Here is a 72,089-nt window from a genome sequence, read left to right as displayed (position 1 = left end):
TTGGGCTTACCATAGCCATAAGCCCTCTTTCCTTTTTGCTAAACTTGCACAAATGAGGAGTTTCTGTGAAAAAGATTACCCAATAGGTAAGGGCTTGTTTAGCTAGTAGTTGTTTGTTTGCTACTAGTAGGCAACTTCTTCTTTATGAAGTTATTGTTCGCCTATTCATGCTGATTTGCTTTGGCTCCGCTAAGCAAATATTGTACATGTATCTAAAGGGTTCTTAAACTTTACTCATGCATACAGCATTAAACTGAATTTTCTGAAGATTCCAAGTTACGCATAGCAGCATTGAATAATTAGTTTGATCCGCTCTGAATATTGAGTAACAAGAACCTCTGCACTAAAACTGCTGAGATGTTGCGGCTAGCATGTTACGTACACGTTATGTAACGTGTTATGATATGTAGTATGCTATGCTCTACACGGTACTTTCTACTAGACGGCTACTAGTGAACTTAGCTTTGACTGTTAGTTAAGATATGCTAACGAATCAGTTCCCCTCTCCCCACCCCGCAATTATCTATAAATCTAGGGCCTTATCTACATACATCTATTAGCTTAACTAGATAAAGGTGTTTGAAAAGTTTACATAATGGCTTGGTTAGTGTGCAGAAAAGGAAAAGACTGCTTAACATGAGGTGGCAGCTTGATTGTTGGAGTCAGCTACTCTTTTTGGTGGTTTGCTGCACCTCCTAAATGCAGTTGGGCAAGCTAAGATGGTCAGCTTGATGTTTTGTTCTATGTAAGGGTCATGTGGTCTGTGGCGCTTGAAGCCTTACACACAATAATGTAGGTTGCTTTACAAATTATCGTTGTCCTTAGATGCCATGAAAAACTAACATACAAGAACTCACACTGTGAGTACGATTTGTACAAATTAGACACTAGCCAATTATTTATTGACATTAAATGACATGCCTTTGAAAAACTTCCAATTCATAATAACTAATCATTGTTTTGACAGAGTAGCGTGTTTAGTCGAATACGCTTACTGTCGCTGCCCGGTGGCTATCCTGAAAACTAAACTTCTACGTGTAGCCGCTGTTCATGAGTCAAACGCCTTAGATAATTAGGTCATGGCTGATTTGTTCTAACTCGTCTTAGGAATAGTAATTTCTGTTGAAACATGTAACTAGGTGCATTGTAGTTGAGAATGAAACCTCTACTTACATGCACTAAGCAAAATAAAACTTTAGCTTTTATTCATGGACTTCACAGTGGCTGTGGAGTCAGTGGCTTTTGTTCATTGACTCCAATCAACAACTCTACTCACTAAAATACGATATAAGTATATAAGTGAAGTTAGACAAATTCATATCACATCATAGTATATATAGTGTGATAAAAATCTAAAATTTAGACTGTAAACCACATAAGCGCATGTGTATTATTTTAGCTGTTATAGTTTCTTTTCAGTTTAATGTTTTGTTACAGACAAAAGGAAAAAAGCGACCAAAAACTGTTAACACTGATACAGCAACAGCAGGCTGTGATGACTCTAGAACAGTAAGTAGTAGAATCAGAAACCGCTGACACTCATGTTACAATTACAAAAATAGATGACTGGAGTTTTTTAAGTATAATATATTACCAAAAAATTGAAAGTAAGTAATATTTAATGTAAGACAAAAAGCTATTTACAGGCATTTTCTGTAATACAATGGTTATTAAACATCAGTATGAAGCCTGTTTACTTCAGATAAACTTATCAAACCAGCAGTGAGCCTCATGTAAAATAAACTGCCAGTGTCCTTTACTAGCAAGGAATGGCCTACTGTATAGGTAGGGCCAGAAGTGTTTCAATGCCTTTACCACGACAAGCAGCTCTATCCTGGTCAGTAGTTCCTCTCGGCAGGTGCCAGAGTCTTGTTGAAGAACTTGATTACCCTTCTGGTTCTCCCTGGCACCTAGGAATGTACCGCACCTGCTCCGCACCCGCTCGCACTTGTTAACATCTGTATCCAGGATGTGTGGCCAACCCGGATCCAAATAGCCCAGCATCAGAGCCAAAAATAGGCATTCTTTCAGCTCATTAAAAGCTGTCTGCTGCTCCTTATCCCACATCCACCCTTCACCTTTGCCCGTCAGCTGATGCAGAGGCTGCATTGTTACGGCCAATTTGAGTTTGTTGACCGATAGTACTTTCCTATAACCAAAAAGCCCTGCAGTTTTCAGAGCCCTTTAGTGGCTGGCTACTCGCGGACTGCTCAAGTCATTTCTGGGTCAGTGGAGACGTTTTCCATGCTGACCATATGGCCCAAATATCGAACCTGCGATTAAGATATCTCGCATTTGGAGGGTTTCAGTTTCAGTTCGGCGCCATTCATATGCTGGAACACTTCATCCAGTCGTTGCAGGTGTGTGTTGAGAAGGAATGCTTTTCTTCTCAAGCTACTCGGTTGAGTGCTCATCGATCGTTAGGGGCATCATTTCTTAGGCAACACGGCCTGCCAGAATTAGGGATAGCCTTCGCCTCTCGGTGTCCTCTGTTTCATTTGGAGTCAGGATCCCCGATCGCACATCTGCCACCAGTGTGTAGAAAACTGCTGATTCTCTTTCCTAGTGTGTGTGTGTGTGCGTGCGTGCGTGCGCGTGTGTGTATGTATGTGTGTATGCATGTGTGCGTGTGTATGTTCGTGCATGAGTGAGTGTGTGCACAAATGCAAATTCATGAGTGAGTGTGCATAGGTGTGTGCATATATGCATGCATGAGTGAGTGTGTGGGTATGCAAGAGTATGCAAGGGTATGCAAGGGTTTGCGTGAGTATGCCTGGATGTGTGTGTGCATGCGTATGTGCGTGTGTGTGCCTGGGTGCATTAAATACAAACCCACATAGAACTGTTCAAAGTTGTGTGTCATTTTAAATGCACCGGCAAATGTGTAACTTGAAAGCATTATAAGAATGTTGAAAAATACGCTCCATTCTAATTAGAGTTAAATAGAATAGGTCGTGAAAACACAGCACTTATAATCTAGCTGTTATGACCTAACTTTGTTTCCCTTTTGCAAAAACATCTGCGTCTGCAAAAAAATCAGCAATATCTCGGCGTGACCTTCTAAGAACAAATTTAATTTTTTAATCACAATGTTATGTCAAAGAACTTGGTTTTCAAAGTTGTGTACCATATGTTAGATTTAGTATATCACATTTTCAAAGCTACTAAACTCCGCATAATCTTGAATGGAAACTGCAAGGCAGTACTCAGTTTCATGGCAACTTTGGTAAAGTTGAAATATATCGACTCAATAGATTTAGCTTTGACTTAGCCGTTGACCAAAAATTTGGGATCTGAAGTTTTAATTTGTCAAGAACTTTGTTTGACTGTTACAAACACATATATCTGCTTGTTTCAATGTTTTTTTTTATTTCACAGGCAACAAGTCAACCAGCTGACATGTGCATGCGGGAAAAACTGCAAGAAGATGGGTCAAACGAAAAGTTTATTCTGCTCACAAAAATTTGTGCAGCCTCCGATGATAACAACACATCCACTAAGGCTTGGTCTAACGAAATGGTGAGCTTTAAGTTAAATTATCTTATCTTAACTCAAATTCTCTTGTTAATACTGAAGCATCTGCTTTAGTGTAATCAGATTGTTATTGCTTTTATTGTGATCAGTTCAGCCCATTGCTGACCTTGTCTTGTCTATCTGCTAAATCATTTCAGCAAACAGTGAAGTGAATTGCTTAGTTCACTACAAAAATTTTGCTGGCAGTAAAAGTATTGCATGATTAATTTCCATTCGGTACATTACATGTGTTAGTATATAGCTGACAATACTGAGATCTTTCAATATGGTGTACATGTTAGTATATATCATATAATACTGAAAGCTTCAATATAGTGTATATGTTAGTTTATATCATACAATACTGAGAGCTTTCAATATGGTGTGTATGTTCGTATATATCATACAACACTGAGAGCTTTCAATATGGTGTGTATGTTCGTATATATCATATAATACTGAGAGCTCTCAATATGGTGTATATGTTATTTTATAGCTTACAATACTGAGGTCTTTCAATTTAGTGTATATGTTAGTATATATCATACAATACTGAGAGCTCTCAATATGGTGTATATGCTAGTATATATCATACAATACTGAGAGCTATCGATATAGTCGCGCACAGAGCGACGCAAGGCTGAAGCCCTACCATGCTTGTCCAGAAAGGCTGGGACAAGCCCCGGCCACTCTAGAGCCAAGAAGGGGCCCCAACATGAAGGGAGCTTGACATAGCAGGCCAGAGAGAAAGCCGGAGGAAGTCAGGAACGACCCTTTACCAGTAATGCCGCCCCAGTTGAGAAAAACTAATGATGGAGGCCACAAAAAACCAAGGACAAGAGACAATTCCTGTAGGAACTCCAGCTGGTCCAGGTGGAGAGGATAATCAACAACCGAGCTCAGTAATATCTGAGCCAGTCACACCCGGAGAAGTTCCGGGAGAACCAGAATTATACCCAGAGAAAAACGAAATGCCTCCGACACCGGAGACCTCATCAGAACCTGTCTGATACAACCCTAGGCCGGTCCGGACTAGTAAAAGGCCAGACCGGTATGGGAACGGAGTGTGTTAGTCGATGGAGTCGCCAGCAAACAGTCCAGAGGCGGAAAAAGAAGATAGCCAAATGGCCTTCCCAGTCACTCCCAGGGCTTTCCTGTTGGAGCACTCGCTCACTCCGGACACCCTCAGTTTTCTGGAGAACCTGGATAACGCGTGTGATGCCTCTTTACCAGAACTATTGGCTTCGGTCACCAGGAACTTGAAAAAAGCTGAGGAAGCACTAGGTGCACTGAAACCAGTAGGCGTGCCAGCACCCAAGGGAGATCAGGAATGGGAGAAGGCGACGACCGTGGCCGGCACGATCTGCCCAGGAGCAGCTGCCTCAGACATGGATGCAGAAGACTTGGACAGAACCCGGACAGGAGAGGAGGAGGTCTGCCAGGTGGCTACCATAAGCTCTCTCCCAAGGCCTAGATTGGAGACCGTGGTCACCAATGGAGGGGAGAGTGTTGTGGAATGTGATCCACTGAGAGCTGAGCCTAGGACTGAGCTAAGCCGAGTCGGGCTGTGGTCAGTCAGGCAGAATAACAAGGTGAGAGTTAAGCCAGTCAGAGCCAAGCCAACTCGAGCTGAGTAGAGCCAAGCCAACCCGAGCTGAGTAGAGCCAACAAGCCAAGCCAAGTCAAAGCCGAACCGGGTCAAGCCCAGCCAAGTAGAACAAAAGGGGGGCCTACCCGCTATATAAGCCTGAACATTTGTGCTAAAGAGCAGAGCTGTTCTGGGCCTGTTCATTGCATGTGCTTGACTATTCTTGTACTCTTATGAACAAAGCAGAAATATATGTATAAACTCATGAACTGAGTCTTGTACTAGTGGAGGGAAGTAAGGGTGGCACAAAACCTTTACAATATGTTACTATATTCCATGCAATATTGAGAGCTTTCAAGTCAGTAGGTATGTGAAAGGCAAAACGTTTGAGACAGTTTGAGTCATAAGTTTAGCTGACACTGGCCAAAAAAATGCTGAACTTTAGTATTTGACTGGTATCCAAGTTTTAAGCATTTCAGGAAGTCTAGCTGCTAGTTCACGTGTATTTAAACTGCTGAATAATAAAGCAACAAGTAGGGCAAATTTCATCATAGAACTAAAGCACATGTGTTTGATTAAACCAAAAGTCGAGACATAGATCAGTTATCAGCAAGGTCATACAGCATCAGCTAATTATAGCCATTTCATATTTTAATAAAAGCCATTGCTAGCTTATTGTACCGGTGCCATCAGCTCCTATCTTTACACAGGAGCCCAACAGCTGATACGGTACAATTCACAATGTCTGAAGGATAAAACACTCAGCTTGCTAAAATTGTTTTGTTGGCTAGAAAACAAAATGCTTACATGCACACATCCGCTGTACTGAAAATGCCATCCTGTGGTAAATTATATGCAAATTTTCAGTCATGTGTGAGATGCATGTCAGCACTATGTACCCCTTTTTAACTATTCTCCTACTATTGATTAACAGATAGCAAAGTTGGTAAATTAACTGCCAGTTGGCAGCTTTTCACTTTTGACCAGGCTGTTGCAAAATTAACGTTAATCCATTATGAACTTACACAATTTTTTAGTAAATTTTATCGGAAAGTATCAGGATTTTTCTATCATTTTTTATTGTTGGTTTATTTTTAATGAGATCTGTTTGCCCGCATGTTTTAAGACTATAATCAACAAAACTTGACCACAATTAAAATGCTCAGAAGAAAAATACGTGTGAAATGATGTCTCTAGTTGTTATTGTTGCTATAGTTGATATTGGCTGTTGCGCTCAAGTTGCAGTGTTACACGCTTCTATTCTGTTGGTATCTTTGCAACTATAAATGTCATAATCACACCTTTGTTTGATGTGAGTGTTATAATTGTGATTAAGTTTTGACTATTTTAACCTTAAAACATCCTGGCCATCAGATTACCTCAAACATCAAATACAATTTCAGAAGATAAAAAAGTAGCAATACTTTCTAATAAAATTTACTAAAAGTTTTATGCAAAGTCATCTTTAAAATTATTTTCATAAACTTGCAAGTTTCCTGGTTGTAATATCAAAGCTTTGTAGCATTTAGGCATATAAGGGACGCTCTATTGACACAAAATCATAAAACAGAACACACCAACAAAAAAGACCTTTTACCGTTCTATGAAAGTTGCTAGCCGTGAACCAAACCTGCAAGTGAAACACTAGATCTTTACATTACACAAAAGATGGTGAAATGCAGATGGTTTCAGACTTGTTAAGTTGAAGTTTTTATTGAAGTTTTAAACATACATTTTACAATGAACTTAATGAAGTGCCAAAAAAAATTTGTCAAGATCGCATAAGTACCATTGAAGACATAAACTAGAGCCTAGTCGCTGAAACTTACATCATCATTCGCTTTCCCTGCTTGTAAGCTGCTAGTATGTTGTAGTGTTCAGATTTAGGCCTGATTAACAACTTTTTAATGTTTGAGAAAGGTTGTGCATATCTTTTGTGCAAACTCAAACATCTGGAATTTATCAAGTGTAACAGGAAGAAACCTATTAAAAAATTTTACTCATGATGTTGATGCAGTGTTAAACAAAGCTTTGTTTATCATGTGCTTCTTCATGAATCTATCACTGTTGCAGAATGACATGGTGAAGGGCCAAGAAATGATGAAACTTGTCAGTCAATTTCAATTTATGCAAGAGGCTGGCAACAACAGTGATTGGAAGATGCTAGCTAAGGTAAAGTTCTACATTTTGAATTGTGTACAATTAACTTGAAAGCTTTTCCAACTTGCACAGTGAAAGAAATTTGAAATGGTCTGTATTTAATTCTCCTAAATGTGCCTTACACAGCAGCATTGCTAGTTTGCAAGCAAAACAAAAAGATGCTTATATGTAACTATTTGCTTTTCCCAATTATGCAACAGTCACACAAAGGACGTATTGTTCTTAAGAAAGTACAAAAGCATTTTAGTGATGACACTGGTTGTAGCTTGAGAGTCAATAGTCCTGAGCACATTAAACCGCATAGCCCTTCAAATTCATATTCAATTTCTTAATTATGATGTTATGTCATAGAACTTTAGTTTCAATGTTTTGTACCACCTGTTAAATTTAGTATACCCTATTTTTATAGAGACTAAACTCAGCACTTTTTGCAATAAAAACTGCGAGGCAGTATTACATTTCATGGCAGCTATGGTGAAGGAAATGGTAAAGGAAAAATATACTGACTCAATATTTTCAGCTTTGGCTTAGGCACTAACCGAGATTTGGCGTCTGGTTTTAATTTGTCAAGAATTTTGTTTAGTTGTCACAAACACAATTATCTGCTTGTTTTAATGTTGTTCTTGTATTACACAGGCAACTGATCAACCAGCTGACAGTTTCATGCAGGAAGAACTGCAGAGAAATGCCGCAGATGAAGACGTTATTCCGCTCGCAAAAATTCTTGCAGCCTCTCATGATAACAACACATTCACTGAAGCTTGGTCTAACAGAATGGTGAGCTTTAAGTTAAATTATCACGAGTCACTCAAACTCTCTTGTTAATACTGGAGCATCTACTTTAGTGTAATCAGACTGTTATTGCTTTCATTGTGATCAGCTTGACCCATCGCTGACCTTGTCTTGTCTATCTGCTAAATCATTTGGGCAAACAGTGATCTGCTTAGTTCACTACAAAAGTGTCACTGGCTGTAAAAGTATTACGTGGTTGATTTCCATTCAGTACATTATATACGTTAGTATATAGCTTACAATACTGAAAGCTTTCAATTTAGTAGGTACATAAAAGCCAAAACGTGTGAGACACTCTGAGCCACAAATTTAGCTGACACTCGCCAAAAAATTGTTAAACTTTAATATTCAGCTGTCATACAAGTCTTAAGCATTCCAGTTAATCCAGCTGCTAGTTCAGGTGTATTTCAACTACTGAATAATAAAGCAACAAGTAGGGCAAATGTCATTATAGAACTAAAGCACACTGTTTGATTAAGCCAAGGGTCAATACTTAGGGCAGTTATCAGCAAGGTCATACAACATCAGCTAACTATAGCCAGTACATATTTTAACAAAAGACATTGCGATGTAAAAGACTCTGCCCAGTCTTTCACGGGACAATAGCTAATTCCCCTTTTTTAGGCTCAGAAATAATAACGCATGAGAGTAGAGTGCTTTAGGATATATTTGCATATAACAGGCACAGCCGCAGCCAAAGACTACTCTGCCATCTCAGAAAAGTGTTAGCCTTTTATGACAACAACAAGTGTTACATAACATAGCATAGTCAAACTGGTGATTGCAATTACATAAAATGTAGTAAAACACTGCAATACACAAGGAAAATGATATAATAACTGGCTAAATATAGATATACATACATGGCAGCTACTGCTGCCAAAGATCACTAAAATAAATTGTAAGTTTTAAAATGTAGCCAATAATGTATATGTGCTACTACCACCACACACTCCCCCCTCCCTCCTTGGAGGTACCGGGGAGCCTTCAATCATGGCTTGGTAAAGGCCGTGGTAATTTGGCTAGGCCTGTGTATTGTTCGATCTAACGGTTTAAGTAGTCTATTTCTTGAGTCAACAGTCGCTTATCGTCAAGGCTAAGTGTCCCGTCGTGATCTCCTATATCTCTCATTGCGTAACAGGTTTTTCTCCAATGGGTCGCATCTTCTAGCAACTGTCAGTAGCGTTGTCTGTGTCTTTCGCCCATAGTCTGTCTGGGCAATACTGTAGAATAGTAGTAAGTCTTCTGGGTAGCCGGAAAAGCTGTTCTCTTCCGTAGCCTAATATGACCCACTCAGGCCAGTTCTTCCGTCGTCAGTTTTAAAGCGGGCCTAAGAGCCGCCACTTTAAAGCAGGCTTTGCACCGCCTGCAGATACCGCCACTTTTAAGGCAGGCTCAGGGCTGGCAGTGTCAGGGTCTTCTGAAAGATTGGTGTCCTTGGCATGCGTGATGGTACGGTATACCCAGTCTCCACACCAATCTGGTTTTGGAGTGATCTGCGCCAGTCGAGGGTTATGTCATACCGACAGGGAACTTGGGTTAGGCTCGTCATCCCAGCAAAAAAATTGAGTTGAGCTCCTCTGCCTTTTCTTGCGTGTCGTTCTTCTCCTCAGTTTCTAAAGTTGTCTTTTTTCATGCAGAAGTGCTTGTTTTGTCAGGCAGAGTTGACATCATTAACGACCACTCCAGTGTAGGCAGAGGAGGCTCTCGGACTGGTCGGGATATCTGAGCTCCCTTCATATTTGATCCTCTCTCCAGCTCTACAGTGGCAGGTGCCTGTCCTAATCGCTCGGGGCAGGCAAGGTACAGCTTCGACCATGTTTTTTTGACAGAGGACTGTCGTTGTTCCTTTATAAGGTAGGTGTAGTTGGACCAGGCGGCTTTGACGAGGTAAAGGTCAACAAACTTGGTTTAAAGTTTGGGATTGGCTTCTCGCCTTCTTCACCAGTTTATCAATCACACCCAATCTCCCGTAGCATACAGGGGTAGTTCCTGTTGATCTGCTTGTCTCGTGGAAAGCTGCACTTCTAGGAGAACTTCATGCACTTTGTTTAACCTTCTCAGTTTCCCAGCACGTACTGAGATAAAGGTCTAAACTCAGTGAAGGAGTTGACAGCCTGGCTGATCTGGTAGTTGCAACTCTTTTCTCAGCGTCATCAAATTGGTGGTCTTTCCAGCCGTCAAGTGTGGGTTCTCATGGTGAGCCCTCATAAGCTGTGGCAGCATCTCGTCCTATTCTTCTCGGCCTCAGTTTAGCAACATGGTTCTCAGGGAGTTCCCTAATTCTCGATTGTTACGCTCCACCACCCTATCAGCCTCAGGGTGGTAAAAGGTTGTGTGTGCCTTGGCAAACCTCTATAACTAGCAGAGCTCATTTATCAACTGGCTCCCAAACTGAGCACCCTGGTTCGTGTGAATCTGCTTCGGTATGACAAAGTGGTAGAACATCCGCTCATTCAGAATACTTGCCACCACAGGAGCTGTGGCTTTCGGGATGGCTATGGTATCTTGCCAATGTGTAAAGTGGTCTGAAAGCACCAGAATCCATCAATTGCTCTTTGGGGTCATAGGAAAAAGTCCACCAAGTCCACAGCAGCCTGCTGCTAGAGATGTCTAGCATACAACCGTGGCCGGCTACCAGCAGACTTAAACCCTATGCGCTTGGCGGCCTAGCACACCTTGTAGCTCCTCACCAGCCATCTAACCATAGCTGTCAGTCCCGGCCAAGTGCCAGGTCAGCTAGAGGCGGCTCGTAGTCTTTCCCATGTCAAAGTGGGCCAAGGTGTAAGTCTGCCAGACCATTGTTTTTTTCAGGGCTAGTACACAGGCAGCACACCGCCTTGCATGGCCCTGGGAAGCCACCCTGGCTTCTAGCACACCATCCTGCCTGATTGTCAGGGACCCACGCATGGCATTGAGTATTCTGAGCTCCTGGCTGCCTAGCTTTAGCTACTCTGGGGACACTGGGATGTCATTCTGCATGACCCAGACTGGCTTTTTGTAGAGGTCTGAAAGCTTCCCCCAGGCGCTGAAGATGAGTTTCAAAGTTCGGAGAGATCCCGATAATTTTGTCCAGGTACAAGAGCAGAGTTTGCTATTGTAAGCCATGTAGCACTTGCTCCATTAGCCTCAGAAAAGTGACCGAAGTGGGGTTAGACCAATTAGAAGGACTTTCCACTTCCAGAGGCTTGATTGTGTGGTAAAAGCTGACATTTTCTGGGCATCCTCATCAAGAGGTACCTGCCAGTACCCACCGACCAAGTTCATGGTGCTAAAGAGCTTGCTGCCGGAGGGTGCGTTCAAGCTGTCACCGATCTGAAAGAGGGGGTACGCGTCCTGCTCAGTCACCGCGTTGAATCAGTGGTAATCGACGCAAAACCGCCACTTCCCATTTTTATTCTGAACCAGCACGATAGGGTAACTTCAGGCTCATTTGGCTGGCTCCATCAGTCTTCTGTTCAAAAGTTTTTTTACTTGCCGTTTTGCCTCTGCCTACTTCTCCGGGCCCAGATGATGGAGCAGTTGTTTAGGTCTAGGTCTAGGTAAAACTCGAGCCTTTAGACCCCGCTCGCGGGTAAAAGAAGGCCTTCAAAATGTCTGTCAAAAATTCGATAAAATTTCATGGCTTTCCTCGCAGGTTGCGGGAAGTCCTGGGCATAAAACTATATTGATAAAAACTCGAATTTGACTCAATGGCGGGGGGTTCCCCGTTAGTTGTTGACCTTGTATTATGATCATGAGTTGTATCTTGTAAATGCTTAAAACTATCAACAAAAGAACTGTGCTTGCTATCCGTTAAAATTTCCAGCATCAATGTCATGCGAGCACTCTTACGCCTTGCCTCCAACAGCTCTAGATCCAAAAACTGCCTTGCTTCCGTAACACTCTGTTTTCCCCTCAAATCTGAAATAAAACGCACAGCCCTTCGCTGCACATTCTCCAACGATGCTATCTGCCTAACTAAATGAGGGTCCCATACCTCACCTGCATATTCCATTATAGGTCTACACAAGGTGAGGTATGCAACCCTCTTCACCTTTCTGGGGGCCTTAAAAAGCACATGCCTCATCATACCCAACCTCCGAGAAGCCTTTGCCGTCACCGAATCAATCTGCAAGTCCCAACTAAAATCACTAGTAATTTCAACTCCAAGATATTTAAAAGCTGATACATTCTCTAACGCTATTCCTCCTAAAAAGTAATCCACAGAACTATCAAGACCGTTCGTACCAAACCTGACTATTTGACACTTATCAGTGTTAAACACCATACCCCAATGCTCAGCCCACCTTTCCAACAAAAACAAATCTTCCTGGAATTTCTGGGAACTATCTAAGCTGTTAACCGGGCAATAAAGAAGGGCATCGTCCGCAAAAAGTCTTATTGTCGATGTCTTTATAATGCTACAAATGTCATTAATGTAAACTAGAAAAAGAGAGGGCCCCAGCACGGAACCCTGAGGAACACCAGAAGTTACTGCAAGAGAACCAGACGTTGCTCCCTCCACAACCACTCTCTGCATTCGGTCTGCCAAAAAATGTGCTATCCATCTAACTACTGCTGAGTCAATACCAATAAATAACAGCTTTTCAATTAAGAGACCGTGAGGTACTCGATCGAAAGCTTTCGAAAAATCCAACACTGCAGCGTGTACCGAGTCATTTCCATCCACCATTTTCATAATGTCATCTACTGTTGTGACAAGTTGGGTAGTGCATGAGAGACCCTGTCTAAATCCATGTTGGTTTGGGTTGAGCGTTACATTAAGATGCTGATTAATATTGCTTAGTACTATATGTTCTAAAAGTTTGCATGCAATACATGTAAGTGAAACTGGTCTAAAATTACTGGGGCTGTCTCTCGAGCCTTTTTTAAAAATTGGTACTACGTTTGCCGCCTTCCAGATATCAGGCAGCTGGCCAGTATTAAGAGAATGTTGAAAGATAAGAGCTAAAATCTGACTAGTGACCACCACATCAAGACTGAGGTCCTCTTTCCTCAGCTGGTCAGGGCCTGGGGCCTTTCCGGTCTTCAGACCAATTAACAATTTCCTCACCCCCTCACTAGTAATTGTAATCGGACAGTTCCCTTCAGCCCAAAGCGGGTCTGAGTATGAACTGCTCCCAGAAAAAACACTCTGAAAATACTTGTTAAAAATCTCTGAAGTCTCAAAAGCTGATTTACCCTTAAAAATAACAGAGCCATGGCAGCTCTTCCCACTCTTCCTTCTATAAAATGAATAGAAAGGCTTGCTATCTCCCAAACTCAGTGGTTTGAATAATATTCTATCATAGTGGTCATATTCCATTTTCCTAAAGAGCTTTTTGTTTTGGCGCCTAGCCTGTTTGTACTGTTGTAGGTCTGTGTCCAGGCCACTTTTCTTGAATTTATCATACAATTTTCTTTGCGATCTTACACACTTCCTGGCAGAATCATTAAACCATACGGGCTCGTCTTTGTTTCTGATCTTTTTTGTGCATTTAGGTACATAGTTACTGACTGCTTCTTTCAAGTCCGTTTCAAAGATTTGCCATGTTGTGTTTATGTTTTCTTCATTTTGAATAGCGCTTGACACTTTAGAAAGTGTTTTCTCTAGAGCCAGAGTGATAGCTTCAAAATTTGCCTTAGCGTATATTTTAAAAGAATCATTATGCTTACTATTTGGCCTAAATTCCCTGATTTTTATATTTATGCCTACCATGTAATGGTCACTTAGTCCAGGATTGATCACATTCAAATCTGTAAAAAGGCTGTCATTATTAGTAAGGATTAGGTCGAGTGTATTGCCAAGTTGGTGTGTAGGCTCAGTCACGAGTTGGGTCAGGTGATGGGATAGCAGACTGCTCAAAAAAGATTTGTGAAGTGTTTTGTTGTGAGATCCAGAACGAACTTGACCTATAATCCAGTCTATGTCAGGCAAGTTAAAATCGCCTGAAACAAATATAGTAGATTTAGGAAATCTTGACACTACTTGTCCCAGTAGATCGTCAAGTGGATCAATTGTTTGTCTGATAAAAGATGGTGGGATGTAAAGGCACAAAATTATCAAATCTAGGCCACTATCAACGCATTCTATTTTTACACAAACCACTTCTATTGGAAAATATGTACCCTCTAAGTGGATCTGGTGGTGATTAATACATGGTGAAAGGGCAATCATAACTCCTCCGCCATGGCAATCTCGATCACATCTATAAATACACTTTTGCGATGAGCTCAAAATCATTTCATTATTGAAAGACGAATCAATATGTGTCTCTGTAATGCATAGTATATCATATTCCGATGCTAAAACTTCTATTTCATTCAGTTTACCCTTCACTGACCTTGCGTTTGCTAAAAGAAGGCTTATTGGTCTACTTTCACTATTTTTTTTTTGATTATTTTGTAACGATTTGTAGAATTTTCTGCTCTGATTTTCTTTAACGTCTGGTATAACTGAAAATCCTCCTCTCTTTCCTCTTTCGACATATCTAGCTTTGCAAAAATACCCCCCTTCTTAAAGCTGTTGATTCTTCTCACTATTTCCCATTTGTCTTCCTTAGACTCTGTGCATATTTTGATAGGTCTTGGTTTCTTATCTTTCAAGTCAGATTCTTCACTTATCCTACCTAACCTATACATGTTCTTCTTTTCAATTACTTTTGAGAGATGACATTCTGAAAAGAGCTTGTTTATTTCTTCAACAGTTTCCTGTTTGGTATTGAACTCTTGGAGTCCAAAAAGAATCAGGTTTTTGTCTCTAGCTTCTTTCTGTTCGTTTTCATTTTTCACAAGTGTTTGTTTTGCAGCACTAACAAGAACTTTTGTGTTCCTTTCGATATCTTGTACTGCTGCTGCATATGTTTTTTTTATAGCCTCAACTTGAGGTTCAAGACTACCAATAACCAAGGACTTGTCGTATGGGCCAGGTCAAGGCATGCACTGAGATGAAGTGGTCTGTGACCGTGTTCTGTCCTACATCCCCTTCGTCGGTGCTGAATACGGAGCTGTATTGTGTCAGCAGTCCTGCCTGCTTCCTCGTCTGTGTGGGGTTAATATGGTTTCCTAAAGCTGCTTGGTACAGCTCATGTATGTGTTTGGGCACTCCTGCTGCCATATCTACTCGAGTTGCTGGCACTGCAACTAGTTCTTTTCATCGGGTTGGCTAGATGTTTGTCAGAGGTTTCTCCACACAAGTGTAGAGATCCAAGACACATCCAGATTTCAGGGCCATTGTTTGAGTTGTAAAGTTCAGGCAGCAGACCAGAACCCGGCCATCCGGTCTGGACTGGTTGAGACTAATAGCCAATAAAGCCAGCCATCTAGTTGTCCTTCTATCAGTCCCATCAGGCAGAAGTTTCTAGTGATCAATCTGTAATAGATTGTGACCTTTGTTTGCGGGGGATCCTTGTGTCTCGGACCAGATAGACTTTGCTCTGCAGAATCTGGTCATTTCGATCAGTGCAGACCAAGGGTTGACCATTCACCTGGGTTATGGATTGCTGAAACTCTAAAGCACACTGTTGTGTCACTAGAAACGGCATGCCCAGAATGGCATCTTTGCTAATCTGGCTAACCACAAAGGTCTTGACCTTCTTGACATCTTGTAGGCTGATGTGTAGTTTGATCACCCTGTGGAAAAGGAGGCAGGTTTCGTCTGCCAACAGTTCATGACTATCACTGGCCTTCAGCCTTTCTCTCATGGTCCCTAGGAGTTTGACTAAAACCTGCTCACTGAGCAAATTTGTGGTGCAGCCAGTATCTATCAGTAGTTGGATGGCTCGACCTTTCAATTTGCCTGGCAAAAAAGTAGCTAGGAAAGTGCGGTCGGCGGGGAGATTGTCCATACTATGCCTCCAGCACCTGCCTCTTCTGGTGCCTGAGCTCGTCAATCTTGGAATCCGGCTTGCCTATGGTGTCAGGGCCTGCCACTTTTAAGGCAGGGCCATTGATGAAAATCACCGCTTTTAAGGCAGGCTCCTTTCTCAAGTCGGCCCGGGTTATTGTTTAGTTCTCTCTTTTCCTGGGTGATTTGCATACCGCAACTGGCTAAGTTTCTGAGTCTTTATCTTCTCCCTCAATGCTCAGCACTCGATAGGATTTTCTGAGTTCCAGTTCCTCGTCTGGCCTCTTGCCCAACCAAGCCGGGGCCTAATTTGGGGTAGTCTAACAGTCTTTCTGGGTCACCTTTTGCTGAGGAGGGGGTTTTCGGCTTTTTTCCAGCTAAGCCGAGCAGTACCTAAGGCCTTGGTGTAGTCAGTAGTAAGCTCTACTGCTGCAGCCTTTGGTCATTTCTCGGCATGGGTTTCTTAAAGCTGTGGCATTGCTTCCAAACATGCCCTTGTTCTCCACGCATTGAAAAAGAAGTCCATTCAGCCCTAAACTCTTTGATCTGTTCTGACAGCTCCTTTACAGCTAGCATCAGCTGTCCACGTTCTGAATTGTTTGGGGTCTTGACTGGCTTAGCCTCCACCACCTCTTCCTCTGGCTCCTGCAGCACTCAAAGTGGTCGTGCTGTAGGGATTCTGTGTGGCTTTATTAGCAAAAACTTTTTTCCGGCTCTTACTTCATTGACTGGTGTATGTGTCGGTATGGCCAGTAAATGTTGTTAGAGAGCTGTGCTGTTCAGGGAGTTTGTAAAGTGCTCCCAGATTTTTCCTAAATGGCTCCGGCAACTTTGAGTATGTGATGCGTACCAATCTTTCAATTTCTGTTGCATGCTCCTGCAACGAGGTTTGGCTAGCCTTCTCCAGGGTGCTGAGTTCAACCTGTGCTTGTCAAGCAGACTGTCCAAACTGGGCCCAGATGGCATCAACAATGCCCTCTACTCCTTGTAGTTGACCGCAACTCTTAGCTTCTTTCTTCAAGGTTTTACACAATTGTAAGAAAGTCCTAGCCTCTGTTCATTTGTCGGTCCATACCACTTTCTGAAATCTGAAAATAAAAAACTCTGGGTTTTCTGAACCAGAGTATTGGGGATCTCTGAACTGCAGTGCCAGCATCTGTGCTGCCGTCAACAACTTTTTCAGGGCGTCTGCTAGCTGATCTGTCTTTCGGTCAGCACTGTTTGCTTTGTAATTCATGTTGTTTCAAACTCTCAGAAACTCTTTTCTCTTTGACTAAACTGTTGCAAAGTTACTGTTTATTAAATATAAATTTTCACAACAGTTTTGTAAATTGTTTCAGAAAGCATTGGTATTTTTCTATCACTTTCATTTCATCATTCATTTTTTATGTAGTGGGTGATTTGACTGCCAGGATGTTTCAAATTTAAATTCGATAAAACTTAATCATGATTTAAACCCTTAAAAAGTTATGTGCAATATGATGTGACTAGTTCTTATCATTGCAATGGTGCATTTTTAAAATCAGTGTTATAAACTTAAAAACTACCTTGGGGTAGTATCACAATTTTCAAGTATTTATTCCAAAAAGGAAGCTCTATTGACATATTGTGCCATGAAGCGGAATGCAATGCGCCTCACCGTTCTATGAAAGTTGCTAACTGTAGTAGTGAATCATACCTGCAAGAAATATCATTAGATCTTTAAATTACACAAAAACTGGTGAAACGCAAACGGTTTCAGACTTTTAAATTTGAAGTTTTAAACATACCTGTTACAGTGAACTTCATGAAATGCAAAAAAAGAATTGCTAAGATCGCGTAAGTATTATTAAAGACATAAACTAGAGCCTAGTCACTGACACTCACGTCATCATTTGCTGCCTCTGCTTATAAGCTGCTAGTTTATTTTTATTTTTATCTTTAGGCCTGATTAACAACTTCTTAATGTTTGAGAAGGATTGTGCATACCTTTTGTGCAAACTCAAACATCTGGAATTTATCAAGTGTAGAGAAAGAAACCTATTAAAGATTTTTACTCATGATGTTGATGCAGTTTTAAACAAAGCTTTGGTTATTATGTGCTGGTTCATGTATGTTTTCACTGTTGCAGGATGATGGGGTGAAGGGCCAAGAAATGATGAAACTTGTCAGTCAATTTCAATTTATGCAAGAGGCTGGCAATGACAGAGATAGGAGAATATTAGTCAAGGTGAAGTTCTGCATTTTGAATTGTATATAATTAGCTTGAAAAATTTTCAAACTTGCCCAGTGAAAGAAATTCGAAATTGTCAGTATTTCATTGTCCTATATGCACCCTACACAGCAGTATTGATAGTTTGCAAACGTAGCAAACAAAAAGATGCTTACATGTAATTATTTGTTTTTATCAATCACACAACAGTCATACAAAGGACGTATTGTTTTTAAGAACGTACAAAAATCATTTTAGTGATGACAATGGTTGTAGGTTGAAAGTAAGCAACAATGGTTGTAGGTTGAGAGTCAGCAACAATGGTTGTAGGTTGAGAGTCAGCAACAATGGTTGTAGGTTGAGAGTCAGCAACAATGGTTGTATTTTGAGAGTCAACAGTCATGAGCACATTAAACTGACTGTGCAAACGAACTGATAGATTTATCTGTGAGATGAGAGTTGGCTATTTAGTGTGTTCAGAGAGTCACAGTAAATAGGCAACGCAGATTGATAGTTACAGATTGTGACCTTTATCTGCGTAGCTTTGTGTTTTAAGAGCAAAAAAGAACACTCGCTCAAGCATTCCTGCAATGTAGAAGGATGTACTTCCTAGAATGTACCTGTTATGTATAACAAAGCGATGCCGTTACTTGTCCTTTTAAAAAGCTGCAACAATGTTTTAAAAGTTGAGCAATAGTTCATAATATATGTCAGCATTAATTGTGGTTAACCGGAAGTACTTACATTAGTTACTAGTAAGTACTTACATTAGTTAACAGTAAGTTCAAACATTAGTTAACAGTAAGTACAAACATTAGTTACTAGTAAGTACTTACATTAGTTTACAGTAAGTACAAACATTAGTTAACAGTAAGTACATGCATTAGTTAATAGTAAGTACATATATTCGGAAGATATAAATACTCACATTAGTTAACTGTAAAGCATTGTTCAAACCAGCGATGGCTCTAGTGGTTTTACCAACCTTCTATCTTTTTGCATTATTTCTGCCTTTTGCAATTTAGTATTTGTATTTGAAAATCTCTTTATCTGTAATTAGTGCTACATACTATAAAATATATGTTACCTTTAATTCTCATCTTCTGTAGAAACTTGAGAGGCTCATTCAGTTTACAGCCACCAACACTGACAAGCTTCAGGAAAGTTATGGCAGCTCTTTGGATGAGTTAATAACGGTACAAACAACCCAAAAGTGTATTTTGCATATTACATGTAGATCAAACAATTATTTAAGATGGTAACATAAAACTTCCTCGGATATAACAGATATATAACAAGATAAAACCCATGTGTGAAGCAATTAGGGGTGAGGATAAAATTAATTCAACTATTGGTTAATGTTACTAGTAGCCTACTCAGAAGTGGTGGTGGAAATTTATTATAGTCAGCACAATTTAATCTAAAGCCATTTTCGAGGTATGGCAGTTTTTGTAGAGGTTTTTTGCTTACAGAGTGCCTGATACAAAGTCAGTAATCTTACGATGCCCCTTTCAAGGTATTATGAAATACAAACTATGTTATACTTTACGCGTTATGTTACGCTTTATGTGGTGTGCTGTGTTATGCGTTATGTTATGTGTTGAGATATTTTATGTGCAATAATACGGCTAAATTATGTGCTATGTTATGCATTATATTATGTGGTATGTTATGTGTTGTATTACAGGTTAAATTATGTGTCACGTAATGTGTTATGTTATGTGTATGTTATGCATTATGTTATGTGTTATAAAGCACAATACACTAAGCATAAATGCTATTTTTTCCTTTTGATACAAAATAAAAACTTACATTATTAAAAAATTTTATCTAGGCCTGATGGATTAAATTTCTAAGTTTTAGAATATAGTTGATCAAACCCATGATTTGAAAAGCGCTACCAGGTAACTGTTTGACACAGATGTCATAAAATAACTTAAACAGAAACATTTAGTTGTAACATTAGTTTATGTAGTAACATTAGAAAAGATAAGTTAAATGTTTGCTGCATGTCATGTTTATTAACAACTTTCATACAGTTGTTAATGCCTTTGGTGAAATGTGTTTGGGTCTAAGGGCTTATAATGGTTTCTTATAAGAGACCTAATTATAATAATAACTATATAATTCATCACAATTTAATCACTCCATACCTTTATAGTTTTTCATAAGGAGACAACTTCTAATGAGCATGAAGAATGTATAAAAGTGTGGCATGAGTATCAAAGTGCTATGATGTTTATGCTGTGTGCAAGTATAGGGATTTTTAAGCTCATAAAATATCTACCTAAAGTTTTAACAGCTCTGTGTGAAAATCTGAAATTATCCTAGTAAGACAGCAGCTTGCATTTCAGCCTATTCAGCAGTTGCAAAGCTTTTTTTAAAAGTGGCAAGGTTAGGCGAGTCTGCATAGCTAGTTGATAGGGGAATCAAAGCTTCCAAACTGTATATTTTCTTTCCTTGCACTAAGCCGATTTTTTTATCATTTTATAATTTCAGCATAAATAAAACTTAACTAACTACTGCTTTGCAATGTTAGACTTATTTTTACTAGTGTAACATTTTATCATTTTGCTAGCATTGGTAGCTGATGTTGTCCTGGTGATGAATAGATTTACAACCAAATACTCATGTTTAACTATATATTTATTTTCTCTCTATCCGTCTACCTATATATCTTCTGTCTATCTACCTACATGTACCTACCTATCTTGTCTACAGATATATATAACTAAGTTATATATACACGTACATAAATATATATTTATACATATACTTACGCATATACTTGCATACATACTTGCGTACATACATTCTTACCTACATACATACAAACATACTTACGTACATACCTATATACATACATACACGCGTACATACATATGTTCATACATACGTACATACATACATACATAGATAAATACATACATACGTACATACATACAAACATACATGCATACGTGCAAACATATGTATGTACATACATACATAAATACACACATACGTACATATGTCATGCATATGTGCACACATGCGTACATATGTGCATACATATGTACATACATACATAAGAAATATATGTTTAAAATACATTTACATGTATATAGGTATTTGTACATGTACATATACATGTACATATACATGTATATATGTATATATACATATAAATACACATAAAATATATATACATGTATCTAAATAATTATATATATGTTAATTTATAAATGTGAATAAGCACTCTTACCTTTAATATATATCATTGTTTTGTCATTAGTTCCAGATGATCATCGTTACTGTTTATACATGAAAACTGTGTGTTTTAGCAATTCAGCACACTGAATGCAGAGGAAAAGAAACTTGTAGCTCAACTTCTAATGCAAAAACAGAAAGAGCATTGCATTGATGCAATCATCGGGAGTCACGATCACATTGTTCCTTTCAACATAACTTTGCCAAAATTTGAAAAGGTATATGGCTTCACACACCTTTTTACATTGAACGGGTGTGCATAAAGCAATAGTTTATGCAAAGTTTGGTGTATTTAAAATTTGTATTTTTCAAAATGTGAATCATACATTCTATACATAATGTATTGTATATTTTAGACGCCAATATGTTTAGAAATAATCAAACAAGGGTAACCAACAGTTAATTATAGTCTGAGCTGAAGCTTATTCAGTAAATTCTTGCACTTTTACAGTCCATCAAAATCCTTACAACTTGATAGCAAGCATTGTTTGGGACCTTAGCCATCACAATGAAAGCGGACAACTCCCCACTGCAAATCTATGGTCAGCGTTTTTGTAACATACATTGAGTAAGCTTCTCATGCACACGCACCTCTTTCAAACTTCTACATTTAGCTTCCATCATTTGGAATTGGGAGCATGTTAAGTTACCACACGATAAGTGTTTCATTTGCTCATATTCGCATGATGCGGACTAACACGGTTGCTTAGTTACAAAAGATATAGATTTCTATGCCAGAGGTTATACCAGGGGCATTCAAGACTGCTGAAATTGAAATTGAAACGACTCAAATATAAAAAAATGTTTAAAATGAAATACTTTGCATGAAATTTTTTGCGCATTATTCGGAGAAGAGGTTTCCATCTTTTCCAAGCATGAAACATTTGGTAAAAATTTGCGATTAACAAAATTAGCTCAAGTTGTGGAAATTCGCTGTTTCCCGTTTGTGGATGGAGCAAATGTGCGTACTAACAACATTCCAAAAACATAGTGATAGACTCTTGACAGCTCTCCAGCTATGCCTAAGCTGATGAACAAGGGATCTTAGGGTGTAGAGAAAGACTGATCTCCTCGTTGAGCTACCACCAGCTCGATAGCCCGAAAGAAGACTGCTGTTCCAATTAACCAATACATTTTTCTGGTGCCAACAATAGTATCAGCCCTAAAAAAACTTATGATTCAACTTTGCTCAGTCTGCCATAAGAATGACTCAAAAATAAAGCACACCCTTTCTCTGGAATTAAATATTTTGTGTGAGACTACTTTCATGCCAGGCTCAACCCTTTCTGCTGTATATTACTGAAGATGGAAAAATTAAACTGTAAAGTTACAATTAATGCTTCCATCATTAATTTTAGGAAAAGCAGTATAAATTAGATAGTTTACTAAATGAGGGGAGAGCTACAACTGACACAGCCAATAAAGAGGAAAAAGGTGATCACCTAATGACTCATGAAGTCATACCAGCGACTCCATCTGAACCTCAACAGGTAGTCAAATATGCTTGTTATCAATTGCAAATGGGTTTCTAACTAGTTTACAGCCTTTAGATGTCAGATTATTGTATGATCAATGTATTTACATGTGCTGCCTTGAACATGTCTGATTAACATGTGTGACACGATATCTAGAGTATATCAAAAGAAATAAAGCATATGAACCTTTCTGCCTCCCAAACAAAAGCCCTGGTTTAACTACCACAATGCCCACACATGTACCTATCAAGTCAATCACAATAGGTCCACCTTGTTACTTCACTGTATTTAATAAAATTGTATACAGAAGTAGCCTAACTGGCTATTATACTTGGTCAGGTAGCTTCTTGTGTGTGTCCAAATTACGTAGAAACCATAATAGGTTTATGGCAATTACGGCAGCTATGGTTTGTCATAAACAATCAACACATTTCAGATTTAATTAGTTGACCACAGCATATCTGAGATCGCCTGAGTTTTTCACTTTGCAGTTTGACTTTTAACTTATGCTATCTAAGAGCTCTTTCAGAGAGTCTTTCAAACGTTTGCAATAGTAATTGCCTTCCGGTGCCTGAATCTCGTGTGAATGCAGTGAGTATCATTTTGTTGTACAATTATAGAAATTCACTTTGGTAGCTGTGTTTCCATCGTTCACCTTTAACTGGCAAAATAGGTTTCAGTGACTTGTAATTCTATAGCAGCTTAAAAATAATAGACTTCATCGTAATAACGTGTAGTGCTTCCTAGGTGTACACAAAGATACAGAAAGTTTCCTAGAAAACCTTCTGTATCTGTCGATCTGTTTTAATCTTTTAGCTTTTATTTGATTGTACTGTATTCCTTTATAAAATCCGCAAGACACAAATTACCATTAGTGTCTGAGGAGTGCTAAATATTTTAACATGTTTTTAGCATGAAACTCTAAGTTGTAGTTTTTATCAAATTTTACACTGCTCTTTTATTATCAATTTTATAGATCGGCTCAGGAAACTTCGAGTACTTTTATGGACAATGGGATACATTTCTGATGATATATATATATACATGTATATAAAAGAATAGCCATATTCATGTTGGTTTGCACCAGCTGTATTTCGCATGATCACAAGTCTTACAATGTTATTAAGCTCTTTCACAGGTTCTCTTAAACATTTACCCTTTTTAGATGTCATCATCACAAGTTCAAACAGCTTATGAAAGTGTCTCAGTAGCAGTGGTTTCATGCTACGCTTCACCACAAATGAACATGGTTAGCTGCACACAACTAAATCCAAATTTGCAGCCTTCTACAGATCAAATAGGTTTCAATTATTTGATTTTATGCCCCAAAATGTTGTTTGAACAAACCAAGATTTTTTTAAAGAATGTAATCACATTATTTTAGCACTTTTAAATGTGTTCACAGTTAAAAAATCAAACTGGTTGCTGTCTGTATGAATCGGATATGCTTATTAAACATACAAAAATTAAGAGTTAGCAAAATGTACCCTAGCTTTTTTGTACTTTTACACGCTGCTATGCATTCATTAATAAATATTAACTTCAATTCTGACATTATCTTAAAGGATGTGCTCTAGTACTAGTGTTTTAGCATTAGATCATGGATTAGCTATTCTCAGCAAATGAGGATATAAAAAAGATACAAAGCATGAGTAACCAACAGGTAATCACAATCTAAATATATATGCCATACATATACATATATTATACATATAAGTATATCCTCATATATACATATGTCTATATGTATATGTCTATATAAGCCTGAACATTTGTGCTAGAGAGCAGAGCTGTTCTGGGCCTGTTCATTGCATGTGCTTGACTATTCTTGTACAACTTATGAACTAAGCAGAAAATATATGTACAAACTCATGCACCGAGTCTTGTACTAGAGGAGGAAAGTGAAGGTCGCACAAAACCTTTACAATATGTATATATGCATATATACATATTTATATGAATATATATACATATGTATATAAATATATATATTTATATACATATATATATATATATATATATATATATAATTGTTTCCTCACCCCGGATACCCCGTATGGGTGGTAAATTCTGCTCTAACTCGGGTCTCCTATCAGAAACCTGGGAGTTTGAGCACTCGCCTCAAGATCTTAGCTGTTCCCAATAGCGCACTTTTCTGCAACTCACCTGAGTTGATTGTTGTTGGTATTTGGGCAAGCCACATTTTATGCGCCGGTTTTATTGCGCCCAGTGCCCCAATGACTACTGGGATTACAGTTGTTCTTACATTCCAGCATTTTTCAATTTCTTCTCCAAGAGGGAGATATTTCTCTACCTTTTCTTTTTCTTTGCTGGCTATATTGTAGTCATTGAGTACTGCTATATCTATTATAGTAGCCCTCTTGTTCTCCTTGTCTACCACCACTATATCTGGTTGGTTTGCTAGGACATGCTTGTCAGTTTGGATGTAGAAGTCCCAGAGGATCTTAGCGCGGTCATTTTCATTGACCTTACCAGGAGCTTCCCACCAGTGTTGTGGTTTATTAAGGCCATACTCATCACATATACTTCTATACACAATACCTGCGACATGATTATGCCGCTCAGTGTATGCGTTCCCTGCTAGCTGCCTGCATCCACTGATGATGTGTTGGATGGTCTCAGGTGCATCTTTGCACAGTCTGCATCTAGGATCGTCTCTAGTGTGATAGATTTTCGTTTGGAGTTGCCTTGTTGGGAGCACTTGCTCCTGGGCTGCCATGATTAGCGACTCTGTATTGGCCGTTAGGTTTCCTTTGTTCAGCCACATATATGTCTGGTGAAGATCGCCAACCTTAGATATTTGTTGGTGGTAAGCACCATGAAGAGGTTTCGTGTGCCAGTCAATTTCCTCATCATCAGGGCGTAGGTCCGTTGTAAGAGCAGCCGATTGAAATTCAGCTAGCAACTTATCTGAGATGGCCATGGAGGCTGCATATGCTTTGATGTTTTGCTCCTCCTCTTTCACTGTCTGCTGTACACTTTTGAGTCCCCTGCCGCCATCTTTCCTATCAAGATACAATCTAGTAGTATCAGATTTAGGGTGGAGTGCTCCATGCATGGTCAGCAGTTTAAGAGTTGCTATATCTGTTTCTTTGATGGCTTCCTCAGTCCACTTTATTATGCCTGCTGGATATATTATTACTGGCAGTGCGTAGGTATTTATTGCCATAATTTGGTTTTTGGCATTGAGCTGGCTCCGTAACACCTGCCGAAGGCGTTTCTTGTATTCGGTAATGGCTTTGTGACGTACCTCGGCTTCGTGGTTGATGTTGCTTTGCATAATCCCCAAGTACTTGTACCCTTCTTCTATATCTTTGATAGTACCATTTGGCATTCTTAGGCCATCTGTGAGCATATAATGGCCTTTCTTAAGAATTAGCCTTCCACATTTCTCAATACCGAAGGTCATTCCGATGTCCTTGCTGTATACCTGAGTGAGGTGTATTAGCGAATCAATGTCCCTTTCTTTGTTAGCGTACAGCTTGATGTCATCCATGTAGAAGAGGTGGTTTATCTTGGTGCTACTCTTAAACTGGTACCCATATTGAGTCTCCTCCAGCATATTGCTTAGAGGGTTTAGGCATATGCAGAAGAGCAGCGGTGATAAGGAGTCACCTTGATAGATGCCTCGCTTAATTTGTACACTCGCCAGCTTTTTGCCAGTAGCCTCCAGTTCCGTCTTCCATTTGGTCATTGACATTTTGATGAACGCCACAAGAGCAGGGTGAACATTGTACATACTGAGGCACTCAAGTATCCAACTATGGGGAATTGAGTCATAGGCCTTTTTGTAGTCAATCCAAGCCATGGCAAGATTGGTTTGCCTTCTCCTGCTGTCTTGACAGACCGTCCGATCCACCAGTAACTGATGTTTAGCTCCTCGGGTGTTGCGCCCAATTCTTTTCTGAGCACTGGTCATATAGTGACTCATGTGCTCTTCCAGTTTGTCTGCAACTATTCCCGAGAGCAGTTTCCAAGTGGTGGGCAAGCACATTATTGGTCGATAGTTTTTGGGAATCGGCCCCTGCTCTGGATCTTTTATCAGAAGTACAGTTCGTCCTTTGGTCAGCCATTCTGGATGGTCACCTTGTTCTATTAGGCATTCCATCTGCTTAGCCATTCTAGTGTGAAGTGATGTCAATTTCTTCAACCAGAAGGCTTGAATCATGTCATGGCCAGGTGCTGCCCAGTTCTTCATACGCTGCACTCTGCACTTGATGTCCTCTTTGCTGATGGTGAGTCCTTGCTGAGCCACAGTGTGTTGATGTTCTCTTTAAGCCTCTTCATCCAATTTGCAGTGGTGTTATGAGTAGTCTCTTTCTCCCAGATGTCCTTCCAGAACTTTGAAGTGCTAGATCGGGGAGGCTCAGACATTGGCCTCTGCAGTTCACCTTTGAACCTGAGAACTGCAGTTCACCTTATATATATATATATATATATATATATATATATATATATATATATATATATATATATATATATATATATATATATATATATATATATATATATGTTTATGGCATATAGCCTATATAATTGTGGCATATATATATATATTCATGGCATATATATTTTTATGATGTATATATACATATATATACTATAACTATATATATATACTTTAACTATGTACAACTGTATATTCTATATTTACTATAGCATGTATGTATAAATATATTGTGCATATATGTATACATGTATGTATAATACATCATCAACTGATCTAATGACAAACCGAATCCCTTTTGATGACTTTCAAGCATTAATTCAAACATTGGACACATAACATGTATACATATTTATATATACACGCAACTATATCCTAACAATTTATGAAATTATGTTATTCATGAGAACCCAAATGACAAAGGCAGCCTAGGAGTTTGTTATTTTATTGCAACTAACATATATAAAGATTTCACATGTATATGGTCACTGTGTAAATCTCATCAATGTTATCTGAGTAAATCTAGATTTTGTAGAAAAATACACCTTAGTTTGTTATTATTATTATAAAAACAATTTAAATACTCTGCAAAGCTAAAACTGTCAAAATAATTTTAAAATCTTCTTGCCTTAAATATAATTTGACTTGAAAATGTGGTGATTTTTATACTTTTTTTACAGAAAATTTGTTTGAACTAGCTATAGTTTCACATAAAGAAGATCACTGTCCGAGGTCTGCACCGTTTACCTTTAGAAACTATTTTCTGTTTCACTATTAAAGTAAAGATAACTTGTTGTGACTTGCATTGTAATTTGGTATAAATAGTTGTAATCATAACATTCCTCACACACTATCCATATCTCAAGTTTATTATGGCAGCGGATACGTTTCATTTTTTGTCTCTGACAGTCATAGATGTCCTCGTACTAAAACTTTCTATTTGTATTCTAAAGTACTGATAGTAAAGTACTACTTAAAAGTTGCAATAGTATTATTTCAAGGTATTAGAATTTTTTTAGTTTGACCTCCCAGAAGATTGCCCATCTATTGAGACTGAAGACACAGAAGCACTGCTAGAGACTACAGAAGAGGAGGTAAATGCAAAAGTTACCATGGTAACTCAAGAAATGGAGGCTGATAGTACTCCAGCTGCTTCTTGGCAGGTCAGTCAGTTATTGAAGGTATTACACTATAACACTTTCCTAAAAATTCTCAATTGAGTCTTACATTACAGATATTGTCAAGGAAACTGTCGGGTTCCGTTTACTACTCTAAAAAAAACAAACCACTTGATTACAAAGTAAAGATATATATATATATATATATATATATCTGACAATGTTTGCAAAAATACAAATAACTAAAATTGCGAACGTACGATGAATCACATGCAAGAGACAGCCTAGGATCTTTGCTTTCACTTATTGATCTCGGCTCTTTACATTTGCTTCTGGCTAGTTAATTTCCGTCCCTTCAATCTTGGCTAATCATCGTTCGTATTTGACTCGGCTTCAATAATATAAATGACTACGTGAATGCCCAACATTGTTTGGGTAATTTAAAAAGGTTTTTGCAAAAAAAGTATATTTTATTTAACATATAAAAACATTTACTATTCTACCTTTTAAACTTCCTATCATGAGAAAAGTGTTTTGTGCAGTTCAAATAAATTGGGAGAAAAGATAAAACTGTGAAGTTCTTTAACTGTGAGATAATTAGCAAGTAGATGCTACATTAAGTCTGTTTTGCTACGATTACAATGAGCAATGATATGGTAATGATACAATTAATACAAACTGAGAAAATAAAATGAAAATCATGAATATGTTGAATTAATAATAAAAATGAGTGCATAAAGGTGCGTGTATAAAAATTGGTTTCTGTTGAACCAGAAGATAATCATCAAAACTTTGAATATGGCAATACGGGTACTTCTTAATATTGGTGCAAATGATAAAATGAGATATTCTTAGTACTTTGTATGACCAAACAAAAAGAGGAGGTAGAGGTCACTCCTACTCATGATAATACAATCTGCGGGAAATTTTGCGATAAAAGTATTTAACCTGTAAAGATTTAACAATCGAACCTTGGGAAAAACTACAAACAAAAGTGTAACGGCACATTTGAAGTTGAAATGGCACGTTTGACAATAAAAAATTTAAAAAGTAGGTAATGAGTGATAGTGAAAAGGCTTTCAAAATTTTTTAAAGAAAAACGAATGCAAAATATTATATTAATTAATATTAAAAATTCACATTTCACGTGTGCAATTGTGATAAGGATAGATATAGAGTTCAGATTGTTAAGAGCAGCTTATCCTTGTGGTTACGTGCGCTTATTAGCAGACTTGCAGTTTGAATGTCAGGAGTTCAAGTTCAGTATGATGGTGATTTGTTGTTGCTATAACTGGACAAACAAATGACAGACAAACAAACACTGAGATATATATTATAGATGAGCCTGGCTTTAGCCAAGCCGATTATAGCCTTAATAGCCAAGCTTGTTCTTAATAAACACGATGGTCTCAGATGTGTCGACTTTGGTCTTGCTGGCCGAGCTGGCTTTAGTCGCACCAATTTTACTCAGCGACTGGCTAGTTTCCGATCGCTCAGCTAATCGTGCATGCAACTAGTTGTTGATCATTTAGCCAGAACACTTGGCGCAAGCGTTTTAATGGTTCTACTTTCACAGTATCACAGCATTACAAGTACTGCATTAGAATTATTGTAGCAATACAAGTATTGAATTATAAGTATTGCAGCAATACAAGTATTGCATTAGAAGAATTGTTGCAATACAATTATTGCATTAAAAGTATTGAAGCAATACAATTATTACATTAGAAGTATTGTAGCAATACAAGTATTGCATTAGAAGTATTGCAGCAATACAAGCATTGCATTAGAAGAATTGTGGCAATACAAGTATTGCATTAGAAGTATTGTAGCAGTACAAGTATTGTAGCGTTATAAGTTTTTTAGAATTGCAAGTAAAAGAATATTTCAGGTCTGTATAAATATTGAACCTTCCCAGTTCCATTCTTTTGAGTATTAGACTCTTATAAAACAATCTTTTCTAACTCACGTATTTGTTGCTAGTCTAATTTATGCACTCAGTTTCTGAGGTACCTTCGACATTTATAGCCCTTTTTGAATATCCCTATTTAGAGTGTACTACTACTAATTTGAAAATGATCTTGCACAATTTTGTTGTAAATTTCATCAAAAAATAATGGTATTTTTTGTCTTTTTCAATTGCTTTTGTTGTTTGAGATGATCTGATTGCAGAATGTTTCAAAGTTAAAATCGATAAAACTTGATCGCAATTAAAACATTCTAGCAAAAATACATGCAAAATGACATTACAGGCTGTTATGTTAGCTGCTCGTCACTAGCGATGATGGATATCGGCTATTGTGTTCAAGTTGATGTGCTACACGTCTCTGTCGCTTTCTTTGCAATTATAAATATCATATTCACAATTTCACTTGATCTGTGCATTTTAATCACAATCAAGTTTTATTGATTTCAATCTTGAAAATTGGCAATCAGATCACTTCAAACATCAAAAACAACTGCAATTGATAAAAACATACCGATACGTTCAGATAGAATTTACAAAAAATTTGGTGCAAGTTCTTCTTTAAAGAATAAATCCTTTTTAATCTTCTAGTTCCAAATCATAAAAAGTTAATACATTGCATTTGTTGCTACAACTTTTGATGCTGAGGTGCAGAGTTCTTATTTTATTTCAGCTTCTATTGTAGTTTTTTGAGTTATAAAACAAGATTGTCACTACCTGTGAACTGAGCTAGCAACTAATTGTATTTTTATTTACATCGATATGCCCACAGTTTTTCTACTGTTGTATTTGCTACTTTTCCTGAGACCTTACAATGCAGATAATCTTTATAAAACCTGGTTTTTATGTACGTATTCAGCCAGCGCCGCATGTAAATATTATGTTGAGTCATTTTGTCACTAGTCTTGTTACCATGGAAATGGATGTATCATTAAACAGTCACACCGTTAACTTGGCAGAAAACTGTATAGTAGTAACCAAGTTTTATGAGCCAAAGATTTCTTTATTTTTTTAACGGCACAACCAAAAAAGTAGAAACTTTTCTCCAGAAACTTGTAAAGGGCATTTCAGCACGCAGCAGAAAAATTACTATGGACAAAACTTGTAGGCTTTTTTCTCCAGAGCAGTTTTAACAAACAAAATTAAGCACTAGCCTTCACACAACACCAGATGTTTTGCCCGATTTATTTGCTGCTTTATGTCGTCACAATTGACTTTCCTTTAAGCAAATAGAGCTTTTGCTTTTCTCATCAAATCGGGAAAATAATTAGTTGACATAATTCTCAGCACGATTGGCAGCCTATGTAACAATTGAACAATATTTCAGGAAAGGAACGTTTTGATCTTTCAACAAAGTGTGAGGTCTGCAGAGTTTCGAACTCTGGTGCCTGAAACTGACACAACTGCTGACGTGAGTTTTAATTTAAATCAAACTGAACAACCATTAGTAACCTTCGTAGTAGTGATTTTCCTTATACTGTAGCGTGTAGAGCTTTTGCTTTCCTTGTTAAACTAAAGAGGGAATTATTCTTGAGACTTGTCATCATGATTGACTCTACATTAGAGGTGGAACAAGACACGAGACGTCTCGAGTATCGACCTGTCTCGTCTCGTATCGGTCTCGTCTCAAGTTAACTATTGCCAAACTCGAGACAGGTAGTAGAACTAAAGCGCCTGTGCACGGTTGTTAAAACATGGCTTCTTGCGATAGCAACAACTCCATATATTGTAATGGATTGCGGGCGACTGCCTTTAAAGTTATACCCGGTCCGTTACTACCTGTTGCTACTGATTATGTTGGCCACTGAGTCTAATCATGTAGTCCGGACAACGGCCCTGTTATTTTTTAGTTCGGTTCTGTGTCGTTAAAACAGATACCGGGTCGTATCTAATTACTTTTCGGATAATCCAATTTAATAAATAAGACTTTTGCGGGTAAAATGTCTGTATTTTATCGTATCGTGTCTAAACACCAACTGCCCTTCATAAAATTCGGGCCTCTTTTACGTATATACTACCAATCGCGGGTAAAACTTGCCCGGACACGGAGAAACGAACGAAAGGCTGTGTCGACCATAGTCCGTGCTCGGTTAACAATGACGTTTTGTTAGCTCAATGTAAGAATATACATGTATACAGTAATTAATATAATTTCATGAGTACAATTTAAATATAATTCACATACTACAGCTAATACACAAAGCAAACTTTAATGAAACGATAAGAATGAAAGTGTTATCGTGTGTTCTTTTAGTTGCGGTATTTCTTTGTAGAGCGACGGCTATCGGTTTCATTACACATTACATTAAAAAGTAAGAATTATTCAATAGATGGTAAAAATATACATGTACAAAGCAATATGTTTATAATAATTATGATCAATCAAGCTCAAAATTCTTAGAATATATAACTTCGGTATTTTAGAGCTGTTTGTGTCACTTTTGTTTACAAAAACTACATGCATATCACTATTAAAATGTTGTATTTAAATCGTTTACACCAGGTGAAAATTCAATTTAAAAAGAGTTTTATTAATTTTATATATACCAAGTAGCTAGTACTTGTGTAGTAAAATCATTACCAAATGCTCATTATTTTACTGTCTCGTGTCTCGAGTCTCGAATTTTTACAAGACAGTGTCTCGAGTCTCGTCTCGAGCTTAAAAAACCTGTCTCGTTCCACCTCTACACTACATGCAGCTGGTTAAATAATATTTCAGGAAAAATATGTTGAGGTCTGTCAACAAAGTGTAAAGTTTGGTCTGCTTGGAACTACAGTGGCTGAAACTGACACAACTGCAGAGGTAAGTTTCAATGTAAATCAAACTGAACCAAAAGTAAATTTTAGCTCTAGAAATGTTATTCTCAAAACAAGATGAGCCAATAAATTTGACTGACACTATTGATACCAAAATTATGTATGTTGATTCTACATATTTTATTTCAGAGTGTATTTAACTCCGTGATTGGGAGTTTTCTAATTTTCGAATTAAAATTTTTAAACTGATGCTCTTGCTAGCATGCTTTACTCAGTGGATGAAATTTATTTTATAAGATTAATAATGGTATATAAAAAACATCCAATATGCTAGTTTTGAGGAAAGCTTTTACAAGCATGTGTGTTCATGTTTGATTATATCATAAATGAGTATGTCATGTAAAGTTTATTCATAGATACATGGCTCATGTAAAAGCTCATGTAGATAAATGGCTCATGGAGAAAAGGTCACTGTCAGAGGCTTTCATCTTTTACTTTTAGAGAATAGTTTCTTGGCCTGTATTAAAGTGAAAATAACTTGCTATGGCTTGCTTTGGTATTTTACATAAATAGTCGTAATGATAAAATTCCTTACACAATGATTACACCTGATGCTGATTATAGCATAAGGTATGCACTCATGTTTTGTCTGTGACAGTCGCCGAGGTCGTCATTCAAGATTGTTTATCTGCATTCTAAACCACTGGTAAAAAGTACTACACGGAAGTTGTGGCAGTTTTAATTCAATGTTTGAAAACTGTTTTAGTTTGACCTTCTGAAAGATTGCCCATCTATTGAGACAGAAAACACAGAAGCAGTGCTAGAGAATACAACAGAGGAGGATAATGCAAAATTTAATGTTAACTTGGAGACTCCAGAAATAGGAGTTGATGGTACTGCAACTGTTTCTCAGCAGGTGAGTCAATTATTTCATAGTATTCTACTGAAGCAAATGCATTAAAACTTCAACAATCCATTAAGTTAATTCTCACAACATATATACCGCTGCAAGTATTGCACTGTTACAAGTATTGCACCAATACAAGTATGGCACCGTTACAACTATGGCACCGTTACAATTATGGCACCGTTACAACTATGGCACCGTTACAACTATAGCACCGTTACAACTATAGCACCGTTACAACTATAGCACCGTTATAAGTATAGCACCGTTATAAGTATTGTGCTATTATAAGTATTGCAGCATTATAAGTATTGTACCATTATAAGTATTGTACTATTATAAGTATTGTACCATTATAAGTATTGTACCATTATAAGTATTGTACGATTATAAGTATTGTACCATTATAAGTATTGTACCATTATAAGTATTGCAGCATTATAAGTATTGCAGCATTATAAGTATTGCACTATTATAAGTATTGTACTATTATAAGTATTGTACTATTATAAGTATTGTATCCTTATAAGTGTTGTAAAACTAAAATTATTGAGTTTTCTAGTATCTGGTTAGGATGTATGGATGGCGATGATGAATAAAGTTCTCCTTGAGTTATATTCACTTTATTTGTTTGATTGTGCGTACAGCAAATCATGTATAAATATAAACAGAAAAATGATTGCACAAATGTTTAAAAAAAATATACAGGGTGATTAGTAAATAAACAAGCAAATGAATTAATTGAATTGAGCATACACGCATGGTACTAAACTTACAATTGTTAGGAGATCTGATCCAAACACTAATGCAACTTGCTCCAGTATAAGTAGGTGAGATATTAATGACTAGCTGTTGTGAATCAAATAGCATTCTGGAATATAACGATTAGGTTCATTTTAGTACGTGTGGAAAATGTCATCAAAAAAGTGCAAAATTACATGTAAAAAAAGTAGAAATAATGAACTTACTGTTAATTCGGATGTTCCTTTTGGTGAAATGTTGAAAACTTGCACACGCTCAAGTGATCCTTTGAGATGGTCTCACAAACCAGCTCATGAACATTGTTAAAAGCTAAACTGTTTATTTTCGTTAGTGACATAAATAATCTCACGGCTTAGAAAGCTTAGCTGGTTAGTTCAATGAGAAATAATAATATTGCTTGCAGCAAATCTGAAACATTGAGGCACTACTAGTTTTGTAAAATTACAAGTAGTTTATCTGTACAAATATGGTATTAATACAAGAATCGTGCCTTAACAAATTTTCAATTATTACAATGATTTTAGCATTGCAAACATTGTATTACTACAAATTTTGCTGCATGAAAACTTGGTTGCATAAATATCATGCAAGACTTCAAATAAAGGCACTTTTCAAGTCTGTATACATATAGTCTTCCTCGTTATACTCAAAAGTGATTACCCTGATAGCATGTAGAGCTTATGCATTCCTTGCCAAACTAAAGAAACAATTAGTTCACAGACTTTTCATCATGATTAAAAGCACATGTAATGGTTAAATAATTTTTCAGCAAAAAGATGTTGAGGTCTGTCAACAAAGTTTCAACTCTGATGTACTTGGAACTCCGGTGCCTGAAACTGACACAACTGCAGCGGTAAGTCTCAATGTAACTCAAACCGAACAACAAGTATCAAATTTTAACTCTATAAATATTGTTCCTAAAGCAACATAAGCTAATAAACCTTGCTGACACTATTGATACTGAAAATATGTATATTGATTCTAATGACATCTTATGTAAGACTGTATTTGACTCACACAGTGATTGTGAATTTCTCAAGTTCAGAATAAAGCGTTTTTGGATTGAAACTGTTGCTAGCACTCTTTACTTAGTAGGTGAATGGCACTTTATAACATTACCAAAGGTATATCAAAATATCCATGGTACTCGTTTTGAAAATTTTTATTGAAATATGTGCGTTTGTGCATGCATTCGCGTACGTGTCCGTGCTTGCTTGCATGTTTGTGTGCGTGCGTGTATGTGCGTATGCGTGTAAATGTGTATGCTCATGCAGGTAGGTGTGTGAGTGCGCATGTGTGGGTATGTGTGCAGGTTTGTGTGTGTGTGCGTGCGTGCGTGCGTGCGTGCGTGCGTGCGTGCGTGCGTGCGTGTGTGTGTGTGTGTGTGCGGGTGTGTGCATGTACGCATGTGTGCGTGTGCATTTGTGCATGTGTGCATGCATGTGTGTGTGCACACGCGTGCGTGCGTGTGTGTGTGTGGGTGTGTGCATGTGCGGGTGTGTGCATGTGTGCATGTGTGTGCATGCATGTGCATGTACGCATGTGTGTGTGTGCATTTGTGCGTGTATGCACGCATGTGTGTGTGTGTGGGTGTGTGCATGTGTGTGCATGCGTGTGTGTTTGTGTATACTATAGCATGAATGACTGACTATGTCAAGCCAAACTTATTGATAAATTACCATAAAAAAGATTTATTTCTGTTATGTTAAAGCTTAAGTTTTTTTATCCTAATTTGATAATAACTAAATATTTTAGTTTCATACTTTACCTTCGCTTTTTGTAATATTATAAGTCATCTAAAGCTATAAACCTTTAGAATCAAACTCATTCAATTTTATCAGATAAACATTTTGAACTAAAATGGCTCATGTAGGGAAAACAAAGTGAAAACAACTTGCTATGACTTGCTCAGGTATTTTACTTAAATAATTGTAATCATAAAACTCCTTACACAATGATCATATATCTGAAGTTGATTATAGCATAAGGTATGCACTCATGTTTTGTCGGTGACAGTCATTTAGGTTGTCACACAAAACAACTTGTCATCTATATTCTAAAACACTGGTAAAAAGTGTCACATAAAATTTCTAGCAGTTTTATTCCAAAGTCTAAGTATTGTTTTAGCTTGAACTACCTGAAGATTGGCCATCTATTGAAACTGGCACCACAGAAGCAGTGCTAAAGAGTACAAAATGGGAGAAAAAGGCAAAAGTTTACATAGTGACTCCAAAAATAGAGGTTGATGGTACTCCAGCTGCTTCGCTTCAGGTGAGCCAATTATTGATGGTATAGTACTTTAACACTTCACTACGTATTTTTAGCTGAGTTTAGCATTACATGTATCCTAATACTACAAATATTGTAGCATTACAAATATTGCAGTTTTACAAGTATTGAAGCAATACAAGTATTGAAGCACTACAAGTATTGTAGTGTTATGAGTTTTTCAGAATTGCAAGTGAAAGAGGATTTCAGGTCGGTATAAAAATTGAACCTTCATGATTCTATTCATCAGAGTATTAAATTCTTATACCATATCATTTTCTGACTTGTCTATCAATTGCCAGCCTAATATATGCAATCCATTTCTGAGATGCCTTTAATTTTATAGCCCTTTTTAAATATCCCTTTTCAGAGTACATTACCACATATTTAAAAATAAGCTTACACAAAATTCTTGTAAATTTTATAAATTTTGTAGATTTTATCAGAAAGTAATGGTATTTTTTATTATTGGCGATTGTTTTTTATGTTTGAGGTGATCTGATTGCCAGGATGTCTTAAGATTAACATCAATAGAAATTGGTTGCAATTACAACACTCAAAATAAAAATACATGCAAAATGACGTCACTAGCTGCTATTTGTGATATCAGCTATTGCATTCAAGGTAAAGCGTTCTGTGTCTCTATCCTGTCAGTCTCTTTGCAACTTAAATGTCATAATTGCACTTTCACTTGATCTGAGCAGTTTAATTGCAATCAATTTTGATTGATTTTATTCTTGAAACATCTTAGCAATCAGATCCCCTCGAACATTGAAAACAACCACAAATGATAAAAAATACCGACACAATCAGATAAAATTTACCAAAAAATATTGTGCAAGTTCACCTTTAACGAATAAATCCTTTATAATTTTTTACATGTATTCAAAATCATAAAAAGTTAATGCATTCCAATTTTTGCTATAAATTCTGATGCTGGCGTGTAGAGTTCTCTTTATTTTATCCCTGCTTTTGTTGTAGTTTTATGAGTTATCGAACGACAATGTTGCTACCTGTGAACTGAGGCAGCAACTGTAATTTTATATTGCAAATCTTTTATTCCAGTATATTTATATTTACATCGATATATCTACAGTTTCTATACTGTTGTAATTGCTACCTTGTCTGACAATTTAGAATGCAGGTAATCTTTATAAAGTCAATTTTTTATGTACGTTATCATCTAGCACATGAGTATTATGTCAGATAATACTGTCACTAGTCTTGTTACTCCCATCAAAAAGTGAAATAATAGATGCACTTGTAGTTAGTAGAATTATTATTAAACAGTCACACCACTAACTAAACAGCTTTCTGCATAGCAGCTACCAAATTTTATGAAACAAAGAAGCATTTATTTTTTGATAAAACCGCTATATAAGTAGTGGTGTTCTGCAAAATTACTGTGGCCAGAAATTGTTGGCTTTTTTCTTCAAAGCAGTTTAACACAAACAAAATTTACCACCAGTCTGCATACAACACCAATGTTTTTGTTTGATTTTTTGGTTGTTTCATAGCGTCAGAATTAATTTTCCTTAAAGCAAATAGAGCTTTTGATTTCCTCGTCAAACTGGGAAGACAATTATTTTATAGACTTTTCAGCGCCATGTAGCGCTTGAACAATGTTTCAGGGAAAAAAATGTTGAGGTTTTTTAACAAAGTGTAAAACTTGCTGAGTTTAAAATTCTAGTGGCTAAAACTGTCACAACTGCAGAAGTGACTTTTATGGCAAAGTAGACATAGCAGATGGTAAACTTTAGCTCTAGAAATACTTTTCTTAAAGCAGTATGAGCGAATAATTTTAGCTAAGCAATTGGATAGGGAAAATGCGTACATTGACTGTAAATATTTTATTTCAGAGTTTATTCACCGCCCACAGTGAATGCGAGTTTTGCAATGTGAAAATAAAGAATTTTTTAATTGACGCTCTTGTTAGCACTCTTTACTTAGTGAATGAACTGTATTTTATAAGATTAACAGCGGTATATCAAAAATACGCAATATGCTAAGTCTGAGGCATGCGTGTCCATGTTTGATGATACCATGAGTGACTATGTCATGTAAAAGTTATTTATAAATATGTTAGCAAAAAATATTCATTTTAGTTGTGTTGAGGCTAAATATTTTGTAACATACTCTTGATAATAACTAAATATTTTAATTTCATACTCTACTTTTGCTGTTTGTATTTTAATGAGATGTCTAAGGTTATAAACCTTCACTCTTACTCACTCAATTTTATTAGATAAACTTTGTGAACTAAAATGGCTTGTGTAGAGAAGATCCCTGTTAGAGAACTTTATCTTTTACTTTTAGAAACTACTTTTCGTTCTGTATTAAAGTGAAAATAACTTGTTGGGAAATGCGTTGTGATTTTGTATAAATAATTTTAACCATGACATTCCTCACACATTGTCCATATTTTAAGTTGATTATGGCAGCAGATATATTTCTTGCTTTGATACTAACACGGTCCATGATTTTGATTCACAAAAGTCTTTGTTCGTATTCTAAAGTGCTGGTAAAAAGTGAAATATATTACATAAAAATTGTAGCAGTTCTATTTTAAAACGGAAGAATTGTTTTAGCCTGAGATCACAAAAGAATGTACTTCAAGTAGTACTAATGACAGCGAAACAGTGCAGGAGACTACTGAAAAAGAGGGTAATACACAAGCTAACATGGTGACTCCAGAAGTGGAGGTTGATGTCAATCCAAATGCTCTTGATCAGGTCTGTCAACTATTGATGGTATAGCACTAACATTTTAACACTTCACTAAGTATTTCTAGCCAAGTATAGCAATACAGGTATCATAGTATTACAGGTATCATAGTATTACAAGAATCATAGTATTACAGGTAATCATAGCATTACAGGTATCATAGTATTACAGGTATCACAGCATTACAGGTATCATAGTATCACAGGTATCATAGTATTACAGGTAACCATAGCATCACAGGTATCATAGCATTACAGGTATCATAGCATTGCAGGTATCATAGTATGACAGGTATCATAGTATTACAGGTATCATAGCAAAGCAGGTATCATAGCATTACCAGTATCGTAGTATTACTGTAACAGGCATCATAGCATTACAGGTAATCATAGCATTACATGTATCATAGCATTACAGGTATCATAGCATTACAAGTATCATAGCAATACAGGTATCATATTATTACAGGTATCATAGCATTACAGGTATCATAGCAATACAGGTGTCATAGCACTACAGGTCTCATAGCATTGCGGGTATCATAGTATTACAGGTATCATAGCATTACAGGTATCATAGCATTACAAGTATCATAGCATTACAGGTATCATAGCAATACAAGTATCATAGTATTACAGGTATCATAGCATTACAAGTATCATAGCATTACAGGTATCATAATATTGCAAGTATCATAGTATTACAGGTATCATAGCAATACAGGTATCATAGTATTACAAGTATCATAGCATTACAGGTATCATAGCATTACAGGTATCATAGCATTACAAGTATTATAGTATTACAGGTATCATAGCATTACAGGTACCATAGCATTGCAAGTTTCATAGCATTACAGGTATCATAATATTACAAGTATGATAGTATTACAGGTATCATAACATTACAGGTATCATAGCATTACAGGTATCATAATATTACAGGTATCATAGCATTACAAGTATTATAGTATTACAAGTATCATAGCATTACAGGTACTATATCATTACAAGTATCATAGCATTACAGGTATCATAATATTACAAATATCATAGTATTAGAGGTATCATAGCATTACAGGTATCATAGTATCACCGGCATCACAGTATTACAGGTATCATAGCATTACAGGTATGATAGTATTACAGGTATCATAGCATTACAGGTATCATAGTATTACAAGTATCATAGTACGCTCATGTGTGTGCGCGTGTGTATGTGTGTTTGTGCGTGTTTGTGTGTGTGCGTGCGGGTGTGCGTGTGTACGTGTGTGTGTATGTGTGTGCGTGTGTATGCATGTGTGTTTATGCATGTGTTTGTGCATCTGTGCGAGTGTTGGTGTGCTGTGTGTTTCTGCATTTATGTTTTTGCAAATGCAGTTTACCGTCGGGATACGATGTTGATCCGTTCCAAGGTTGGCATTGTATGGTGAAAAAATCGTATGTAGGGGTATAGACACCATTGTAATTATACAATGTTGCTATTTCACATTTAGCGTGTCTGGTTAAAACCTTTTCAACCTAATTCAACAAGAAAGCCTGAGCAATGCAGTCATTGAAGGCGGGCTCTCGCACACTCGACCTTTTAATGGCCATTGAACAAAAAACTATTATTTACTATACAGGGCGTACATACCTTTGAAGTAACGTGAATTGAGCTGGTATATGTAGCGAGTAAAGCAAAGATGAGCCAAAGGCGCATCAATGTTAATTATGTTACTGTACACTTGAAAAATAAATTTAATGCGTTATGAAATGGAATTTTTTGGCAGACTTATAAAAGTTGTCTAATCCTGTTCAATTTTCTCAACCTGTTTTGAAAGATAAATGTTAACGATTTAAGGTCATGAAAAGCAGAGATGGCCAGGTAGACACAGCTTTCTTGCTGCTGCAGAGAGTGCTCTAAGAAATGGAGCTAATTTGGAGCAATGTAGAAGATAGCTTACTTGATTACTTATTGAGGACGATGCTTGCTGGTGCACTGTAAAAGCTGGTGCAATGCAGAAAGTTGCTAGCGAGCTAACGTTTGTAAAATGATCCGAAGAAGGTTGTACAGTAGTTAGTCTTGTATGAAATGTGCACAAAAACCAATGTAACCATACATGAAGAAGTTTGTACATATTTATACCCTAAAAGGCAGGGCTTTAGAAAGTTCTAGAAAGTAATGTGGGTGCGTCAACTATATTGAGTAGCTAGTTATGTATGAGTTACATACATACGATGATTTGTATTTACATAGTAAAAAACAGGTTCATCTGCAAAAACATGATTACACATGAAAATGAAACATAAAATCAAAATGAAAAAAAATAAGTAAAACATGAAATAAAATAAAAAAGGACGTGAATAAATCATGAAAAACGTGCCACTCTAAGAAGATAAAATATTCATACACCTTATACATACATTGCACAGTATCGTTTTTATGTACCAGTACACACCAGTAAATTAAACCTTGGAAGTTTTTCTGTGGATGTAGGTTTTTCTGTGTCTTCTACTTCCTTGCTACTACTAAATGGTTGCTCCTCTTGAATGCTGATCTCGTGTATGGCCTCAAACTTTTTCAAGTCGTCAGTCTTAAGCTCTTCCTTGTGTTTGCTTTGCTTTAACGAATTTTTTGTTTTTAATAACAATAATCGCAATTGCTAACTGATTTTGACCATATTCCTTGGCAATATTAACAATACGAGTGCCTTCTTCCTATTCATTCACGACCTCCAACTTTGTTGTCATAGAAATTATTTTTCCTTTGTCTTTGTTTGTATCGGTCTCAGATTCCATAGCTAAAAAATTAAATATAGATACAGTCAAACATGGATAACTCGTCCACGGATAGCTCGAACACATGGTTAATTCGAACATTTCCTTTGGTCCGTTCCCACGTAATGATAAATTGCTATAGATAACTCGAACTCAACACTGTTAATTCGAACTGTTTTTTTGCCCAACGGCTACCGAAACGGCTGTTATCGCTTTAGAAAATCACTTTATTCAAAGCCATAGAGGTAAACTTCATCTTTTCGTAATTCATAAGCGTCGTTATTACCACCATCGGCAAATTATTTTTGTCAACGACTTTTCTAAAAGTTTGGTGAAATTTGATTTATACTGCGATACGGTGAATAGCACGGGCTAGCCGAGTCACGCGCGCAAGGATTTTCGCCACGCACATACAAAACAAAAATCGCATGTTGTTTTGTATGTGCGTGGCGAAAATCCTTGAGTGCGTGACCCGGCTAGCCGTGATGAATAGTTTTCCGACGTTGACTCCGTGTTGAATCAACGTCGGAATGTTGAATGTTTAAAACGTCTTAAAAAATGTTGTAATTAAACGTATACGTTGTCTTAGCTACAAAAAACTATTCATCGTTTGACCTAAACACAGAATACGTGTGTACATTCAATAAGTATCTATTAAAAAAGCGTGAGTGATATAGAATGTACCGTAAAACCTCGTAAAACTTCTAATTGAACTGCCTCGGAGTGTTGCTCTTAACGAATCCCAGGTAAAGTAAGCTAATCTGCATAAACTTCAAGAAAAAACGGCAAAATTAATCGTGGGTAAAACCCCAAAAGAAAAAAATGTCTTTTCTTTTGAGCATTTCAACAACGATCAAGTTTTGCCAATGTCAATCTGAAAAACGTCCTGGCAATAACATCACCTCAAACAACAAACCAATCTCAAGTGATAGAAAAATCTCTATACTTTTTCATGAAAACGTTTTAAACTTTACATTAGAAGCATTTAATTTGAAACAAGCCATTTGTGCTTTTGATTTATATTATAGTTTGTATATGTACATGTATCTACTAATAAATAAGTAAATATATGAACTTGTGACAGTGCTCTGATAACTTGAACGCTCTGATAATTCGAACACTTTTGCTCAGTCCCTTGAAGTTCGAGTTATCCATGCTTGACTGTACTTGTAGCTATGTATGTATGCTAAATAAAGGTTTTTAGTAAAATGGATTATACGCTAAAAATGAATACTTGCTCTTGCTTACGCACTTTTCACCAAAATTCAGAAACGTCGGTCATCGTGTCTCTTCTAAGTGTTGTGAAAATGTTTTCGGCGAACCGCATTTCGGCGTCTTTGTTATTTCGTCAGATGTAATAAGCCGAAATAACAAAGCACACACACCAACTGCCAAATTTGAACTCAGGCAAAAATTTTCTTGAAGTCGTATGGTGAAATAAAATTTGGATGGTGAGGTGAAAATATCCCCATGTTCAATTTTGTAAAGTGAAAAAATCGTATATCAGGGTAATCATATTCTGAGGGTGCACTGTACTTGTATGTGTATGCATGTGTGCATACACATGCATACATGTGAATGTATTTGTGCATTTATGTGCATGTTTATGTGTGTGGCTTTGTGTATGTTTGAGGGTGTGAACATCTGTGTAGGCATACATTTGTGCGTGCTTGTGTGTGTGTGCGCAAGTGGGTGTATGAGTGTTTGAATGTGTGCGTGCACGCGCGAAGTGTGTGCATTTTTCTGTGCATGTGTGTATTGTGTGGGGTGGGTGTGTGTACATGGGTGAAGTGCGCATGTGTGTGTGTGTGTAAATGCATGTGTGTGTGCCTGTGCATGTATGTGAGTGTGCATGTGTATGTTTTGTACATGTTTGTGTGTGTATGCATGTGTGCTCTGTGTGTGCTTATGTGCACATGTGTACATGTGCATGTGCATGTGCTTATGCGTTTATGTGTGTATGCATCTGTGTGCATGCACATGTGCATGCACATGTGGGTGGATGTGGTTGCGTATGTACGTGCACGTGTGTGCCTGCGTGTGTGTGTGTGTGTGCGCGTGTGTGTGTGTGTGCGTGCGTGCGTGCGTGCGTGCGTGCGTGTGTGTGTGTGTGTATGTGTGTGTGTATGTGTGTGTGTGTGTGTGAGCTTGCAAGCGTGTGCATGCATGCACATGCATGCACACATATATGTTTTTGTACATGCATTTGCGCGTTGGCGTGTGCCTGAGTGCGTGCCTGCTTGTTTGGGTGTGTGCATGTGTTTGTGTGTGTGTGTGCGTCCATGAGTGTGTGTGTGTGTGCGTGCGTGCGTGCGTGTGTGTGTGTGTGCATGTGATTATGGTTGTGCATGTTCTTGTATGACTGTGTGTGCATGCTATAAGCTTCTCGAACCTGTCTTATACACTATCAAACTCTAAATCACACAGTTTTATCAAATAAATTTTGCAAGCTAAACAAGCTCATGTAGTGATGATCCCTTTCAGTGGTGTGCACCTTTAATTTTTAGAAATTATTTTGTTAGCCTGGATTAAAGTGAAAATAACTTGTTGTGACTTACATTTAGATTTTGTATAAATAGTTGTAACCATATCATTCTTCATACATTGTCTATATCTCAAGTTGATTATGACAAAAATTATGTTTTGCTTTTGGTCACTAACACATTCCATGACGTCGATTCACAAAAGTCTTTGTCTGTATTTTAAAGCACCAGTGAACAGCCTTACTTAAAGATTGTAGCAGTTTTATTTTAAAGTGTAGGAATTGTTTTAGCTCGAGATCACAAAAGAGTGCCTACTCAGTAGTACTAATAACACAGACGCAGTGCTAGAGACTACATGGCCCGTCGTCCACCACACTACTGATCAAAAGCACTACATAATGTTTTAGCAGTTCTATCTCAAAATCTAACTACTGTTTTAGCTGGAGATCACAAAAGACGGTTTATCCAGTAGTACTAATGACGCAGAAGCAGTGCCAGAGGCTACAACAAAAAAGGAAAACGCGAAAATTAACATGGCGCTTCAAGAAGTGGACGTTAATGGTACTCCAGCTGCTTCTGATCAGGTGAAACAATTAATTCATATTCATCCACTATAGCATATATATTAAAACTCTAACAATCCACTAATTTACATGTAATTCTCACTAAAGCACCATTGAAAAGCATTGCACAAATGTTGTGTACCAGTGCTATTTTAAAGTGTAAAAACTTTTTTAGTTCGACATCACAAAACAGTGCCTACTCAGTAGTACTAATAATACAAAAGCAGAGCTAGAGACTACAACAGAGGAGAAAAATGCAAAAGTTAATCTTGTGACTCAAGAAATGGAAGTAGTTGGTACTCCAGTTACTTCTGATCAGGTGAGACAATTATTTCATAGTTTTCTGCTAAAGCATAATTATTAAAACTTTAACACTCTACTACATGCAAGTTAAGTCTTAAACATATCTAGCATTAAAGGTATCATAGCATTACATATATCTTAACATCACAAGTATTATAACATATTGCAGCACTACTTGTTTTGTAGCAAAACAAGTAGTGTAGTGTTATAAACATTGCATTACTACATGTACTGTAGCATTACAAATATGCTACCATGACAAATATAGCTGCATTAAAATTTGGTAGCATTAGATTTTATGCAGGACACTAAGTAGAGAAGCATTTCGAGTCTGTAAACATATACAGTCTTCTCAGTTATATTCAAGACTGATTTTCCTTATAGCATGTAGAGCCTTTGCTTTCTTCGTTAAACTAAAAAGACAATTATTCTAAAGACTAGTCATCATGATTGACAGCACTTGTACCTGGTTAAATAATATTTCAGGAAAAATATGTTGAGGTCTGTAAACAGAGTGTGAGATCTGATGTGTTTGGAACTCCAGTGCTTGAAGCTGACACAACTGAAGAGGTGAGTTTCAATGTAAATCAAACTGAACAAGTAGTAAATTTTACTCCTATAAATATTATTCCTAAAGCAACATGAGCTGATAAATCCTACTGACATTATTGATACTGAAAATATGCATATTGATTCTAGTAACATTTTATTTAGGACTGTATTTGATTCAAACAGTGATTGTGAGTTTTTCAAGTTGAAAATAAAGCTTTCTCAGACTGATAATATTGCTAGCACTCTATACTTACTGGGTGAATCATGGTAATTTATAACACTAACAAAGGTATATCACAATATATAATAAGCTAGTTTCGAAAAATTGTATTAAAATGTCTGTGTGCGCGCATGGGTGTGCTTGCATGGGTGTGCCTGCGGGTGCGTGCGGGTGTGTGCGCAGTTCTGTGTGTAGATGTGGATGTGTGCGAGTGTGTGTGTGTGTGTGGGTGCATGAGGGGTGCATGTGCGAGTGCGTGTGTGCGGGTGTGTGTGCTGCTGCGGGTGAGAGCATATGCGCCTCTTTCAGATGTGTGTTCAGCTGTGTGTGGGCATGTTTACGAATGTGTGTGTGCAAGTGTGTGTGTGCGCGTGTGCATGTGTGCGTGCGTGTGTGTGTGTGCGGGTTTAGGTGTGAATGCGACTCTGTGCAACTGTACACATGCATGCGTGCGTGCATGGTATGTGCAGTGTTTTTTTCCGGTTGCTACTAATTTTTCATAATGGTCCTAGTTTAATGCCAAAATTAAAGTTTATCTTTTCATTGTCAAGTTTTCTGCTTAACCTATTAATTGCGCATTGCTACACTGACTGTGAATACTGTCAGGTTAACTTCTATTAAGGATATATTATGCAATAAGCATTTATTTCAATTACATTAAGGTTTAAATAATGCGGCATAATTCCGATAATGAGTAAATATTTCACTTTTTATATTATTCTATATTCTCATGTGCTGAGCTTAAGTAGTAGGTATTTTTTGGCTGAAAATGAAGCATATTTTCTCTTAAGTAAATAAATCATACTTTTAAATGACTGGTGTTCATGTTTGCACTGAGATTTATCTCACTGCCAGGAATTTACCTATTAATTAACATTAAAAACAAGGCAATTTATAGCTAACATTGTCACATCTATGTTTGTAGCTAAAGTAGGCATAATGGTATCCTGAGAATGATTCCCAAAATACAAATCCTCCTGATTACAATTTTAATGGTAATGAAGTCAGATATATAAAAATGTAGATTTAAGAAGCAATAATGATATCAACAAATGGGTTTTTTGTAGTGTTTTGTATTAACGAAGTTTTAACTAGGTATGATTTATCAAAAGCTGAATATTACATCAATGCGTCTCTCATAGTGTCCCATTATTGTGTCACAACATGTCCATCCTCTCTTCAGTATGTAAATATAGTTTTCATCTTGGCGATATCACGCAATGTGATTTCTTTAATTTCTGTTTTTTGAACTGGTGCTCATTAGTAGCCATTATTCATTCCCACCTTCGGGTGACACCAACATACAAATACATGTCCACCTATTCAGATTTTAGTGAGCCAAAATTACCGCATCTGAGGGTTAGTAATTGAAAAAGGCAAACGGCAGAGCTGGCGACAATCTTGTTACAGCTTAAATATTGTGGCTTCACTTTTGATCAAGTCCTCTCTCCAATGTTTCACTTTATATATTTTTTGGCCAGAACTTTATTTTTGTCAAGGATGATTGAAACTGCTCAATGGCAGTTTAGCTGTGTAAGTGTACATAGTAGTGTCAGATTTCTAAAATGTGCTTTTTATTTTATCTCAGAGTTGTGTTACCTTGGTCATAAGGTGAACAACTCGTAATACAATATCAGCTCTGGCCACCAACTCTATCATAGAGTTGTTCTATTATGTTAATTTATCTGCTTGCTTTAACTACTATATATTTTCAATAAAAACCTATGGTTTGGATGCAACTCATAGTCAGTAATAACAAAAGTTAAAGATAAGGCAACTCCATTATGTCGTGTATATGCTGACAATCAGTTTTTGCTTTGTACCAAACATTAATATATTTGTTTAAAATTACTGATGATGGTTTATTATTTATGTTCCGAATAACAAAACCAGCGTTACATCTAATTCATAAATGGTATTTTAACATTTTATGTCCATTTTTAATAATAAAATCGTTATTCTTTGTGATAAACCAAATAATACTTTCAACCTTTTGTCTATAGTTCCTTTATATTTTTTATATACAGTAGCTCCTTGCAAAATTCAAATATTTTCAATCTGTTTAAAAATACCACAAATTACGTTACTTTCCAACCCCTTTGATAAATATATTGTTTCAGGTGGATGAGATGGCTGATCACAAGTTGCCAAAGAAATTGAATCGACTGCTCCATAGAAAACCAATGTCACCAACTTACTTTTCAGAAATCATTTTTTTAGTCACTGGTACTCACCCAAGCATTCAGCAGGTACTATTTAGCTATAATTTTAGTACATGAAATCAAGAGAAATTTATGACTGCAAATAAACAAAATATCAAATACAGATCAGACGGTTGCAAAGTGAGTTTGAAAAAAGGATTCAAAAATTTTTACAGACATTAGTGTACATAAAAACAGAGAAGCAGTGAAAAGTTAACCTCATAAACCGCATAGAATTAAAAGATTTGAAATAAAACTAAGTCAATATCAAAAGCACTTGCATTACATATTAACATTCAGTGTACTTGTTTTGAAGCGCCGGTTCCCCACAATCAAACGGAGGAAAAAACCTCATAAACCAATGCTGCGACACCTGCTTAGTAATCAGCCCTTCGATAGCCAAAAGTATAGCAGCGGCTCTGTTCATTCAAGTGGAAGAGATTGTCAAGAAAGTGATAGCAACCAAAACAGACCAACTGACCAGAGAGGTCACAATTCAAACAGAAATCAGAGAAGAGCTGGCAGTCAAAATTCCAACAGAAATCAGAGAGGAGCTGGGAGTCAAAATTCCAACAGAAATCAGAGAGGAGCTGGGAGTCTAAATTCCAACAGAAATCAGAGAGGAGCTCGGAGTCGAAATTCCAACAGAAATCAGAGAGGAGCTGGCAGTCAAAAGTTGAATGGAGATCAGAGAGGAGCTGGCAGTCAAAACTCTAATAGAAATCAAAGAGGTATGTACTTTCATAGATTATTCGCTTCCTTCAAAATTATATCCACATCAATCATAGTCGCCACCAAGTATATCGTATGGCTTTTAATAACAGGAAATAGTAACTTGCCAACTTCCAGAAACAACGACCACAGCAGTCTAGTGGAAAATGACGAGGAAGGTGCCAGGGGTGGGAGAGAAGCTTCTGCAGATAGAGCACAAAGAGAACAACTACTACTTCAAAGTAAATAAATGAAGATCTTTAATGCAAAGCCTACTCTGTAACCTCGGTACCTCGCGTCTCTCATTACATCAAAATTTACAGAAATTTTTGTGAGAAAGTGAATTCTAATCATTAAACCTGTATTGTAAGTTCATCAATGCATATTTCAATAATAGGGGTGTTAGCTCATTAATAATATTTGCTGCAGGTGGAAATATCCTAAGGTGCCAGCATGGCAGACAAGTTGTAGAGCTGCAAATAAATGTCCTACCTCCCAGCATAGAAAACATCGAAGTACAAGACATTTTTGGAAATGAGGCCTTTGGAGATCCTGGAGGGTACCGTGAGGTGATGGATGCATTTTCTCCTTTGACAGTTTCCCACACTGTTCAGCCAGAAGAAAACAGTTTGATACAACAACCAGAAGAAGGTGTGTTTAAAAATTGTTAAATGTTTGATATGTATACAAGTGAAGTAAATAAACGAAATTCTTACATCTTGCATTAGAAACTCTGTGAAGCTCATAAAAGTTTGAATAAAACTATTACAGTTCGTAACATGAAGAATTTAAAATAGATTTTATTTTTATAACCGATGTGTAATATTTGGTCTTTGCAAAGTATTAGCAATGCTCCTACATTTCAGCAGAAAAAGTTCAAGTAAATATATTATTTAGAATAATCAGTTTTGATTGTTTCAATACTAACAATATAATACAAACTATAATTTATTCAGCAGATGAGAATGTACATCCAAATTACCAATGTAGCAGAGAAATTAAATCTTTGATATATCTGTAAGAGAAGTATATAAACGCAATGCTAATATTCTGCATCAGAAATTCTTCACATCTTAAAACTTCAAGCACAACTAGTGGAAAAGATGATAACAGAGCCTTCAGCTAAACAACCGCACCACCAACTGGCCGGCCACAGAGCTGGCTCTACATAGCTACATATTAACAACCCATATTCCAATAAGAGGAAGATGAGTTCATCCATAATATTTCTGCAGGCGGAAATGTTGAGCTGAGGTACCAACATGGCAGACAAGTTGTAGGTCAGCAAAGAAATGTCCTGCCTCAAAGCGTAGAAGACATCGAAGTACAAGACATCTTTGGAAATGAGGCCTTTGGAGATCCTGGAGGGCACCGTGAGGTGGTTGATGCATTTTCTCCTTTGACAGTTCTCAACACTTTTCAGCCAGAAGAGAACAGTTCTGTACAGCAAACAGAACAAGGTAGGCTTGAAAATAATTAAATGTTTAGTATATATGTATGTGAAGTACAGTATATAAACGCAATGCTAATACCTTGCATCAGAAACTTTGCTCATCTCATAGAAGTTAAGTGCAACCAGTTCAAAAGGTGATAGCAGAGCTCCCTGCCAAACAATGGCACGGCTGATCAGGTGGCCACAGAACTGGCTGTACATATTCTGCATATTAACACAACGTATTTCGATAACAGGGGGTATTAGTTCCTTCATAATATTTCTGCAGGCGGAAATGTTCAACTGAGGTATCAACTCGGCAGACGTATTGAAGATGTGCAAAGACATGTCCTACCTCCCAGCATAGAAAACATTGAAGTACAAGATATCTTTGGAAACGAGGCTTTTGGAGATCCTGGAGGGCACCGTGAGGTGGTAGATGCATTTTCTCCTCTGACAGTTTCCAACACTGTTCAACCAGAAGAGGACAATTCTGTACAAGAATTAGAACAAGGTAGGTTTACAAAAAATTAAATAGACAATCAGCAAGAACAAGGAAGATCTCTACCATATTGCTAAAATCTGTATTCAAATCATCATAAAAATTAATTAACAACCAAAGTGTGATATTAAAAAATTTTAATTGATTCATATGAAATGCATGCTATCCTCTACACTTTCTCACCGTTGCTTGGAATTTCTTTCACAGATATTTTATGATTAAATTTATAATCCGGAGACAATTTTTCTGATTTTCACCACAGAAATATTTAAATACATGCACATGTAACTATCGTGTATCGCGCAGGTGAGAATGCTCAGCTAAGTTACCAGGACGGCAGAGAGGCTGTAAACCAGCAAGCGAATTACCTGCCTCCTACAGCCGAAGATTCGGAAGTAGAAAATATCTTTAGAAATGCGGCCTCCATAGTCCATAGAGGAAGCCATGAGGTAGCGGATGCATTTTCTCCTCTGACAGTTACTAACACTACTCAGTCAGAGGACAACGACTCCAGTGAACAAGGTTTGTAAATAACCAATTACTGTAATTGATAAACAATGGATAAAATAATTTATTATTGTAAAGATATATATATAAATTTTAAACATGATTTGAGATAATTATTAGCTAATTTCCATTATAGCTCTATTCAGTCCAATTATATCGAGCCACTCACTGTAGTCATAAATAATCAGAGCAATCCAATGATTGGTCAAAACTACTACAAATATTATGTGGATTTCTCATGCGTCTACATGTTTTTGTATTTCAATTCTTCATAAAATAATTCTGCATTTTACTTAAATGTGATTTCAGGTAAATGAATATGTGTACTAAAATAGACCGACATTATCACAATTATAACTTTATACAAATCTTGGAGACATTTACTTACCAGATATACAGCTTTTACTGTACTCATGCATTTAGTCAATCATGACTACTCTGTCCACATGTTCTAATGCAGTGTAGCTAAAGTACCAGTGATCAACATGGCCACCATGTTAAACTGGCAAACGTATATTGTTATAATTGTCATTCAGTAAAACTTATATCCAGCAGAAAGCCTATGAACAATGTCTGTCAATAAGAATTAGCTAAACCCAGTGTCGTATAGTTTCACAGAGTCCTGTGACCAAAAGCCGGAAACAAAAACGTCCGATTCCAAACAAACCCGATCGACATACTGATCTCTAATGGAATATTCTTACCTCGCTCTCAACATCTCACTCTTTTGCATTTACTTTACTTTATTACAAAAAACCCTTGGTCGTTTCTTGTAGAGAATTTTGTCCTTTTTCAAATGGTGTATAATACAATAATCAATTTCAAAGAGACTGCCAATGGGAGTAATTCTTGTTGGTTAGTGTTGCGGCATCTCCATTATAACTTATATAAAACAATAGTGGGCGCGGCTTGTTTGCTTGGAGCGGTGCGAGCTTCGATATGCGCATCCGTTAGCAGCAAAACTCTGTGAAGTTATATAGCTCTGTACTGTCAGAGTCATATAGCTTTAAAAAGTCTCGCGACCAAAACCGGAAACAAAAACGTCCGATTCCAAACAAACCCGATCGACATACTGATCTATAATGGAATATTCATACCTCGCTTTCAATACCGCTCTTTTTTGCATTTACTTCACGTTTTTACAAAAACGTTATTAGCACCTTTTTGTAGGAAATTTTGGTTTCTTTCAAATGGTTCATGATACAACAATCAATTTCAAAGTGACTGCTAATGGGAGTAGTTTTTGATTGATGTTGCGACCTCTCCATTATAACTTATATAAAAATAGTAGGCGTGGCCTGTTTGTTTGGAATCGAGCGAGCTCCCGTATACGCTTCTGTTGGTCACGGGACTCTGTGAAACTATACGGCTCTGGCTAAACCTAGAACAGGCATTTTCTTTTTGTATGATTAGTTTTTCAAACATCCACTGATAGATGCACCGAGCTCGACAAACCAGTGTAACAGCTCAAATGTAATACTTTGCTTAACTTGACAACATCCAAGGGTTTGTTTGCCAATAATAATTCATTTGGATTGAATGAAATCATTGATTCATTGATTTAATTAGCAAATAACGAATTTAATCATTAGAAAAAGTAACAATTATTATTAATTTATTAATGTAATAAATATGTTTGGTTAAGTAATTTAAGTATTGAGCAACCTTCGTAAACTGCAAGGTTAACTAATATGATATTAGTAATATCCATATAAGAATATTCCAAAATTTATACCCTTAAGTAATGCTTCGAGTCATGACCACGTAAGACTGCTTTACTCCAAGCAAACAATGTGATTGGCCTACTTGACAGCTTGAAAATGAGCAGCTAAGGTTATTATAATTTTAATCCCTTTTGCATTTGTAGACGTTGATTGGGAGGAAGTTTGGATTATTCCTGAGCAAGCCCAAGATGACTAACAAGGAGCAGACAAATTTCTTAACCAACAACATATACTAGTTACTATTTCTTTCTCCATATATATAAAATATAATGACATCTAGCTAACATTTCTAAAAGCATGGCTGGTGCAAACACTATGAGATCTAGTACATTGAAAGTTTTTATCATTCTATATATCTATCATAGATATATAAATGTGCTTCAATGATCTGTTCTTACGTTTCCCTCATGGAACAAAAGTGTCATGTGTTGCACAGCTTCTTTTAAATTTATGAGTTATAGTGATGAAGACTCGTGCATTGTGATTGCCTCCATGTTCATTTCTACTCTGTTCTATCTTAAACACGTATTTGCTACGCTACCTATTTTACAGCTACCTACCAGCACTATGCAGCAATCACGCTATATTTTGTATAACTATCCACCAGGACATGTATAACTTTATGATGTAACCAATCATATCGTGCTCATTTGTTCCGCTAAAATATAAAAGCCAGACACTTCTGGTACATTTATGTGAAGACATCATTACAACTGTTAAACATCAAATTTTCAGTTTGCTCTCATCAGATTAATCAGCAAGTCTAGTATGAAGTTGTTAACTTGCTAAACACCATCATAAGATTCAACACCAACATAAGAGTTTAGTTATTGTCACAAAACTACCACCAGCATAAGAGCAACATCAACACAAGCCTGTCCTATGTGGATCTGCTCTCTATTCTTGAAGGATGAAGCCTGAGCTATTTTTGCTTCCCGTGAACTCAGAATGGACTAGTCGATTTTCTGCTCTGTTGAAAGAGTTATCTCCTCTCTAGCTATAAGATGGTCAAGAGTAGACAATCCCTAACTGAGTAAGAGAACTGAGATCATTTACAATTTTCACACACTATATTTTTAAACTAAAAAATAATTTTAGTTTTTTTTCTGGCTGCAGTAAATATCTTTCATAGGCAACAACACAAAATTGCAAAAGGTAAAAAAATATATTAAAATATATTTTAAGATTATTTTAATAAATGCATAATAAAATTATAGCAGCTAGGTAACTACAAGTATGTATGACTGTTTAGTATGACTAAATCTTAAAAAGCAGTCAAATATTATTGCTTTTGAGTTTCCAACCATTACTCGCTGATACAGACAACGTAACAAAACTACAATGTACCAGAGTCATTTGAACCCAGTATTCAAGTTGACCTTAAGAGTATACAGAATGTATATGCTGTATTGTAACAAAGACACACAACTTAAACTAATGCCACAAGTGTTAATAACAAACTTATACAGTTCAGATTGCCGGCATCAAGTCAATAGCTCTTTCATCATCTTTTCAAGTCATAGTCTTCTATCAGTTCACTTTTGCCAGAACAAAAGGTTGGTAATTTATTGATGCACAATGAGTGAATTTAACACCTGCGTTGTATTTAATAAGTTTTATAAAACTACGGTTATATCTTATCCTCTGGCACTGCTGAATATACCATGGTTGGAGAGTTTTCCTCACAATCTATTCTAACAGCAAGCAGTTTTTTCTGTCTCTAGTTTTGGTACACGCATACAAACAGGCTTCTAAAGAATGTATGCGGTTCTTAAATGGCATGTTCAAGCTAGATGTTTCACACTTTGAAGCATTTTGAGAAATGATAAACGAAAAGTGCTGAATAGGCCTGCGAGTCTGGGTAGATATATTTGGTTCTCTTGAAATGAGTAGTTGTAAAATTTTAGTGTCTGCAGCAGCAAGCAACTGTGTTTCTGACGACTCCGCAACTAAGTAGATTTCTTCTTTTTGAACTAGCTCCAGTGGCTGGTGCTGAGAAGTGACTAGCTCATTACCATCATTAAAAAAAAGTAAACTTTTACCCAGCCAGACATGTCGAGCCAGAACTAGCATCGATTCGGATTTAAGCAAAGTGATTTCAGTCGTCATAGAGCAGTTAAAATTTGACTTGGTTGCAAATAAATGGGAAGAATTGTCATCATTATTTGAAAGATTAGCTGATGGTGAACCAAGAAGTGTAACTCTCAATGTAAAGACATCATTATGACCAGTTTTAGAATACAGCTTGTACAACCCGGCTTGAAACTTATCAGCTGTATTACACTCTTTTGTTATGTAATAGGGTTTTGCTTTTAGCTTTCCAAAATATTGCAATACATATCCAAATGATGAAAACAAAAGCTCACAGCTTTCTGTAATAGCATCAAATTTCCAAAGTTTTCTTCCTTCAGCATCAATAATTAAAACAAACTCATGTTTTGGACTCAGGTCTTGAGCGTAATACAACTGTACAATATCAGTATATGATGTCTGATGAGAACGCACAGTGGTAGTACATTGTGAAGTTGATTTTGCCATCGACCCGAGCACGACTCTGCAGTCTTTACTATCAGAGATACCAATATCAAGCAGGGCTGTTTGTGTAGACACTAGCAGTCTGTTTTTGTAACACGGATGAGGCAGAAAAGAAGTGAGAACAATTTCACTCTCCCAGGCGAATACCTCAATTGTTTCAAGATGCTTCACCGTGGCAGCGTCATCATCTGTTCTTGGAGGTAGACGGCCTGTATATATCAGGATATTGTTAGTGGTATATGAAATATATTTCAATTTGGTACAAGAATAGAACAACTGAGAGTATTAATATGGTAAACAAGCTAGTTTAGAAAAGCATCTAGGCTAGAAAAAGTTAGTTTTTTTTATTTGTAATTAAGTCGGAAAAAAACAATACATTTTGATTTTTAAAACTACCTCTTTTAAAAATTACTCCATTTTTCAATTTGCATGCTAAGACTTTGACACCAAGTTGAAATTTTTTTAGATCAGAGGTATGTGTTCAGCTTGTGATAAAATTGTTGATTTTATGGTTGAATAAAACTATTTAACTCTTTCACTACTGCATTAAAATCTTACCGAATGAATATTCTGCCCGAATTAATAAAACGAATTCTCGAAAAGCCGATATACTGCTAGTATTTTAGCAATATCTCGAGAATAAAAACAGATATCGTTTTACTGTAAAATGAATCTTATTCAAAACAAAATTTCCTACAAAATAAGTACAAAGTAAATTCAACTTTTGTGGAATATCTAACGTTTTATTTGCGTTGAACGAACGCAGGGTGTTTTTCCTTGCCATGACGATAGCGATCTGGTTTTGCCGTTTTGAAAAAAAATGGAAATAGAATTGTTGAATCAAAAAACTTTATTTTAGATGCACGTGATTGGCAACGAGGCTGTTTCACTGGAGACAAATTTTGATTGATCTAGCTAATGTGTAGGCTGCATAATGAAAATAAAGGTGAAACCCTATTGATAAGCCGATATATCGTTTTACGTTTGGTACTTTTATTACCGCGAATTGTTGAAAATAATTAGCCAAACCAATTTCTATTAATAGCAAGTGATTGGCGACAAGATTTTTTCAATTTTTTCACTAGAGACAAAGTTTGATTGGTTTAGCTATTGTATAGGCTTTGTAATTAAAAGAAAAGTGAAACCATATTGAAAAGCCTATATATCGGCTTACGGTCTGTACTTGAATTACCACGAGAGCCGATATATCGGCTTACGGTAGCAAAAGAGTTAAAAATAAGAAAATGATATGAATTAACGACTTGGCTTTCGAATTTTGTCCAAAATGTCAAGTTAAAAATAATAAATAGCAGAAGGCTCCAAACTAAACAGTTTTCTAAACACAATCAGTAAAAGCTGTGAGAGATTGTTTAATAACTGTAAATTTCAATACCAGCCCAACTGCAGGTTCTCCATAGCATGATAATCAACGGCCTATAACTCTAACCAGAGCTATTGTGATTAAAACACATTTATAGTGTACAGAGACAGAATAGATTTATTCTATAAACTTTGCTGTTTATAGATGAACTTGCAAAAAGTTTGCGTGAATTTGATTAAAAAGTATCAGTATTTTTCTATGGGCTGCGATTGTTTTTGGGGTTTGAGCTGATCTGACAGCCAAATGTTTCAAGAATAAAATTCACAAAAATTTAATTACAGTTGGTCTACTCAGTTCAAGCGAAAGTGCGATTATGACGTCTATAGTTGCAAAAAGACTGACAGAATAGAGATGCATGTCGCTGAGACTTGAACATAATAGCCAATATCAGCTATAGCAATGATAGCAACTAGCAACGATAGCAACGATAGCAATGATAGCAACAATAGCAACGATAGCAACGATAGCAATGATAGCAATGATAGCAATGATAGCAATGATAGCAATGATAGCAATGATAGCAATGATAGCAATGATAGCAATGATAGCAATGATAGCAATGATAGCAATGATAGCAACGATAGTAACGATAGCAATGATAGCAATGATAGCAACTAGCAATGATAGCGATAGCAATGATAGCAACTAGCAACGTTAGCGATAGCAATGATAGCAACTAGCAACGATAGCAATGATAGCAATGATAGCAACGATAGCAATGATAGCAATGGTAGCAATGATAGCAATGATAGCAACGATAGCAATGATAGCAATGGTAGCAATGATAGCAATGATAGCAACGATAGCAATGATAGCAACTAGCAACGTCATTTTGTACATCTTTTTCTTCTGAGCATTTTAACCGCAATCATGTTTTGCTGATTTTAATTTTGAAACATCCTGGCAGCCAGATTATCTCAAACATCAAAAACAATCATGAATGATAGAAAAATATTGATACTTTTTTGATAAAATCTACAAAAATTTTGTGCAAGCTCTTCTTTAAATCTAAATTTTTCCAAAAAAAAAAACTTTCACAGATCAACTCTGGTTTTACAAAAAACTAATGCATATAAACTGTCAGCAATCACATAGCTTCTAGCTTTACACATCCATAACAACACATCAGCACATGGTGTAATAAAGAGTGATAATAAAGAGAGATATTCACTTGCGCTGCCACTGGTCAGGCACATGAAAAAGAACAAAGTTTGAAGAAGGTGCATGTTGTCTATCAGCTGATGCTCTTGCAAGCCTTGTATTGCTGTCTTAACACCTTAGTCTACTGCTGTCTTAGAACCTCCCTAGCCAACTGCTGTCTTAGCACCTTGCTGGTATGTGACTGTCATAGAGCACTCGCATCTACAGGGTCGATTTGGTTTATCAGGTTTTCTATGAGAGTTGCATACTTCTCGTTGGTTAAAATATATTTGAATATTTGGCACGTGTCTGCCTCAACAATATTCAATATAATGCTATTCAAGGTAACCCAGTTGAAAGTGGCAGTAATTTAATTATTCTCTTTTGACCTTAGTTGTTTTTTCACAGCTTGTGTGTTGACAGTAATTAAATGGTTTTAAGACTGAAATATGGAATGGGTCATACGCATAAAACCTGCTGTTCTCAAATATATTTGTATTCATTCTGGTGTCAACTAGAGATTAAAAGAATACAAAATCGATTTTATAATAATTAAAGCTAATGATTAATATCCTTGACATGTGGAATTTGAACTCATGCCCTATAACTGCGTAAGGCATTGCATAAGTTAGTTTGAAGAACTCAGTAAAACTCTTCAGAAACTGGCACAATTTTATGCTCATTGTAGCGTTTCCACGATATACACAATCTTATTATTGTAACCAGCCTGATATGACGATATGACGCCTATCATAAGACTGTAATTTGCAATAATCATGCGGGTGGCAAACGAATGCCCATTCTACTAACCTTAACCAAACCCTTTTTGCACAAGGCTTCTCGCATAGACTAGGGTTCCAGGTCATGACCCAAAGTAGCTTTAAAGTGCTGGCAAATTGCTTTAAAGTGTTTTAAAGTGCTTTAAAGTTCTGGTCAATCTGGCCTTGCGCTAAGTTGGTGAATAAAAATGTGTTGATTTGATTTAAACAATCTGGAACTTACTATTTTCTGCTGGGGTAAAGTGAACAGAATTGAATAAGTGAACCAGTTTTTGAGGATCTAATAGGTATGTTTATTATTTATTTCTTAATTTTCTTACATTACTTAAACATTGGTGTGATGTCTATAGCTGCTACATCATGTAGGTTTTTGCTTTGTAACTGTTGAATCTTTGATTGGCAAGTTCTGTTTTGACGGTTATGTTTATGGTTGTTTTAGCTTGGCACATTGCCAATGACTAATTTGAGTAAGCTACCATCCGTATTGCTAAACTTACTAATAAGAGCCGTGAGAGCAAGCTTTAGTGACATGTGTAATGCAGAGTGCTATGTGTTTTATAACCGGCATGCTGACCTTCATCTCACATAGCTTAATCGGTTAGGTTATTGCCTGGTGAACGGGAGGTTCCGAGATTCAATCCAACATAAAGCGGATCTTTTATTCCTAGATTTTAATAGCTATAGTGGGTCAAACCGAACGATGAACTTTGAGATTTATGCATGTAGACTAGAAAACTAGTTGAATGTCTGGCGTTGCCCGAGTAATAAAAAAGTCTTTGCGCAGCAAATTCTTTTTTATTTAACATATAACAACATTTACCATTCAAACTTTTAAACTTCTGATCATGAGAAAAGCGTTTTGTGCAGTTCAAATAAATTTGGAAAAACATAAAAAAACTGTAAGGGTGTTTTAATGTGAATTAATTAGCAAGCAATGGCTAGGTAAAGTATGTTATAATCAAATTACAATAAAAAATAATTTGATAATACTTTGATTAATTAATATCTACTAAGAAAACAAAATAAAAATAACAAATATGTTGAGTTAGCAATAACAGTGAGTACATAGAAGTGTGAGTACAAAAAAGATTCCTGTTGCAGCTGAAGCTCGAAGTTTTGATGAGCTTTACTGATACCTCGCGATAGATTAGATTCAGCGTTTATGCTACACGTTTGTCTTGAAGATAAGAACTCTGCACGTGCTACATTGTAGTGCTACAGTTTAATGCTACATTTTCTTGCAGATCATAACCACAAAATGCCCTCAATTTTTTTTAGGTAGTCATAGTTACTAAGGTTAACATATTGCTTTGTTACTATTTTTTAATGATGATGATTTTGATGATTTTAACAGGCAGTGATTGCATTAGATTATTTCTATGGGTTTTTATACCACTATATACGTCTATACAATATTTTTGGCCTTATGACGCCAACACTGAAACAAGCTAAAATCGTATAATCGTATACCAAAAATTAATAATTTTTCATTGTAATCGCAGCAAAACAGACTACACTAGGACATTTATATTTCGCTAGTATTTAGTTTCGTGAGTAGCATACAGAGTAAAATTTCGCTGCAACTTAATTTCGCAGCTCTGATGAGGGCGAAAATATAGTGATGTGAAAATAAATGCAGTGGAACAAACATAATTAGATTCCTCAGATTCGGTTCACCGGTAAGAAAAAAATTTTCAATTTGGGACTAGTTTGTAATTGTAAACCGCAGGTAGAATTGTGTGGGCGGGATCGATAATGAAATTTGATCGTCTGCTGCCATTTGTTTCTTGGACTATCAATGAACAAAGCTATTTAATTCCGCCTTTTCGCTCGTTCGTTATGATAGTTTAGTTTTGCTCATGAAATTTTTGCGAGAGGATGACTCCGCAAAAACGCGAAAGTTAGTTGAGGCGAAAACATAAGTGTCCTAGGGTATATTTAGCCATTACTAAAGATTTTGCATTTACATTTAAACACCTTAACAGTTTTTTTTCTCAATTTATTTCAACAAAACACTTCTTTCATGGTATAAAGTTTAAAAGTTACAGCTGTTTGAAAAAGCTTGAAAACCTTCACAGTTGTTTTCTTTCTTCTTTTAATTTATTTGAACTGCACAAAAACACTTTGCTCATGATATGAAGTTTAAAAGTTAGAATAGTCAATGTTGCATATGTTAAATAAAAATAAATTTTCTGTTAAAATACTTTTTTATTACTCGGGCAATGTTAGGCATTCATCTAGTATATAGATATAAATACATAAAAAGTCTTAAACCATATAAGCCAAGTCTGATTGATAGGTTAGCAAATCTTTGAATTTTCCTAAAAGTGATTTTTCATATACAATCAAATCTTGACATATAAATTTAAGCTGTCCCAATATTTTTCTCACTAAAACTAGCATACGTTTGAGCAACCATTTTTATAAGAGTGCGTTGTACATGTATTTCACTTAAGTCATTTAACAAACCAAAAACTTAACATTAAATACTTCAAGTAATCATGTGTCACATTACAGCAAATGGATGACGTAAAACTACAAATAAATAAAATGTTGAAATATCTGTAAAAAAAGTCATTTAGCAAAACACTAATAAAAACAAAGTATTTTTGTCATTTTGGCCTTCTATTGTAGGTTGCGAGAGACCAACAAAATATTACACATAACAGTAGGAAAAACAAAAATATTGTAATACTTCTTAGAACATGGTTGCTGAGTTACCATAGCAAACATAATTGGCTTCAGTGTTCCACCATCTTTAGAAATGCAGTTTCAAAATCTCGTGCCCACTCGCCTTGATTGCGTGAGTATTTTTTAACCTGCAAATACAACAGAACCGTAGCTAAGCATTACTGTAATAGGTAGATTTCCTACTCACTTTTCTGTAATATGTAGATTTTATACACACCTAAAAAGGCTAAGACCTTTATGGTGTATTATTTGAATAACAGAAAACGTAAACGGGAAAATGGCCGAGTATTTGAATGCAAGAAACATATATTGCAGATTAGACAGGAGGCAGTTGAAATAGAGATTCTAAATTAGGTAATCAATTTTTCTTCTTTGCCTTACCATTACCGCTACATAAAAGAAATCTTCACACTTCAGCTGACATACTGATAATTTGAAATAATTGTATAGCTTCTAACAATTGCACAAAATTATTACTAAATAAACCCAAAACTTTCTGACTTTCTAACTAAACATCAGAAGCTTAAAGTTCTGGTTACCTGATTAATGTTTTTTGAGGCAGAACATTGGTTAGAGCTTTTGCAAGTTGGAGTCTCTCCACTAGCAATTTTCAGGTTTCGAGCTAGAGCCATATCCGCGTGTAGCATCATTTGGCCATCATGCCTCCATTGGGTGAACCTGCATATTTGAGCTATTGTTGAAACATTTACGTGTAGATCTAAGTTTATAAAACATATCGATACTTACACCGAGTAAATAGATACTCTGCATTTTAAATTGAATGGAGCTATAAGCTATAAGCTTCACAATGGTATCAAAGATTTTTAAAAATTTTATAAAGTTTATAAAAAATCTCCTGAAAATTTTATTGTAGAAACTTTAAAAGTTCCACACAGGAGGCTCGGTGAGGTAGAAATTGTCTCACTAATAGATCAGCTAAATTTTATCGGGATTGATGCAAAATGTAGTGTATGAAAGTAGTGTCTATTATTAGCTGAGCAGAAGGTTAGAGTAAACAATATTGGATAGTTGGGTGATGTGACGAGACAAATTTAATACTAAAGTAGTAACCACACTCAAGTTTTTGGTATTATTGCTGTTCTTTAGTTTTCTGTATTTTTCATGCTTTTTTATTTGGCCTTGAACTAAAAAATAATTGGTATTGAGTTTTTCTTGCAGTATGGAAAATAACAACATGTAAAAAGTATCATTTTTTATGATAAATAATTCAGAGTTAAACTTCAAATATATAAACGCAGTTATTTTGGCAATTTTTATACTATCAACCTTGTTAAAATACTGTTAACATTTTGGCATAGACAATGCAGTTCTTCCTCTAATATAGCAGCCTTCAAACATTTGCTGCATTCAGTTGTGCAATAGGATAGCATTCACCACAAAAGTTCAAACAGCCCATAATAAGATACACAACAAAGAAATTATGAAAGTAAAATCTTCGGGTGAAGACCTTAAGGTAAGAATAAGATAGTATAAGTGAATTATGTAACACTACTCGCTGCTTACTTAGAGAGGTACATTTTATAGTTAGAGAAGGTCAAAGGTGATAAACTATGAACGGTTAGGAGATACAAAGCACTCTAAGCATGTAGAAAAATGTGGCAAAGCAGAAAGTGTGGATTGTCAATGAAAAAAGTAAAGCAGTAAATAAATAGGCTGTTGCATGTCACTTTTGTCAGGCAAAAAGCATCTATTTTAAACAAAAGAACAACTCTTTGGTACAAGCAGGGATACACACAAGTGGTAAATATTCACAAGTAGGTATTGGTATTGGTATTGTGCATCATGCAACAGATCAATTTTTTACGAAAATAAGTTTCACAAGATTTATTTTATTATTTTGGCAAATAATGAAAGCTTTTCACACAACCTTTTATGGCTTCTTTTGCATAAAGTTCACCAAAGTCATAGCTGGTGAAATAGCTCTATATAGTCATAGATAGTGAGCTTGTTTTATTTCGTTTAGTTTTATTTGCGCATTTGGTCAAACCTCAGCAAATGAACATCAATAGATCAATCCACTGAACAAAACACAGTAACTAAACCATCAGTATTTACTGACCCATTTGGAGCTTTTGCGAGCTGAAAGTTGACGTGAGCAAGATTTCGGAAAAATCCATTGTCAAGGACATTTGGAGTTTTGTCCCAAGGGCCGACGAATCCACTGATCTCTGCTCGGCATCGACCCAGTGAATGAGCTCCTAAGGAAGATAGAGTTGTCAGCATAGAACAAATAGACTTATTAGTCAGGTAAACTGTGCAATTCACCAACCATGGTCGGCTGCCAATCATTTGTTATCACTTACCCATGAGTGCAATAGCCTGCTTTTTTGATAACCCAAACTCCTTCTTGAGAAAATCCAATGAATTAGGATCTTGACCCTAAAAACAGTTTGAACAGTGACTCTGAATTTACATGTCTTTACATCAAAACAAAATTGTGTTAACAACTCAAATAAAGTCAAATAGTGTAAACACATTTTTGCAAACTTACATGTGTGTGCTCTAAAAAGTCAACAGTCGAAAGTTATAGTGAGCCAAGTATTAAAGGATCCATTGTTTCTCATTCTATAAACTTTTGTATATATCAGCAAACAGCAGGACATCAGAGCATGTGCATGAAGTGAAAAATTAAAATTTGTCTTCTCTTCAATCTTAGCCATCAAAACAAAGTGAGAAGACAACTCATATTATACTGGACTATATTTGTTAACTTAAACGCTTGTTTCGGTCAATATTTTGTTATTCAGTCAGTTTGATTTAATGATGAAAAGGTCATCAATTTACCAATTTTCTCGCATGACTTAGTCACACTTCACTACTGCAGATAGTTATGAGTGACGAGTTTACTAAAAATCTGAAAAATACAAGGCAAAACGTTTACCTAATTCTACAAAACCAAAGTCATGCTATATAAAGGTTATTTTAAACAATTGAATTTATTAAAAGTCTACATACTGGATGGAACTTGTGATTTAGCCTGTAATTTTCTGGATTATTGCAGCCTTTTCTTCCAGTTCTATATGGCAGTGTTAGTTTGGTTGGATCTCCTGCAAAAAAATATAAATTTCTTATCAATAATACTCCAGGTTTGACTTGATTTGGTAAATTTTATCAGTACATTACAAAAGAAAAGATTGCTGTACAAGAAGATGTAAATCTAGTTTGCAGTAATAATTTTACGTTACCTCTTTGAGCTAGTGACATCTCGACCGCTACTGTTCCCAGCAGCACCACAAAGTCAGCAATAGATACTGGTTTATCAAGGCTGGTCCAGAGCATTATAGCATCATTGTAAATTGTTTTTAGACCTGAATTCAAACATAGAACGTTCCAGAAACTCATCAATATTTTACATCATTGTTTTTGTGTTCTAGTGTATCGACTTTTTTACTACTTTAGAAAATATTGTCAAACTATTTCTCTAACTTACCGCCATTAGGTGGAGCTTCAGTGTTAATACATCCATCGCAGCCTGTGCTCCCCACGCAGCTATGAAAAACTAGCCGTACCGCCGCTGGTACTCTTGAGGCTAACTGCAATATGAATCATTTGTGCAGATCTTTCACTCACAACTATTGGCCTATTGCTTAGGTGAAAAGCCTGGTTAGTGCTTACATGCCTGTAAAATTATGTACAGCCATGGCTTCATGCAATTGCTAAACTATTGGCTATAACGGAGTCATAAAATGTGTTATCCTAATAAAAGAATCATTGAAGGTCCTCCTATGCTGACTATAAAGAGTGTTACGCGTTACAGTTACAGTGTACGTATTATCTTCAAGGTCAGCGCTTTTCAAGTTTTATGTTTATCATTAATAATCAAAACAGATCCTGAATTTATAAAAAGAAATAAAAAATTAATCATTGGAAACTAACCTTTTTGCGGATGAAGCTTCGAATTGACTTCCTCAGCTTTTTTATTTCTGCGTTTGAAAACTTCCTGCAAAACAGCTCGTGCATTTAAAGAAATATCGGATATTGTTAACTTAGTCGGCAAGTTATGAGTGGCCATTAGCTGAGTTCATTCTAAAGTTTCAGATTTGGAGTATCAACTTGAATAGCTGGCAGATAAAGCTCAAAATTGAAAACTTGTTGTGGTGCATTAACTATTATACTTAGAATATTCCTTGAGTTGAAGAAATCATATAATGCACGTGCCAAAGCTTGAGCTGGTATCACATGTTAATCTGAGAAACCGCAATAAGGCGTCTGATCTAGTTACTGCTAGTTGTAAGATATTTACTACCGAACAATTTCTAATTGGTTTTTTTGTACTTTACAGACAAAAAATCAGATATTATGTTGCCTATTAGATCATATTATGTTATATCAGGCTATATATAATGGTTGCATTGTGTTTTATATTAAGGTAGATGTTAGGTTTATATTAGGTAGCATGTTATGTTAACATTAAGTGACATGTTAAGTCTATGTTAGATTACATGTTAGGTTAACATTGGGCTACGTGTTAGGTTTTATAATATAATACAAGTAAGGTTAATACTAGGTTACATGTTATGTTATTATTAAGTTATGTGTTAGGTTTATATCAGATTACGTGTTAGATTAATATTAGGTTAAGTGTTAGGTTCATACTAGGTTACTAGTTAGATTTATATTAGGTTACATGTTAAGTTATGGTGGGCTACTAAAAATAGCAGTCTAGGTATACCCAAAGCATTTGCAAAACAACTACAGTTGTCTGAATATTTGTGAAAAATGAATTACTTTTTTAGATTAATGCATGCTTGATATTTAGCAGAAGTGAAATTAGGAATTAAAACCAGTGTACAATTTCTTTATTATACTTACGATGACTCCACAAGATGTCCACAAGTCAGGATAATAAGAAACGCTGTCATCATTATCTGCAATGAGTGCATATTTGTATGTTACAGCTTTGCTAAATTTTATCAAGAGTACTATATACAGTAAGTTGAGATGGGCCCTGTTCTGTTCCAGACTATTTATTTTGTGTAACGAGAAACAACAGATTGTAACAAGCATTTATAAAGATGAATCTTCAAAAATTATTTTGTTACTTTAAACACAATCAAGTATCCTCTGCTTTTCAAGCAGCGAGACTCGCTTTAATGATTATAAAATAAAAACTAATATTGGTAGAGATTATTTTAGTTAGTGTGTCTTCATTTAGAAAAACTTATTAAAATTTTTGAAAAAGAATCCATAAAGCTACTTTGCACAAAGCAACTTTTCATTAAATCAACTCAAACAACAGTTTTTTTTCAAGTAGTATATATTATACGTATCAGCTGATAGACATGTACTTTTGAAAGAAGTCATGGATTTAGCAGGTAAGTAGGCTGAGATGAGAAATTTACCAAGTTTATAACTTAATTAAGAATGTTATTAATATGCAATCTTTAAAATACTTGCATGCATGTTTTGTGACTTCTGTTTTACCCTAGTTTTGCTAACAGACTGCTATGCTCTTAGATTTTATATTTAACTCTCTGAACTCTGACCCTCATTGTCAATGTGTGTCAGTATTTTTGGGCAATTTTTCAAACATTAGTACACAAAAAAACTTTTATTAAATATATCTAAATATGCCCATAATCAAAGAATATTTGGTAAAACACTGGAAAACAAGTCCACAAAAATACACAGAAAATGTCACTGAGTATAAAAAAAATACTGTTTCATAGTTCTTCGGGCTAAAATCATAAAAATTCATGAATTTTAGCAAATTCTAAAAATGTTAGCAGTATCATCATATCCATTCTGCACATGTTCATCATCATTTTGGTACTCGAAGTAATCAGCAACATTGTAGTTAGCATCCCATAATTCATCATATACATAACGATCATCTATCACATACCAACAAATTTTTTGCGATAGCGTATCAGTAAAATTGTTAGAATAACGAAGGAAGTTGATAAAGATATTCCAAAATGATAAAAATTAAAAGTAAATTTTTTGGACTAACGCCACATGCAAAAATTAATTTGATTTGTTTGCGCTGCTACTTAGAAACATGTGGATACCGCAATACCTGTCATCAGGGTTTCTGACACGCCCTGTGCATTACCGAAATACAAGCTGTTAGGTTCAAAGGGTTAAAGAATTTATAGCTGCGATCTCGTAAACCCTGCTATGATAGCCAGAGACCTTCACATATTGTTAAATGTCTGAGATTATTACTTGAAAGGTAGTAAGGATATGGTGAAGTTGTTCAATAGTGTCTGTGAATATATTTACAATAAAGCAGCAAATATGATACAAACATTATGATAATAGTACAATGGAGGAGTGATAGACTACTGTAGGAAAATTAGAACGCATACCTTCATCCTCATAGCTGCCAGATACCTCCTAATATAAATATATTTCTATAGTTGTTTTTCACAAGAGGCTCTCTAAGATTTAAATTAGACAAACCTGCAAGTTAACTTTTATAACAGCCCGTGACAACCTTTGGCAGGTGATTGGGTGTCAAAAACATAAATCAGTTTAATGACGGGAATGACAGGTAGCACTAGGTGGCACAAGACTACAATGCTAAGTCAAAAATGTAAACAGAACAGGAAGCAATCAGTACATGAAGGATGGTTTCCTTTAGATTCTCACTATTTCTTAGAGAGAAAACTAAGAACGTTATGTTTATTCCTACGACAAACCATCTGTTATCATCAGGTTATACGGCATCAAAATGAAAATATTTGCCTTGCAATTTAGTTTTATTATCTGTGTAATCTTCTACATACCGCGTATATATTTGGAGTTTTGTACAGCGTTCTCAATGTCTTAATTAGGTAAGCCCTTTGGCAAGTTGCAATATTTCTATAGCATCATGTCAAGCACAGTGGTTCACTGGTTGTATATGATAGAGTTGTGATAGGCAAGTCATTTACGCGCTGTGGTTCAAGTTTTTAAAAAGGAAACTTGAGTGTCAGTAGCCATTCCAGCACAAAGAAAAGTAAAACCCTCGTTATATATATATGTGAGTTTAATTAGTACACAGAAAACGCGAAAACACACACAATGCTGTCTAATTTTTATATTAACAGCACAGCGCATAAACAAAAGAAGCATGCCTTAAATAGTGACCTTCAGAAATGTGGTTGGTCGTCTACTGGCCAATAATTTCCGCTTTTTAAATATGAAGCACCAATGATGCTCTTATTTATCCTTTTTATATAGAATTTAATATTTTACTTTTTTACACGGGGCTGATTTAAGTGTTTCGCTTATATACAAGTGTCAGGTCGTGCTAACTAAAAAGTAGAAAGTCATTTCAAACGTACTTGTAAGAAATAACTATAATATTATTTATAAAAATGTTTTTCAAAAGATTGATTCTCAGCATATTTCTAAAAATATGCTGAGAAGGTTTTTGCACACAAATTTGATAAAATGTTATGTACTTCATAATTCCCTAAGCTTGTATCTTTTTTGTACTGCTTTTATCTGGCTGACTACCGCTGCCAGACTATTGAATGTTTCATGCTTTGGATATCCTCATACACTGTCTTTACCTTACTACCTAGCACTGCCAGAGTATTCAGTTGCTTAAAATTTCACCTGTCTTGTTTTATTTCTCCCTTCATTTTGGTGAAAATAAACTTGCTCCAGCTCCTCATCATCTATTTGATATAAAGGGTTTGAATAGTAAAGAGTTTTAATTTCAAGACAAGACATAACAACAGACTTACTTGTACAAATAGAAGATGGATACAAAGTGAGCTGAAGACCCATGCCCTGTACACTTTGGTGTTCACTTATAATTAAAGAAAAACTAATGTGGGCATTAAAAAATTTTAAAAATTTACATTGTTCGCGAATATTTCAAATCGCAAAGCTCTTTTTCTATTAATGAAATAAAGGTTGAGAGGTCAGATAGTTTACTTGTTTACAGAAGGGTAGCATATTTTTCAACTTTGTATGATGTGTGTTTTGGAACTGGTGAAAGCATATTTGAATAAAACAGTTGAAATTATTTGTCTATTTTCGACATAAGCTCACATAAACTCATAAAATGGGCTACCAATGGTTTGACTGTTGGCTAACAAAACTCATTGGTAGGTCAAAGTGCAAATGTAATTTTGAAGGATTTTTTGATCTTAATGCCTCTCTATGTATAAACACCATTAAAGCTCAGCACATTAACATATTGTGAATAACTTGATTTCAAATAAAAAAATTCAAATCCATTTTCTTTAAAAAAAGTTTATGGTGTGAACTATAGGTTAGTCAACTGATAGGATTATAAAGTGAGAAGTGCACCTAATAAAGTCAAATTTACACAAAATTTTAGAAGACTTTATCATAACATTTTAAGATATTTTATCATAAAGTATCAGTATTTTTCTATCATTCGCGATTGTTTTGGATGTTTGAGATGATCCGACTGCCAGGATATTTTAAGATTAAAATCGACAAAACTTGATTGCGGTTAAAGCGTTCAGAAGAATATATCATCAGCTATAGCGCTCAAGTTGCAGCATTACACGTCTCTATTCTGTTGGTCTCTTTGCAACTATAAATATCTTAATCACGTTTTCCCTTGCTCTGAGTGTTTCAACTGCAATTAATTTTTGTCAATTTTAACCTTTAAATGTCCTGGCAGTCAAAGACTACATCAATAATCAATAATCAAAAGCAATCGCAAATAATAAGGAAATACCGCTACATTCCAATAAAATCTTTTAACATTTTGTGTAAGTTCATGTTTCAAATTTTGTGAAAATGATATTCGACTGGTTGAATTCACAGTGAGATTAGGTAATACCTCATCACAGTTGAACTTCTGACTCTTTGGTTAGCGTAATCTGCTGTTTGTGTCAACAGGTTTAGTCAACACCACCAGATCTAAACCAACCATTAAATTCGGCTGTCTAGAAAACAGCGAGGAAGAGCCAGAAACTTTAGTCCTTCTAAATTTAGTCTTGAAAATCTCACACAGACGTTAATCTACAGAAAATTGCTCTGAATGCAAGAAGCTTCTTTTAATTTCTGAACAGCCAATTGGTTTTTCGTGACAAACTTCTAGAAAGGCATTGTATTGGAAGTAGAGCCTGTCAATCAGAAGGCAATGGATAACTAAATAAGAATGGGTAGGTAGTAATCATTGATATTGATGGGTTTAGTATCAGGCTCCATTAGACTTTTGGCTGGTCCTTGATTGCTATCAAAGTAGTTGCCTTTATTTACCCCAGCAAAATGACAAATTGTACTCTCCTTAATTCACTTGTTTTTATACAGTAAGCTTGTGTCAGTTCTGCTTGCGTCATATATACTGCAGATTGTGGAAGCAAGTAAAAATAAAATATTTAAACTTCAATTTTACCTTTTTTGCCCACCGGAATAGTTATAGAATGCACGATTTATAAATTTAAACCGATGATTGAAGACTGTAGCCAAAGTTAAAATTTATTTGATGGGAATTAACAACGTTCCATTGACTGTAACAGCGCTTAGAATCCCTTCTGAACTGAATATCATTTTGAGGTTTTGTAGACCCTGTACAAGCTATTGTACAGGGTGCTACACACACTCGCACATGAAGGTACATAAAATAGCATGGATATGTCTATTATTTATTTTGCTCTAAGATTGTTTCAGACTGGCTATTATTGCGACTTGCTAATAAGATGGCAGATGAAAAAGAGGCTAGAGAAAAGAAAGGGCTGAAGAAATTGAGATAGAGAAATCGTAGCTACTTAAAACATGAAGGGACTGTCCTAAGTTATAGCTACGTATAAAACTGTATATGTAAGTGCAAAACTTTGTATACTGTCAACAGTCTTGTATAACTGGTCATGCATTTACATATATATTTTATAAATGTGCAGA

At 36.1% G+C, this 72,089-nt stretch overlaps 2 protein-coding genes across 2 annotated transcripts; both read left to right on the top strand.

Moving 5' to 3' along the window:
* The first annotated feature begins 36,030 nt into the window (after positions 1 to 36,030).
* Positions 36,031 to 49,303, top strand: LOC137405170 (uncharacterized). Its single transcript, XM_068091397.1, has 9 exons — positions 36,031 to 36,048; positions 36,902 to 37,045; positions 39,631 to 39,774; positions 45,449 to 45,592; positions 45,747 to 45,890; positions 46,361 to 46,444; positions 48,767 to 48,895; positions 49,164 to 49,252; positions 49,297 to 49,303. The coding sequence occupies exons 1-9, from the start codon at positions 36,031 to 36,033 to the stop codon at positions 49,301 to 49,303; spliced, it is 903 nt and encodes a 300-aa protein (XP_067947498.1).
* A 518-nt stretch (positions 49,304 to 49,821) lies between these two features.
* LOC137405169 (uncharacterized) lies at positions 49,822 to 53,965 on the top strand. The gene is made up of 6 exons (XM_068091396.1): positions 49,822 to 49,846; positions 49,988 to 50,209; positions 50,794 to 51,018; positions 51,280 to 51,504; positions 51,799 to 52,014; positions 53,867 to 53,965. Exons 1-6 carry the CDS (start codon positions 49,822 to 49,824, stop codon positions 53,917 to 53,919), a joined length of 966 nt encoding a protein of 321 aa, XP_067947497.1. The 3' UTR covers positions 53,920 to 53,965.
* Positions 53,966 to 72,089: the final 18,124 nt, after the last annotated feature.

This window comes from Watersipora subatra, chromosome 9 (assembly GCF_963576615.1).
Source record: "Watersipora subatra chromosome 9, tzWatSuba1.1, whole genome shotgun sequence".
NCBI lineage: Eukaryota > Metazoa > Bryozoa > Gymnolaemata > Cheilostomatida > Watersiporidae > Watersipora > Watersipora subatra.
This window is presented reverse-complemented; position numbering and strand designations above follow the sequence as displayed.

Coding starts and splice junctions, on each gene's coding strand:
- LOC137405170 (XM_068091397.1), top strand. Junction 37,046..39,630: donor CTCCAGCTGCTTCGCTTCAG/GTGAGCCAATTA, acceptor GAATTGTTTTAG/CCTGAGATCACAAAAGAATG. Junction 45,593..45,746: donor CTCCAGCTGCTTCTGATCAG/GTGAAACAATTA, acceptor AAACTTTTTTAG/TTCGACATCACAAAACAGTG.
- LOC137405169 (XM_068091396.1), top strand. CDS start 49,822: ATGCAAAGCCTACTCTGTAACCTCG. Junction 51,019..51,279: donor TGTACAGCAAACAGAACAAG/GTAGGCTTGAAA, acceptor ATATTTCTGCAG/GCGGAAATGTTCAACTGAGG. Junction 51,505..51,798: donor TGTACAAGAATTAGAACAAG/GTAGGTTTACAA, acceptor TGTATCGCGCAG/GTGAGAATGCTCAGCTAAGT.